The sequence below is a fragment of the Barbus barbus genome, assembly GCF_936440315.1.
Source record: "Barbus barbus genome assembly, chromosome: 22".
NCBI lineage: Eukaryota > Metazoa > Chordata > Actinopteri > Cypriniformes > Cyprinidae > Barbus > Barbus barbus.
The window spans coordinates 14,204,077-14,268,424 of record NC_136750.1 but is presented as its reverse complement, the minus strand read 5'-3'; the positions used below and the strand labels follow the sequence as shown (position 1 = coordinate 14,268,424).

The 64,348-nt window shown below is 36.0% G+C and overlaps 2 protein-coding genes and 1 pseudogene across 4 annotated transcripts; 2 read left to right on the top strand and 1 right to left on the bottom strand.

The window, feature by feature from the left end:
- Positions 1 to 3,981: 3,981 nt before the first annotated feature.
- On the top strand, positions 3,982 to 20,119 carry LOC306888655 (inositol-trisphosphate 3-kinase A-like; the record flags this gene model as incomplete). Its single annotated transcript, XM_079447085.1, has 7 exons — positions 3,982 to 4,893; positions 15,607 to 15,700; positions 15,817 to 16,030; positions 16,202 to 16,406; positions 16,931 to 17,032; positions 17,790 to 17,861; positions 18,011 to 20,119. The coding sequence occupies 7 exons, from the start codon at positions 3,982 to 3,984 to the stop codon at positions 18,254 to 18,256; spliced, it is 1,845 nt and encodes a 614-aa protein (XP_079303211.1). The 3' UTR covers positions 18,257 to 20,119.
- A 2,252-nt stretch (positions 20,120 to 22,371) lies between these two features.
- LOC306888654 (actin maturation protease-like) lies at positions 22,372 to 27,670 on the bottom strand (annotated as a pseudogene). The gene is made up of 6 exons: positions 27,504 to 27,670; positions 27,360 to 27,428; positions 24,088 to 24,212; positions 23,788 to 23,917; positions 22,808 to 22,881; positions 22,372 to 22,707 (listed from the first exon to the last, which is right to left on the bottom strand). The product of its transcript is annotated as an actin maturation protease-like (transcript).
- A 643-nt stretch (positions 27,671 to 28,313) lies between these two features.
- Positions 28,314 to 31,227, top strand: LOC306888030 (U1 small nuclear ribonucleoprotein A-like). 2 transcript variants are annotated; one of them, XM_079446125.1, is made up of 7 exons: positions 28,314 to 28,385; positions 28,847 to 28,923; positions 29,002 to 29,174; positions 29,274 to 29,441; positions 29,537 to 29,713; positions 30,417 to 30,505; positions 30,638 to 31,227. In XM_079446125.1, the coding sequence occupies exons 2-7, from the start codon at positions 28,851 to 28,853 to the stop codon at positions 30,795 to 30,797; spliced, it is 840 nt and encodes a 279-aa protein (XP_079302251.1). In that variant the 5' UTR covers positions 28,314 to 28,385; positions 28,847 to 28,850; the 3' UTR covers positions 30,798 to 31,227. The 2 variants fall into 2 exon arrangements, with proteins under 2 accessions (XP_079302251.1, XP_079302252.1); XM_079446126.1 differs by lacking the exon at positions 28,314 to 28,385 and having other exon boundaries at positions 28,796 to 28,923.
- Positions 31,228 to 64,348: the final 33,121 nt, after the last annotated feature.

Genomic DNA, 64,348 nt, shown 5'->3' with positions numbered 1-64,348 from the left:
AAGGCATTGCTGATACTAGATGAGTTCCGAACTATTCATAGTCCAGTGATTCAGCAGGTGGTTTTTATTACTATTATTCATGTATATTTAGTGATTCATTTGTGTATTCAGGATATATTTTTCTTGGTTTTGCTCCCGGTTCTGCTATTCAGGTTTCATGTAATTCTGGGTGGTCAAGTGCTGATACTGCCCTGCACCTCCACCTCGGTCTTCAGTTTGGGTTTCAGATCTGCTTTCAATGTGGAAGGTTTAAAGGGCCCTTTTCTCAGTTTGACATCCTGGAGATTGAGGAAGATGTTTAGCTGTTCTACATTCACTTCTGAACATGAAGGCTTTACAATAGGCACCAAAGACATAACACACTGCTCCTTAGTTATCCTAAAATCATATTATACTGTAAATTAATACCAGTATATTCTCAGTTTATAAATCGTTATAGTTATTAATATCTGAAATAATTTAGACAAACATAAGAGTGAATAATGTCATATATGGCATACACACTTCTTATTGCATTTGAACATTTAGATTAAGGTGCCACTTTTATTATTTATATTTATTAGTTATCATTAATATTCATTAATGACAATACATTTTAATATGTGACCCTGGACCACAAAACCATAACCGTCAATTTTTTGAAAATGAGATTTATACATTGTCTGAAAGCTGAACAAATAATCTTTCCATTGATGTATGGTTTGTTAGGATCGGACAATATTTGGCCGAGATACAACTATTTGAAATCTGGAATTGAGAAAATCACCTTTAAAGTTGTCCAAATGAAGTTCTTAGCAATGCATATGACATATCAAAAATTAGGTTTTGATGTATTTACAGTAAAAAAATGACAAAATATCTTCATAGAACATGATATTTACTTAATGTCCAAATGATTTTCGGCATAAAAGAAAAATCAATAATTTTGACCCACACAATGTATTTTTGGCTATTGCTACACATATATCCCAGCGACTTAAGACTGATTTTGTGGTCCACAACATATACTTATATAACACTTAACTTAATGGAAATAAGTGTACAAATAATTCTATATTAATACACATAATAATATTACAAAATACTAATAATGTTCTATAAATATGAGATTTTCATAAAACAGACACTGTGATTGATCACTTTCAACACCCATTTAGCAGGATCATGTGACACTGAGTAAAACTTATATGACAGTTATCCTCCATCAGTGATTTGTATTTTGATGACTGTATTTGTTGAGTAACTTGGGATAATTCTAATTAAGTGTATTTACCTGTTCAGTCCATAAAATACTGTTGAATCATCAAGGTGTCATCTAGGTGTCTCTCATTAAAATGTGAGAATTTCCGCATTCATTTTGTGTCTGTGGTCATTAAATAAAATTGAGTCCAGTGCAATTTAGTACATAGTATCTCATTTTGTCCATGAGCTCCTCCTGACACAATGAAGGGACAAGTGAGGACTCGTAACTTGTATTTTACTACGCTCATAAATGTTCATAAACCTCATACTAATCAGCTGCCCAGTGCTGACTTCTTTCCTACTGGAATCAAAGATTATCTCAGTTGAGAAGGGTGTATTTCAGTTGAGCTTATTGACTCGTGACTCATAATGAGTAAGACAAAGTGGGTTAATAATGTTCATTTCAGCCATCATCCTGTGCAGTCAATCAGTTTAACAAGTAGAAAAACATCCTGAGGAGCGTCTGATGTTGGGGGAATCGGTAAGCTCAAGTTCAGTGTTTACTAAAACAGTCATTTTGAATGATTTTTTGAATGTAGATATCAAATTGAGTGTGATTTATTTTATTATTCAAACAGAAATACAGTAAAAACAGGAATAGTGTAATTATGGTTTAAAATAACTGTTTTCTATTTAAATATATGTGACCCTGGACCACAAAACCAGTCTTAAGTGTCAATGTTTCAAAATTGAGATTTATACATCATCTGAAGGCTGAATAAATAAGCTTTCCATTGATGTATGGTTTGTTAGGAATAGGACAATATTTGGTCGAGATACAACTATTTAAAAATCTGGAATCTGAGGGTGCAAAAAAATCTAAATATTGAGAAAATCACATTTAAAGTTGTCCAAATTAAGTTCTTAGCTATGCATATTATTAATCAAAAATGAAGTTTTTATATATTTACGGTAAGAAATGTACAAAATATCTTCATGGAAAATGGTCTTAATTTAATATCCTAATGATTTTTGGCATAAAAGAAAAATGGATAATTTTGACCCATACAATGTATTTTTGGCTACTGCTACAAATATACCCCAGCGACTTCAGACTGGTTTTGTGCTCCAGGGTCACATATTAAAATCTAATTTATTCCTGTGATGGCAAAGCTGAATTTCAGCTGTCATTACTCCAGTGTTCTTCAGAAATCATTCTAATGTGCTGATTTGGTGCTCAAGAAATATTTCTTCTTATTATTTTGAATTTCTAAATGTTATATCTACTTAATATTATTTGTGGAAACAGTGATCCATTCCCCCCCCCCCCAGGATTCTTTGATGAATAGAAAGTAAAAAAACAGCATTTATTTGAATTAGAAATCTTTTGAAACATGATGATCAATTGAATGCATCCTTGCTGAATAAGTATTCATTTTTTTAAAGATCTGACTCAAAACTTGTATATTATTCTTTGTGTCAAGTTAGGCTACTTACAGTAATACAGTTAGTTAGTAGCTACCTGTACAAAGCTGAGCAAACACGAATGTATGCAGGGTGACGTAAATCTGTTCAGTTCATGCCAACACTACAAATTCTGCCATTATTTAGTCACCTACATGTCGTTCCAAATCTGTATTACTTTTACTCTTCTGTGGAACCACAACAACAAAATAATGTTGTTTAGACGTTGTAATTTCCCTCTTTAAACATTAGAGGGAGACAAATATTCAAATGCATTGGAAGAATAATACAGCTCCTGTCCTCAATTCAGCCACAACAAATATGGAATAGTTTATACCGGACACATAGTCATTATCTCATTGAATCAAATGACTAAGCTAGTTAAACATTTCCCCTATGATTTATATGGCATTTTATTGAAGAAGGGCACTTCTGGTAAGTGTTGGAATCAAACTTTATTACCTTGTTTTGTTTAATAATAACATATGTTTGTGGTGATCGAGTGAGTGACATTTATTGATGTGTGTGTGTAGGGATTGTGATTCATAACTGTATATATTACTATATTTTTTATCAATAGTAATTAGCCTAGTTCTAAAAACAACAACAAAAGCAGTAGAAATGTATGGCATGTCTATGTGTATGTGTTTTTAAGGGAATAAAAATCTATATTTGAGAAATTAATTATTGCATTGTCCCTGTTATAATATGCTGTCTTTACAAATATTGCATATTGCCTCAACAGAAGCTCAGTTAAGCCTATAAATCATACTGTATCATATTTAAAACATTGTCTGGACTGAAGCAACATAGGTTTAATTGTTCATTCGTACATCATAGTATTTGAGGAACATTTATTTGTACATTTGTGATTGCATTTGGGTTTTGGTTCTTTTGCAAGGACCTTGAAAATAGCTGAAATCTTTTGAAATCAAGACCTGACTGGAACTACTTTGCATGCGTTTCCTGGAAAATAATTTCTTAGAACGTTCAGATTCACGCATTCAACAGCATTTTATATGCATTTTATGCAAGTTGTGTGTTGTACTGTTAAACATCGAAATTAAAAGGTGTGTGTTTTTCCCGGAGTGTGAGGAATATGCATATGACAGCCTGATGTATCAGCTATGATACTAAACATAAAGATTTTAAAGGTGTTATTTAACATTTTGCATAAAGGTACAATAAACTGTAAATAAATAAAATAAAATAAAATATTTTTCGGACTGTTATTTCCTATGTCAGGTTGTGCAGGGTTAAAGACCTTGGCAGGAGCAACGGCGTTGTGCAGTGGGTGTGGCATTTAAAGGGCTGCGCGAGTGTACGGTGCGCAGGATGGGCCAATCATCATCCAGCAGCGGCAGCAGCTCTTCACGCGGCTGTAACAGCGCAGCACCCGCGGCGGGCTCCACACGACTGCGAGGTTTAGCTTCTTCACATACCGGTGACCGGTTAGACGAGAATCCGATGAAAACCAAGGAGCTGCAATCTGTTCAGAAGTGCTGGCGGGACGACTTTAAAGAGAGGAAGACTTCTGTGGATGTGAGAGTACATGACCCGAAAAAACATGATTTAAACGCGAGTTCTTCCGGTAATGCTACCGAAAACGTGATACTTCTGAGTCGGAACACAAACTTTGAAAGTTCTGATTCCCGAGGCGGACAGAAAGGATTAGCGTTACGCGAGGAGAACCATGAGTGTTGCGTCTCGCCGTGGGACATGGAAAGAGTATCAGAAGGAGGTGCTGTGACTCCAGGCAGAGTTTCGGAGGAAAATGTGACCCAGTACCTGAACGCACAAGACTTTTTAGTAGACTTCAGTTGCTCGTCTCCGTTAGCCAAACATAAAATGACCAAAAGTACATCGCAACCCTCCGTGTCAGGTGGGATGGGTGGAGAAGTGGAGCAACAAGTCTCAAATCCATTCCCTAGGATTATTCCCAAACTAATTGTCACCCATGATGATTTAGGTCCTGGTCAGGACAGTCCGCACATCAGTGATTTGACTTTAAGCATGGGCGGCTTTTCGCTGGACCTGCATCCCAATGAGGACTCGCCCTACTCGGACAGCGGCTGTGGAGGCTCCCCCGCGCCCTCTCTGTTCCACAGGAAACTCTCCAGCTCCTCCTCTGCTGGATTATCCTCTGCCTCGTCGTTTGAGGAGTCTGAGGATGATTTCACAGGCAGTGACATTGAGCCCACCAGTCTGTCCCCCAGTGTGATCGGCAGTCCTGGTGAACTCACAGGGGTAGGTGTCCGGTTTTCCCAAACGCGTTTAGTCTTTATTATTTTTCAAGGTCCCATTATATAGACTGACCCACCTGTTGCATATGTCTGTTTATATACTGGGTTTGTTACACCTGTGAAAACGAAGTGAGTTTAATCGTATTGAATGTGCACTTGTAGTGTCCTTTAAAAGTTTACAGCACTTGCACACAATATAAATGAAAGAGAAACTAAGTGTCTTAAAAAGTGCACTTTTTGATGATGTTTTACTCTAAAGGTACTTTTTTTTTTTTTTACAAACCTTTTGTCCTGCTTTAAAGAAGTAAAGTCCTGTTTATATTGATGTGTTGACTAAAACACTAAACGCACGTAAAGTACTTGGTTTTAACTTTTCTTAAATTGATAATACAACACATACAAGTCAATGCATTTTAAATATACTAAAGCGCAACATTTTCATTGCAAATATGTAGTTACAAATATATATATATATATATATATATATATATATATATATATATATATATATATATATATATATATATATATATATATATATTAAATCATGGCATACAAGTTCCAGTAGAAAGTATATTTTAGTTTACCATAAATGCTTGTCAGTGCATTCAGCAGTACATTTCAGCCTATTTCAAAGACAATAGAAGTATACAATTCTATATAAAAATGTAAGTCCTACTCTCTTATGTTCCGCTAATTGCAATTAATATGCATTTAAACTGTAATAGAATTAGGTCTACATTTTCTTGCAAATAACATGGTGTTCAAAAACATTACATTTAGTTTGCACTTGATAATATTCTTTTAAAGTATACTATTTATATAATTTGCATACTTTTAAAAAGAGTACTTAAGTGTGTGTCTCAGAGGTTAGGGGCAGGGCTTTTGAAGTGTGTGTGTGTGTGTGTGTGTGTGTGTGTGTGTGTGCACCAACCTTTTATTATCAACTTTATTATCATGTTCTGTTGCAGACATGAGGTCTTGTGCTGCCTCTTATCTGTTCTCTTATTCCTCAAACACATTAAGACTTTCTGAGTACCAGTAAGGAACTTCTCGACATTATATTTACAACTGTGTTGTTTTTGAGTTGCTTTTGATCTGTAGTGATACTTCAGCTTCAGTTGGCATGCAAGAATGAAGATTATGAGAACGTTTGAGTCACATTTAAACTATTTATTAGAAATTACAGCTATTTTAAACTGCGTATCTGTACGCCACCAACTTTTGTATTGTGAAAGATGTGAATCTAAGATGCATTGACGAGCATATATAAAATCAGTACCTGTTGTTTTATATATAACTCCTCAGGCTTTTGGAAATCGTCCAAAAGGTTACTGAAATATTGTAGTTTCATTCTTTCTGACAGTCTAGCAGTTTTTCAGTTTCAGATGTGTATTAGTATTTGTTGGCTCTTGGAACAGTTGATGGGTGAGACTCATAAGAGAGATGATTTGTGTTTTCTGTGGAAAGTTAGTAACTACGCAAGATATTTGGCTTTTAAATGCTAGAGACAAAAAGTGAGTAAGATTGCCCTGATGTTCATGGGAATGTTTTTTAAATATCAGCAAACCTCTGAAGGTGAAGAATAGAAACTATTCTAGTTTCTGGAAACTCAAAAAAAAATAGAACTGTGACATTATTTCCAAAGGTCACTGATTGATTTAATAATACGCTCACTGTCATTAATTTATATTATATTTGACTATTATAGAAGTCAAACTCCATGTAGTGATACCAGAGATTTCATCTGGAAAAATCCCCCAAATCCCGAGTCTTTGTGTCCGCTGCCTGAATCTCAGTTAGACACGTGCTCAGCGAGTTTTTAATCCATCTGAAACTGGGCGGCATTCTGTTACAGACTGAAACTTTGAGTGACTTCATAGCTCTGATGAAACATTTGTTTACATTGATTTGAATAGAAACTCTGATCTAGTGACCTGTGCACTGAGTAGGCTGGACAAAAAAACCTGTTAATGAACCTCAATGATGCTGACAACACAAAGGTCATGGGTTTAATTTCCAGGAACAAACATTCTGATAAAACACATATATTGCTTTGAATGTGCCTTGAGTTCATTTGAAAAATAAGTGTTGTTTGTTTTATTTGAAAATGTCTTCCTGTGAATTACCATGATATGTGTTTATGGGGAGTTATGTGAATCATTTAATTTGCAAGCTATAGCTTTCTGACATCATACAATATGCATTTCATCAGCAGTTCTATGCTAATCTCCAATTTCCCACTCAGTCTCTCATTACCCAAATGATTGATGTTAGTTTTGTGTATGTCAGGCTGGTCCGTGAATCAGGATGAATCAGCCTGAAGAGAATGACTTTCAGGAAGTTCCCTGACTCCTCTTAATCTTTCCATCTTTCCTGCATTTTTTTTTTTTTTTGGATCTTTTTTTGCCATCCTTCGAACTTCTTATTTATTAAATTCTCTGGAATACTCTGAAGTTCGATTGGTCAAAGGCAGCTTTATGTGGTCAAATGTTTTAGTAATAAGTGCTACAGTTTTTAAATGAATAGTAAAGAAAACTATTTCCTATTGTTCAAATGCGTCTGCAATTTCAGCTTTTTTTTTTTTTTGAAAGATACCTTTTATGCTCACCGAGGCTGCATTTTCTATTTGGCGAAATACAGTAATATTATTAAAATTCAAATGATCCGTTTTCCATTTGAATACGTTTTAAAATGTAATTTATTCCTGTGGTGGCAAAGCTGACTTTTCAGCAGACACTGACTGTCACATGATCCATGAATCATTCTAATATGCTAATTTGGTGCTCAAGAAACGTTTTCATTGTTATCAATGTTGAAAACAGTTGTGCCTCTTAATATTTTTGTGGAAGCTGTGATGCTTTTTTGCAGTGATCTGAAGCAAATAAGGTAAAAACAAATGCATATCATAAGACAATGAAAAAGTTTTTTGACCTTGCTGTTGGGGACTCCCAAAACCAAAATATGAACCTTTCATAACCCATAACAGGGGGACTTCAACAAAAAATCTTAGTAGTGTACATCACAGTGCTAGTCGCTCATATCACTTCACAATCTCTCTCAAATAATAAAATAATTCCAAGTCTTTTTATTTGTTTATCAGTCGCCGTGCAGGCGTGCAATAAGACCTTGATCACCCAGTCAGGGTTTATTTAGTATGTTATCACTTACAAATCTTTTCCCTCTCCTGCGTTTGCAGTACATTAAACTCATCCAAGCTGCGTATTCAAATTTTTCTGCCAGTTTTATTTTTTTTTTTTAATGATTTGACCCTGTTCTATCAGCTGCTGACATCCACAGGCCTACTCGCACAGACGCACATTATGATGCCATCATTGAGCCATAATCACTCACACTGTCATGGAAAACTGAGTTGTGGGTGGTTCCCTTGTCGCTAAGTAACCATTAATCCATATATGGTGTTGCTTCTCATTTCTGTTTCATCATCTCTTTCTTAATCTGTGTCGTGTCTTACTTCAGTGGTCATGACGCCGATTCTTGTGATTTGTTTACAGTTGTGTTCGTGAATTACTATTGTTTGACTCTTTTCCTTCTGAGCGTGCTGAGGAAATCTCACATCGCTGCACTTTGCGATGATGAAACAATTAATTTCATGCCATAAGCTTGCTACACCTCTTCTAAGACAAAGCAAACACTCCATACTTGAAAACACTTTACAGGAAGAATGAAAGACATCTAGCTCGCTCTCAGTGTTCCTGCCACTCTAAAGGGTGTGAAGCCGTTGGACAGGTTTCTTTTATGAAAATGCTTTGGGAACTTCTTAGAAAGGAGGGAGGGAGAGAGAGAACAAGAAAGAGAGGCAGATCAAAAGAGCAAGAGAGGGGAGGAGTGGAAAATGGATAGCTGCAGTGAGGGAGGAGGTGGGTGATGGGGTGGGTGGGGTTTTTACAGCGTGCTCAAACACAAACAGCCCAGAAAAGCACATTTATTACATTAGTGGTGTTTGCCAAGGCAGACGACACTATAACTTGATTTTAGTCACGATTACTTGCTAAAAAAAGCTATTTAATATGTACTAATGCTTATTCAAATGGTTTATTTGATGTATAGTCAACATTTGAAGTGGATCAAAACCTTTCAAAGTTGTCCTGAAACCTTAAACTAAAATGCTTTTTTGGTCCACTTCAAATATTGACTACTTTACTTTACACAATTTGAACTGTTGCATGTTGCAAAACCTTAAACTTAAAAAAAAAAAAATTCTACTCCAAAATTTCTTGTTTAATGTAATCTGTTACTTACAATTAGTTTGTAATTATTTGAGAAATTTCCTAGCATTTTCTTAGTGATCCAAGTGAGTAAATCCTAGACCAATTTTATTCATATATTTTTTTATTTTTTTATTTTCTGCAGTGTATTTGAAGATCTGATCACAGAACAACCTTGTTTTAGACTTTTTTTTTTTTTTTTTAACCAGGTTTCCTGAGTAATGTTGTTTTTGTTAACTAACTGAAACTAGAACTAAAACCAAAACCATTAAAAATCATTTGAAATCTGAAATAAAATAAAAATGTACATACTAGGATGAAAATCTTTTAATAACAAAAAAAATAATTGTTGTCTTAGCAACTGTCTGAAATAAGTTTAAGTGCTAAAATAAGTCAAATTAAAACAAAAAAAATTAAAGCTAAATAGAAATATAAAAAATGACCAAACTAATAAAATATAGCATAACGACTAATAAAACATAATAAAAATAACAAAAGCACTTAAATTACTAAAACCAAACCTAATATAAAAATACAATGAGGTCCCTTTGGACCAATAAGTAAAAGCAACCACATGACATTGTGTATATGTTCTTTTACACATTTCTTTCTAAGCTTGTAAGTATGCTGTAAGAAGGGAGTAAGTCAGGAAAAGTGCATATGCTTCATAAGAGCAAGCAAAGGAGAGGTGGATAAGGATCAGAGAGGGAGGGAGAGTAAGATAAGACTGTGTAGAGGGGGGGCATCTGAGAAAGCAGGAGGAAAGGCATCGACTGACGAGTGAGAGAGGACTGATAAATTGACTGAGATGGTAAAACAGACAGCTGAGCTGCAGAAGTGCATGTGAGCGAGAGACCTGGGATCAACAGAGAAAGAGAGAGTTATCAGACTTGTGAGGTAATCGGTGCTCCATGCACATGATGTGAGTGTGTGACGGCTCAGTCTGCTTCCCGGATGCATGTGTGGTTACAGGGCAGTGCGGGAGTCGTGGGTCTCTGCACGCTCATTTCAAGTGTGTGGTTGTGCATGCTTTTGTTTGCCCATACATTTGTGACTGACTGCTGTCTTGCTTGTCAGGTTAGAGACATTCACACACACTGCTGGGGAGATTTGGCAAAAGGATCAATGACAAAAAGGAGAGTTTAAAAAATAAATCTGGTTTAAAACACACATGCCATTCTTGAATTCATGTTTATAAAGTTTCTGAAAGTTATATTCTTTTCAAAGAAAATCAGTTTAATGACATCGGTTTAATTTGGTGTAACAATCAAGAACAAAGTTATAACATTTTCCTTATTTTTTGAAAACGTATTTTTTAAAACAACTTTATTACAAATATCATGAATTATTCAGTCATAAATATCATGTTTTTGAGGAGGTGCAGCACATGATATTTTACTTGAACTTACCTTGCCTTCTGAATAAAAGTCATATTTTATGAGGGGTCTTCCTTATAATATAATTTACTGTTTTTGTTTTGCTTTTCACTTCTGTTTTCATGTTGCATTACACACACGGCATTTGCCTTGGCGACAAGAGCTTCTGCTTTATTGGGCAGTAAAGCAATTTTTTTTAAAGAAACAATTGTTTAAAAGTTTGGGCTCAGTAAGATTTTATTTTTTTAAATACACTTATTCTTTTACTCCGCAAGGAAGCATTAAAGTTATCTAAAGTGACAAGGCAGACATTTGTAATGTTACAAAGTTTCTTTTTTTTAAAAATAAATGCTGATCTTTTGAACTTTCTATTTATCAAGAATAAAAAAACAAATCAACCGTTTCTTGAGCACTACATTTGTGAAGGATCATGTGACACTGAAGAAGACTTGAGTAAGAACTGCTGACAAATCAGCTTTGAATCGCAGGAATAAATTAAATTTTAAAATATATTCAAATAGAAAACAGTTCTTGTAAACTGTAATATTTCACAATCTTAGCCTACTGTTTTTACTGTATTTTTGATTAAATAAATACAGTGTTAGTGAGCATAAGAGACTCATTTCCAAAAACAAACTTTTCAATGGTAGTGTAGAACTCAATGTATGCTGTATTAAAAGATAAATACTTTCAGATGCAGTAGATCTGTCTAATAGCAACAGTAACCTAACAAATAAGCCTCTCTGTGTGTGTGTGTGTGTGTGTGTGTGTGTGTGTGTGTGTGTGTGTGCGCACAAGTCCTTGAGATAAGTCAGACATTAAGATAGAGCAGCTCTGTTTGTCCAGGGTGGGTTTGACCTTTGACCCAGGGGTGGATCTCACTGTGAAGCTCCACAAGGCTTGGCTGTTATCACCATAACAACAGCTTATATATTCTGGAATTATCAGAATGGGAGTGGCCGTCATGAATTGGTAGCACGTTTTGAGATACAAGGTATTGTAAGCATTAAACAATGCTTTAGGTGCTACAATATGATTTCACCATAGATAGACATTTTTGGCAAGAAATGTTCATGTCTAAATAATATATGAAAGACTATTTCCTTTCATAAACTGCAAGGAATATGGTGCCTTTTTTGGAAGTGAAATGTAGTTAATACTTCTCCTGAAGTTTCAAGAAGTGTGTCTAACCAGGCAGAAGGACAGGAAGAAAGACAGAGGTCTTTTATGAGGTGTCGTCTGCCCCCTGTTGGCTATAGTGTCGTCAAAGGGGGACAGTCAGGAACAGAGGACAGACTGAATTAAGTGTGGTGAGCGAGCTGTCGACTTCAGAGCACACGGTGAAGGGGGGATGGTTTGGAAGGAGGGAATGAATGTATGAATTGTAAAGAGGAATAAAGAGACCTGAAAGGGGACCGATCAAGAGAGAGATGCTTCTAATTTGATTTTTTTCTAATTTAATCACTTAATATTTAATTATAAATTGTTTTTGTAATTACACAACCAGGCAAAAGTTTTTGAAAGAATTCTCTTTTGCTCGCCAAGCCTGCATTTATTTGAACCCAAAGTACAGCAAAAGTAGTAATATTGTGAAATATTTTTACTATTTAAAATAACAGCTTTCTATTTGAATATTTTAAAATGTAACTTATTCGTGTGATCAAAGCTACATTGAGCATCATTACTCCAGTCTTCAGTGTCACGTGATCCTTCAGAAATAATTTTTTTTATTAAATTACTATTTTTATTTAGCAAGGATGCTTTAAATTGAGCAAAAGTGACGATAAAGACATTAATAATGTTACAAAAGATTTCTATTCCAGATAAATGCTGTTCTTTTGAACTTTCTATTCAAAGAAACCTGAAAAAATTCTACTCTGCTGTTTCAACAATAATAATAATTTTTTTTTTGAGCAGCAAATCAGAATATTAGAATGATTTCTGAAGGATGATGTGACTGCAGTAATTATGTTAAACATTCAGCTTTGAAGTCATAGGAATAAATGACATTTAAAAATATATTCAAATAAACGTTAAAGTAAAAATATTTCACAATATTACTGTTTTTGCTGTATTTTGGATTAAATAAATGCAGGCTTTGTGAGCAGAAGGGACTTTAAAAAACAAACAATCTTACAGTTCAAAACATTTGACTGGTAGTGTATAATAACAACATCTCTAAAATTTAAAACCATTTATTTTCAGGTTGAAAAAAAAGTCCATATCAGTTCGTATATCAGTTTTTCACAAGTTATTTAAGGTGAGGTACCAAGCATATTCTGGAAACGGCTAATTCCAGGAAGAGTTACAGTGGGACAAATAAGTATCAAGTTTTCCCACTTACAAAGAATGGAGAGATCCGTCATTTTCATCGTAGGTACACCTCATCTGTAAGAGACAGAATATAAAAAAAGAAAATCCAGAAAATCACATTGTATGATTTTTAAATAATTAACTTGCATTTTCATTAACTTCCAAGTATGTGATCACCTACCAACCAGCAAGAATCCTGGCTCTCACAGACCTGTTAGTTTGTCTTTAAGAAGCCCTCCTATCCTCCACTCATTACCTGTATTAATTGCACCTGTTTGAACTCGTTACCTGTATAAAAGACACCTGTTCACACACTCAATCAATCAGACTCCAACCTCTCCACTATGGGCAAGACCAAAGAGCTGTCTAAGGACACTAGAGACAAACTTGTAGACCTGCACAAGGCTGGGATGGGCTACAGGACAATAGGCAAACAGCTTGGTGAGAAGGCAACAACTGTTGGTGCAATTATTAGAAAATGGAAGAAATTCAAGATGACTGTCAATCTCCCTCGGACTGGGGCTCCATGCAAGATCTCACCTCGTGGAGTATCAATGATCCTGAGAAAGGTGAGGGATCAGCCTAGAACTACACGGGAGGATCTGGTCAATGACCTAAAGAGAGCTGGGACCACAGTCTCAATGGTTACCATTAGTAACACACTACACCATCATGGATTAAAATCCTTGATTTGAAAATCCCTAAAGGTCCCCCTGCTCAAGCCAGCACATGTCCAGGCCCGTCTGAAGTTTGCCAAAGACCATCTGGATGATCCAGAGGAGGCATGGGAGAAGGTCATGTGGTCAGATGAGACCAAAATATAACTGTTTGGTATAAACTCCACTCGCCGTGTTTGGAGGAAGAAGAAGGATGAGTACAATCCCAAGAACACCATCCCAACCGTGAAGCATGGGGGTGGAAACATCATGCTTTGGGGGTGCTTTTCTGCAAAGGGGACAGGACGACTGCATCGTATTGAGGGGAGGATGGATGGGGCCATGTATCGTGAGATTTTGGGCAACAACCTCCTTCCCTCAGTAAGAGCATTGAAGATGGGTCGTGGCTGGGTCTTCCAGCATGACAATGACCCCAAACACACAGAAAGGGCAACTGAAACTCTGTGTTGCCCAGCGACAGCCCCAAAACCTGAAAGATCTGGAGAAGACCTGTATGGAGGAGTGGGCCAAAATCCCTGCTGCAGTGTGTGCAAACCTGGTCAAGAACTACAGGAAACGTCTGACCTCTGTAATTGTAAACAAAGTTTTCTGTACCAAATATTAAGTTCTATTTTTCTATTGTATCAAATACTTATTTCATGCAATAAAATGGAAATTAATTATTCAAAAATCATAAAATGCGATTTTTCAGGATTTTTTTTTTTTTATATATTCTGTTTTTATTTATATTCTGATATTATACTCTCATAGTTGAGGTGTACCTACGATGACAATTACAGATCTCTCCATTCTTTGTAAGTGGGAAAACTTGAAAAATCAGCAGTGTATCAAATACTTATTTGCCCCGCTGTATGTTGTTTTCGTATTCCTGTCAAAGCAAGTGAACAACAGATAAAAAGTTTGCTAAAAAGATAAGAATTTTGGAAGGACGTTGTCAGTGATGTGAATGTGAAAGTTTGAGTGGTGTCCCTGGATGTCATGAGGAGGTTTTTCTGGTTCCCCTGCAAACAGCTGGGTTATGTCATTTCCCACACTCACACATTCCTCATTGATTAGAGCTTTATTATCAATAACCTGAAATATGTGAGTCCGTGTGCGTCACGACTTCTGTGTTGACCTTGTGTCTCTGATAAAGTCCGCCCTCTGGGACTTCAGCTCCCATGCCTGGAAAAAAAAAACATGTCAGTTTTTACAGAAACTCAGTCTAGACCAGTGTTGTGGGGTAACGCATTACAAAATAACACCAGTTACACAATCAGATTACTTTTTTAAAAGTAACTAGTAAAGTAACGCATTACTTTTTCATTTAGAAGGACATATGAGTTACTTTTTCAAATAAGTAACGCCAGTTTCTTTGTTTCCCATGTCTCGACTGACAGCTCTCATGTTGCCATGTTGAGAGAAATCAGGAGTAAGTGCAGAGGCGTTGTGTGCGCTGTGAACATGATGCTTCCTGTAGTTCTAGACTAAATATGAACATGCATTTACTCCTCTTACCTGTACAAAATCAGATTAAGTATACCTCAAAATGAATGAAGTCAAATGCAAACTCACAATATTATACAAACCTGCAATAATTAATGTATTTAATTCCATTTTCTTAACCAATGTCTTTGCTACTGATCTTCAATGGTCCAATTCAGCCATACTAAGCAAAAATGACACACGTGTTTCATTTTTGTTATTGCTGAATGAATAGTGTTGAACTTTCCTCTCCTGCGTCATATTCTTAATGTGATTTGTTTGAGCTGTGCGCTCTACTGTACAGACATGCATTATTTTTCCTTCAGCCTGAGGCTTATTCATTTATTTCACTTTTGGTGTAAAAGCGCTTTTACATTTGTAAAAGAAGAACTACTATATATTAAAAACAAACAAGCAAGCCCTGCCCAGATTAAAAAATTAACTCAAAAGGCACGTAATGCATTACTTTCGCAATATTCTAATGCATTACTTTTAAAAGTAACTTTCCCCAACACTGGTCTAGACACTAAATGCTTGTTTGAAGAAAACAGATGAGGCTTGTTTCAGTTTTACGTATTTAGCCTGTTTCGATCATTTTTAAATGAAAGTAAATGCAGGATTTTGGTCTGATCTGTGGATATGCCTTTTTTGATTTCAGGCTAAATCATGGAGGAAGACTAGGGTGCACTGCTCTCCATTTGTGGTTTCATTTAAGAAACGATATCCTTGGATTCAGCTCGCAGGCCATGCAGGTAAAAACAAATTCTCGTTTGACCCCTGTATTGATGGAAAAAGCTCGTTTCTGAACCGATTGCTGCCCATCGTTTTGGATTGATGAAATGAACACTGTTTTTGCCTCTGTGTGCAGGTAACTTCCAGGCAGGCGAGTATGGGAAACTACTGAAGAAGTATTGTGAATGTGAGCAGCAGTGTCTCGAGAAGCTGATGAATGACAACCTCCGGCCGTTTGTTCCTGGTTACTATGGTATTGTGCAGCAGAACAACCAGGATTACAACCTAATGGATGATCTGCTGACCGACTTCGATTCCCCTTCAATCATGGATTGCAAGATGGGAAGCAGGTGAGAAGATAGATATGATCGGATGTATTTTTCAAACTCCAAAACCGCCCTAACCAAACAAACTAAAATGTATAGTAAAGAAACAAATGCAAGTGGGAGCAGGATGCGGTTAGCGTCATAAACTGATGTGTGAGGGCTATGGTGTGATCGATTTTTATTTTTTTACCACAGGACATACTTGGAAGAAGAGCTGGTGAAGGCACGTGAGTCTCCTCGTCTTAGGAAGGATATGTATGAGAAAATGGTGGCTGTGGACCCAGGAGCGCCTAGTCCGGAGGAAAGAGCCCAGCAGGCTGTTCTCAAACCTCGATACATGCAGTGGAGGGAAACGCTGAGCTCAACCACCGCTCTTGGCTTCCGTATAGAGGGCATCAAGGTGAGAGATCACATGGGATTTATTCAGCAAGGATACGTAAAATTGATCAAAAGAGACATTTTTTTTTTGTTTTGTTTACTATTTAAAAACAATGTATAATGGTTTCCATAAAAATATTAAGAAGCACAACTGTTTTCAATTTTGATAATAATAAAAAATAAATTCTTGAGCACCAAATCAGCATATTAGATTGATTTCTGAAGAATCACCTGACATTAAAGACTGGAGCAATGATGCTGAAAATTCAGCTTTGCATCATGGGAATTATTTACTTAAAAAAAATATATATTAAAATGCAAATCAGTTTTAAAAATAGTATTAAAGATACAGAACAACAAAATCTTTTTATAGATGTGATTAGTAAAATCGCTAAGTTGTTATCTGTATTGCAAAACATGCAAATATACGTCATAGCTACTTTGCCGATGCATGTTTGTTATTTATAGAGCTGACATTTGCATTTTGTGTTATTATTAAATACAAATAGCATTAGCATGAACTGTTCACACTGTGTTTGTGTTTAGAAAGCAGATGGCACATGTAACACCAGCTTTAAAAAAACCAAACATAAGGAGCAGGTGATGAAGGCCTTGAGGGACTTTGTGGATGGAAACACGCAGTTACTGGTATGTGGCTGTTTTAACTCTGCACTGGAGCTTTTATTTCATTCACTTTAGCCAATTTCCTGTTTTAATGCATAAGCATACTTGTGAAAAAAACAAACAGATAATGTTGATTTCCCTGAAGTGATGTTCTGACCTCCAGTGACTTTGTAAAATTAAGAAATAAATGAAAGAGGACCTGTTACATTATTACTGTAGTTATTACTAACAGTGTTACTGTATTTAAAAAGGCACAAAAAAGAACAAGCCAATTCATTAAATTACCACCTTTTCACTGGACAAATGTTTTTAGTTCATTTTATTTATTAATTTGCCATAATTTCTAGTCCATTATTATACCTTACATAGTTATTTTTTGTAAACATAAAACAAATAAATGAAACAAAAATCAAACAAATGATGAGGTGAAAATTACGTTATTCACTTTTCTTTAACAAGAGTGGGGATCATTAGAAGTAATATTATCCTTCATTTTTCTTGAGTTTTGTTCAAATGTATATGTTTGCAGTTTTGAAAAGTCATTTTCTCCATTACAAAAATATCTTTCATAACCGCTAATCTATATAATGACTATATGATGTCTATTATAGATCAGTGCTCATAACAGTAATTAATTATATATAACTAACTCTTGTTGTTTTCTTGCAATTGTTTTTTATTTTGTATTTTAGCAGAACTGGAATTCTGTATTAACCAATCAGAATCCAGAAACTGGCCATGGGTAATTACAGTTGTCTTGAACTGTTTTTTTTTTCTTCAGAGGAGTTATCTGCAGAGGCTAAAGGAGCTGCGCAGCGCTCTAGAGACGTCAGAATTATTCAGGACACACGAGGTGAGGAATGTTCTTTCCATGTTGTGAAATCTTTTTCCTGCCCGGGTCAAAATATTTTCATCTCTGGAACACAAGACGTTATGTTTCATAAGCGCAGAACTTTGCCCAGTAAATTTACACATTTAAGAAAGCCTTCCGTTTCTCATCAGGTGGTTGGGAGTTCTTTGCTGTTCGTTCACGATGCTTCAGGCCTGGCCCGAGTATGGATGATTGACTTTGGTAAAACCGTCCCACTGCCACCACCCCAAACCCTGGACCACCGCACGCCCTGGGCCGAGGGAAACCGGGAGGACGGGTACCTGTGGGGTCTGGACAACCTCATTGAGCTCTTTGGAGACATGATGGATGCACAGAGCATGCCTGAGCCCGGAGGATCACGTGTAGGGACACGTTGATGGAGGGAGGCACACAACAGCATATTAGTTCTGAGATGAGTGTGCTCTTGTGCTGTTGGAGAGATAAAGAGCCAAGTGGAAAAACTCCAGCTTATTTTGTCGCTCTTTTTTTTTGCACATGTGGTCCTGCAGATCCACAGAAGCTCCAGCAGAGTCAAAACACACTGATACTGAACCCAAACAGACTCAAGGAAGAACAAATGAGAAGAAACTATCATTTTAAGGGCGCACAGCCCACGATTATTCTTTTAAGAATATAAGCCAAGTTCACTTCTCTTTTTATTTTTATTTTTTTATTTTTTTTTGTTTAAACCTACAAATATGATAACACTATCAAACTGGAATGTGCTTTTTGTTTTGTTTTTTCTTGTAAATTTTTCTTTGGCTTTACATGGTTATATAAATAGTGCTTATTTAATTTTTTTTTTAAATGTTGTTTTATTTCTGTAACCCATACCTCATTCATTTCTGAAAGGTGGTCTAACTGCCAAACTACAGGCAGACTGCCTTATTTTTTTTTTATTTCCTGTGGTTATCTAATCTTGATGATACTTGTGGTGTATAATATTTCCATGACTCATATGTCCTGTTGAATTTTTCAGAATGGTATCACCTCTTAAACAGTTCAGTCAGCAGAAGTTAACATATTGGCTTTGTCAGAAATAAGGTAGTAGATTGTGACACTTTTTTTTTCACTTAACTAACTCCCCGAGACATTGAGGACTGTTAAACCCCCACCAAGATTGTATTTTATTGATGAGAAATAGATGCAGTGTTTCTTAAAACTAGCAACAGTTACAAAGACATAAACTAACAGGTATAACTGGTAAGTTATATAAACATGTTGATGGAACAGTTTGTTCACACTTGGTTTTTAAGGTAGCCCATCAGTAACTGACCTGTTTGCATTGTTTGTCATATGGTTCGGTTTCTAGGTTCGCCAGTTGCATGCAAGTTTAGAATAGGTTTGAGAGGTTAACCATCTTTATCAAACGACTATTTACCTGATTTTTTATTTTTTATAAATAGTTTTTTGAGCTTTTTTGTTGGTATACAGCAGAATGACCTCCGACCTCGTCTCTTTCCACACCATAGCAGGCACTGTGGAGTTCAGCTTCATAGTGATCATATCAGCTTATTTGCATGAAGAACAAATCTGATGTTTGATCTCTTAAACTGTGGTGGAAATATTTTTTTTGGTGTGTTAGCAGATCGTAAGTGTCAGGGCCACTGATGTCATGTTGTTGTTGAGACGCATTAGTTCTCAAATTAGGTGCTGTGGTCAGCTAAAAAAAGACAAAGCAAAACTTATTCCCATCATAACTTCATGTTTGCTTAATTTCAGATATAGTCATAAAAAGACTTGCACAATATCACAACTGTGATGTTAAAGTGATTACCTCACCTGGACACTTTTTGTTGACGTTAATTTACGGAACGTGATGTTCTACCACTCTGTGTGTGTGTGTGTGTTTATCTTACAGCTTCAGAGATTGTATTTTCCTGCACACTGTCTGTTGGTGGTCTGTCAACGTTCCAACACAACATTCCCATCTGTCAGTATTTCCTTAATGTCTCACACATTGTTTTAGAGATCCACTGCATTGTTTACAGATTATACAAAGTATTGTGCGTCATTCAAATTGTTGAAATTGGTTTCTCGCTACCGTATTGGATGTTTTAGATGACATGGAAAGAGAACTGGAACTTTTTTTTTTAGTTGTCTCAGCCCATTTAATACAGTTTGAGAAAACCGTTTAATTGCAATAGGGACAAGCTGAGCATCTGTACTCACATCACCTTGAACCTTTGTCTTGAAAGCCAATAATATAATACAATAAACTGGAACTGTTATTGTTTAATATACTGTTTTTCGTCTGTTCACTTTCTGATTCACCATTACTAAAAGAAACGATTGTCGAAACACTACTATACTGATTGGGGTCAGTTAGTTTTTTTTAAAGAAATTAATTGACATTGAAGTGACAGTCAAAACTATTAAGCAGCACAAGCATTAAAAATAAGACGTCGTTTTTTGAGCACCAAATCAGCATAATTATTAGAATCGTATGACACTGAAGACATTTTAAAAGATATTAATTAAACAAGCAGTTGTTTTAAATTGTAATAATATTTCACAATATTACTAACTGTATTTTTATCAAATAAATGCAGCCTTGGGTGAGCATAAGAGACCTCTTTCAAAAACATAAAATTTAAGGCACACTTTAATTTAAGGCCCAATTCTCGCTATTAACAAACCATTAACTACGACTTTTGCCTCAATTCACTCCTAATTTGCTGCTTATTAATAGTTAGTAAGATCGTTGTTAAGTATTGGGTAGGATTAGGGATGTAGAATATGGTCACAGATTATGAGCTTTTTTACTAGTAAACAGTCCATATGTGACCCTGGACCACAAAACCAGTCATAAGTAACACGGGTATATTTGTAGCAATAGACAACAATACATTGTGTGGGTCAAAATTATCTTCTTTTTTTTATGCCAAACATCATAAGGATATTAAGTAAAGATCATGTTCCATGAATATAGTTTGTAAATTTCCTACCATACATGTAGACTTAATTTCTGATTAGTAATACCCAGGTGAAGAACAAGTGCACTTCCATAATATACTTAAAGTGCTCCATTCTTGCGCACTAATTTTGCCTACTTAATATACTAAAACTAATCATCTAAGTGTACTCAACTGTGCTATTTTCACTCCATGAATATGAACTAAAATGCACTTTTAACATACTATCTCTATATTTAAAAAATGTATTTAGTAGTACACTTGAGTGTTCTAGTGTATGAAAGATGGTTTAAGTGTACTACAAGTGGTAACTAAATACATTTAATACATAGTATGTTAAAAGTGCATTTTAGTTCATATTCATGGTGCCTCAAAATAGCACAGTTGAGTACACTTAGATGATCTAAATAATCATTTTATGCATATTGAGTGCAAAATTAGTGCGTGATAATAGAGCATTTTAAGCACATTATGGAAGTGCACTTGTTTTTCACCTGGGGCTGCATTGCTAAGAACTTCATTTGGACAACTTTAAAGGCGATTTAATCAATACATAGATTTTTTTGCACCCTCAGATTCCAGATTTTCAAATAGTTGTATCTCAGCCAAATATTGTCAGATCCTAACAAAACATGCATCAATGGAAAGCTTATGCATTCAGCTTCATTATGATCATTATGATGTATAAATCTCAATTTCAAAAAATTGACCCTTGTGGTCCAGGGTCACATATGTTAATATTAAGCATGATACAAAAACACTAGTTAATATTAAGAGTTGGTCCCTATACAAAAATGTTACCGAAAAATCTGACCCTAAAATAAAAGCACTATATGGAATTGAACATTCTCGGGAGCGAGGAGGACGTTCTGGGCATGACTTGGATTACAAGGATACTGCTCACTTTATTATGGTAATTGTTCTATTCCTGCCAAGTGATGTTTTCCTCTGTCATAATTTCCTGTGCAGAGAGCAGCTCTTACTCAAGTTGTACATCAGAAGGGTTCTGAAACCACTGGATGACATCAGAACAGCCATACAGTTTGTTCTATTACTGAGGGTCATCAGTAAATGACATCTGACTTACATCCTCCGCTCCGTTCAGTTTGTTTGTCCTGAACCGAACTGAATGTTCCGAATAGTCTAGACTCTAGAGGACTACCTCATACTGGTCAACAAAACAGTTAACTATCTAAATGCTGTTAAATAGTCAAAACAGTCAAAGCCATTATTGTTGCGCAAACTTGAGAGCTAGCAGACACCACAATGAGAAATGGATAGAACCACAAAATGTAAAAAATCGACCAGTTTATTCTTTAAAACCACTTGCTTGTGAAATGTACTTCAAACCAAACTACAAACACGAATGTATCTCTGTAACCATTCTTCATTGTAAAATCCTAATATCCTAATATAATGACCCTATTCTGCATACAGAAAGTAATTTATGTTTCGCATTGCACCTTTGGAAACACTCAAACTATAAGGACACCTAGTGGACAAGAACTAAAAATACAGGTGTGCAACCAGCTCCTGAAAGAGCTCATACGGCCTGTAGAAGTCTTTGGTGTTCTTGATCAGCTCTTCTGTGTGTAAGTGTGGAGCAGCAGCACTTGTCCCGCTAGACCGTCCTGTACGCCGCAAGGAGGAAGCACGTACCTCGTCCCATCGCTGGCTCTCTGAGGGTCCATCTCCTTGAGTTGACTGTTGCTCTGTGTTACCAACTCAAACTTAAACTTCCACAGCTGGTAGCGTAGACTCTTCCCCTGCTTAGCCAGAACAAACACCTCTTTAATGTCATCAGTCGGCCATGAGACAGAAGCCTCGTTCTGAGAGAGATGCAGCCAGGGAAGTGTGAGGTCAGGTGGGAAGTGTCTGCTGTCCACACACCCGTCTTAATCCTAATAATACACCTGGATAAAGACAGAAATTATTAGACTGAAGTATTGTTTCGTCATATAACTTTGTGAGATAAATTTCAACTTACTGAGTTTGTTAATTGTTGAGTCTCACCTGAGACGACTGCCCAGTGGGCTTTGTGACCATTGCGTCGTAAACAGGGCTCATGATTAAAGTCCTCATCATATCTGTACCAGAGCTGTCAGGAACACAACTACAAACTGTCTGAACAGATCTCATTCATTAAACAGTGTAATATGCGCATGAATATGAATATGTGTCTTTGAATCATGTTTTATTTGATTATGTTAGCACTTGCAAATAAAGTTGTCAATTTAGAGGTCAGAGATGTGGCCTTGTCGCAAAAAAAACAAAATAAAATACACTCGGAAAACAGTGAAAAAAACAGTGAAAAAAAGAAAAAAAAAGAGGCATAGAGGTAATACAATTTACAAATAATTTCAGAAAACAGTGATTCAAATACAAAATTAATAAAATAAATAAAAATAATTTGGTGGTAAAATAAAAATAAATAAAACATATATTATATAAACTTATCATTTATTTTTATTTTACCTACAGTGTTATTTTTTATTTTTCTTGATCAGTTTTCTCAAATTATTTGTATGCTTGTGTATACACACACACACACACACATATTTGAAAGCTTTGATCAAAACAAAAAAGTGGTCTAGTGGTAATAAAATAAAATAAAATAAATTTAAATAATAAAAAATAAAATACAATAATTTCAGAACAGTGATCAAAACAAAAAGAGGCCTAGAGGTAAAATAATACTATAAAATAAAATAAAAAAATCAGAAAAATACACACAAACACACACATAAGACAACTTTGATCAAAACAAAAATGTGGCCTAGTGCCAATAAAAAAATAAAAATAAAATAAAAACTTTTAAAATACAAACTTTCATTTAAAAACAGTAAGCAAAACAAAAAAGTGATCAAGTGGTAACATAAATACATACATAAAATAAAATGATTTTAGAAAAGCAATATAAATTTAGTGTGCAGAACAATAAAAAACAAATGTGGACCAACATGAATAATCCAATATGTGAGTAGTAAAGATACGGTATAAGAACAGGTTGCCCGGCAGCGAGGTGTTTAAGAATGACAGCAGTGTTTTCTCCCATCATGCCTCCTGATAACCTCTGAACTCTGCACCCACACACTTCCTCTGCCAGCTTGGCCATGTCACTAGCTATTTCAAAACAGAAAAAAGCACAAACATTGTAGAATTTAGTAGTCTTCTGTTTAAAGTGTGGAAAGCCACAACTACCCTTCAGACAATTACCCAACACTAGTTCCTTTTTCATCAACATGTCCACATTTACATTTAGTCCACATATGACAGTTACATTTACTAAGCACCAGAAAACATTTCTCCTTGTTCAGTGTAGCCGTTGTCTTTTGCCATCTGGACCAGTGTCTCCAGCACCACTGTCTTAGGAGGCTGCAGAAGATGAGTCGCCATCCATAAGGCCACAAGACCACATCTGAAGTTACACACAAGAGCAGAGAAATATCCACTAGCAGTGCACAAACACAGGCAGAAAAACAACAACAATGTATTGTCAAGACAGATATCAGCCGTCATGTTTTTCTATTTGGCCGACAAGTGTCAACATATTTGTCATGATTGATGTGTACAGGGAACTGTAAAATTAGCATTAAATTATATTTTAAGTTCTTCACTGTATTAGTGTTATTTTAGTATCATTGAGATCCTATTATAGTTTTAAATTAATATTTTGAATTAGGCTTTATTTTTAGATTTTGTTGTGTTTTTGTCATTTGTATTATTACTATTTTGTTTTTTTATTAATTTTTATTTCAGTTTTATAATTTATTTTAGTACATCAAGAAAAACTAAATGAAAATGGAAACTGCTTTCTTGATGACAATTAGAATTTTGTTCAGTTAAAGTTTTAAAGTTATAAAGGTTTTTTTGTTTTCTTTATGTTTTTTGTCTTAGTGACCTATAATATATGTCTTTATTTGTGAATATTATTCCCAGTGTACAGACTTACCATGTCTTTGAGCACAATGTTGTTTACAATGTTTACTTCTTTTGTTTCTTTTTTATACATTTTCTTTATTTGTGCAAAATACTATAATAGGATTACATAAGTTGCTAAGTATTATTCTCTTTAATTTACAGGTTTATTATTTATTTATTTATTTAACCAGGAAGGTCCCATTGAGATACAATATCTCTTCTACCAAGGAGTCCTGGTCAAGATAGGCAGCAAAAGACAAAATTTACAAAGAAATAGACATCACCACACAATGAACAAACGTAAAACACAATTTATAATCACAAATATTTGTGCAGTATGTCAACAAACTAGATATGTACTGTGGAAATTTACCCACTAAAGATTTTAAAATAAACATAAACATATGTTTTTTTTCTCCTTAAGCACAAGAAAGTCCAGTTTGTCATTTCATATAAATTACAGTGATGTGTACGGACACTTGTACCAGTAACAAATCGTAGAGCAGCATGATAAACTACATCCAATTTTTTCAAAACATTCTGAGGTGCATGCATATAAATTATATCACCATAATCCAATACTGATAGAAGAGTACTTTCTACTAAACATTTGAGAGCAACAAAGGAGAAACATTTTTTTAAACGAAAATAAAAACCTAGCGTTGGTCTCAATTTCTTTAAAAGACTATCAATATAAGAACTGAAAGGCAGCTTATCATCGAGCCAGATACCAAGATATTTGTAAGATTCAACCCTTTCAATCTGTGTACCATTTAAAGTATGAATCATAAAATCATTTAATGGTAATCTGGACCGTGTAAAAATCATGCATTTCGTTTTTTTTAGCATTTAACACTAATTTTAAGTTACCAAGAGAAGTCTGAAATGAATTAAAAGTATTCTGTAAAGAGTCCATTGCCACTTTTAAAGATGAAGCCATAGTGTAGAGAATAGTATCATCTGCATAAAATTGTACATTTGCTGGCTCGACTCTTTACCAAGTTCATTTATATAGATAGAGAATAAAATAGGCCCCAAAATTGATCCTTGAGGAACACCTGTCTTCACTATTAAAGGAGCAGAAACATAATTATCTATAGACACACGTTGAGTCCTTCTAGTCAAATAATTAGAGAACCACTTCAACACTATATCACTAAAACCTACACATTTAAGCCTTTGCAACAAAAGATCATGATTCACAGAATCAAATGCTTTTGATAAATCAATAACAAGTGCAGTACATGATTTTTTATCATCCAATGCAGTTATTATATTATCATTAGTGACTGACATTGCAGCAGTTACAGTACTATGTCCTTGTCTAAAACCTGACTGAGTTTGACATAAAATATTATTAGCTGACAAATAGTACTTTAACTGTTCATTTACCATAGATTCAAACACTTTAGCTGTAACAGACTTGAAATAGGCCGATAATTATCCATACAGTAGAATCTCCACCCTTCAGTAAAGGCCGAATAATTGCTGACTTCCAAGAATTTGGTATCAGACCACTACTTAAACTTAAATTACAAATAGAAGCAATAGGTCTCGCTATTAAGGCTCTATTTGATCAGAGCTAACAGACTTTTTTACAATCAAGAGACTTATTAAAGCTTTATGAACCTGAGACAGGGAAATAGGTAGAAAATTAAAAACATTTCTTACGCAACTTGAAGAGATTTTCCCTACATCTGTGTCTACAGAGAAACCAGATAAAGTGATTGAACTTATATTAGTAAAATATGTATTAAAAGCTTCTACTATATTATATTTATCCTTAATTTCTTCATTGTTTACCCTTAGAAAATCGGGAGCTGCTGGGGCCAACATAAACCCAGTTGATGATTTTATCAGCTTCCAAAATTTACTAGGATCTTTAAAAATTGTATTTATCATGCTAAGATAATACTCACTTTTTGCATTTTTTTTAAAATCATTTTAGTACATTGTTCCCAATCACTAGCGCTATTATTTCTTTTAGCCTTGGACCAAGCAATATTTCTTTCTCTGATGGAAGAAGAAACAGATGTATTGAACCATGGATTGTCTTTACCACAAACTCTAAATCTTCTTAGAGGTGCATACTTATTAATTTGAGCTAAAAAATGTATCTTAAAATAATTCCGTACCAGATCAACATCTGCCATATCACAAACATGAAAAACGTCACTATTATACAGATCATGTAAAAATGCTTGCTCACTAAAATGTGTATAATTTCTCCTAAAGATAAACTTAGACTTATATTTAGGTAGTTTACCATTTCTGACACAGGCAATTATTATTTTTACATTTAAATGATTTTTCCCCATTCTGACTCATTTTAAAATTATTTATTTCTAATTTAGTAAACATTATGTAATATTATAATACAGAATTATACATTTTATTGCAGCACATGTTTTTGCTATCTTCAAATTAAATATTTAAACTAAATGGTGTGATATCTTGTATACACACATGCATTATACCGTTGTGGTGAAATGTTTGCACACACCTTTGCAATCAAAATTCATTTTATCCCTCTTATTTTGAGAAAACAACTATAAAAATGAATCAATTAAAATAATTGTTACAATCACATATCAAACCTCTAAAATATCAACATCAACAATTACATATTTTTATGGAAACTTACTATGGACCATCTTGAATGAGTGAAGGCACATACTTATTGAACAGCAACCACTGCAGATCCTTCCTAAAACTTCATGGAGAAATGTTGAGAAATGATAAAGACTGGTTTTTAAAAAGTCTTCGGAGTACAAAATTACAGTTTGTGCTTTCTCTCCGTCCTAGAATAATTCTGGCCTCTTCATGGTCCCCTTCTACAGGGGCCCTTCCCTCCGCTAAAGCCTGGTAAAGCTTCTTCTTGCTGGACACTGAGCGAGCCAGTGATGGAGGTGGAGGTGGAGGTGGAGGAGGTGCAGCAACATTCTCCACAGACATGCTGCTCCATCACACTGTGGAGTGAATGAGAGAAGTAAATGACAAACAATAGACAACATATACGAGTATACTGATTTACATGACATGGTGTCACATACACATTACAATGTAGTGTCCAATAAAACGACACCAAAACAATGCTGCAATGGATGCACGTGCCATTTATATAAGCATACACGAACCTACATCAGCGTCCAAGAAGTTATTTCACTATCTAACGTTACTAGTAACTGGCTGTGAAGTGCAACTGAAGTCTGGGTAGTGTTCTCTATTTAGGGTCATATATACTTCCATTGACGTGAGAGGAAAAATACAAAAATGCCAAAGATAATATTATTTTATAAATGTGGCGATGGCGATATATGTGTATTAAACCAATTAGCTAAGGGGTATGCTATCGTTTGTTCAATATTAGAACCTGAAATTTATATATTTCCTATTCAACGACAGCTGGACAGAAAACAGCGTAACAAGAGCAACGCACCAATCAGTTCATAGAACAGCCCGCTCTTCTCTAAAATAGCCAATGAGAAAGAGCTTTGGTAGAAGGGTGTGCTGGACAGACAACCAATCGACGCTTCGCCGGGAGACCAGCTGTCCAATAGAATTCTTATATAGGCGGGGTTTCAGGCGGAAGTCGCACGTTTTTTTGTGTGTGTTCTGCGGTTTTGCTTTTTATTCATGTGTGTGTTTGGCAGAAGCTCGTTTAGTAATTGTAAGTGTGTCTAATTGTCTTCTTTTTTTTGTTAATACTGTTTGTCTTCTTTTTTTGTTGTTTCCTATTTTATCAAAATATGGGCTTTCTTTGAATTGTGAAATTGTAATTCGCAATTAAATGAATTGACATGCTAGCTTTCGCTTAAAACAACGAGGTAATGTTAATGTTAACGTCATTCAGTTTTTATAGCGCAATGTTTTAATGTAAAAATAAACGTATTTCTTACTATATATATATATATATATATATATATATATATATATATATATATATATATATATATATATATATATATAAAATTTTTTTATTATTATTTTTTTTTTACCAAAATAGATTATATGTAATCAATAAGAGTTGGGAAAGTTAAGAAAATGATTAAGCTTTTTTTTTTTTTTTTTCAGGTGGAGTTGGCCTTTCATCCCCTGCAGAGGGTTTAATATCTGTGTTTTTAATTCCAGAATCATGGCGAGCCAGGAGATGCGGTTAAATCACACTATTTACATCAACAACCTAAATGAAAAGATCAAAAAAGATGGTATGGTGTTTGTTTTTTTTTTTATAAAACGTTTTTGTTCATTTTTCATGTTATGACCCTTTCCTCTTGTTTTAATAGAACTGAAGAAGTCGTTGTATGCTATATTCTCCCAGTTTGGACAAATTCTGGACATCCTAGTCTCTCCTACGCTGAAAATGAGGGGTCAGGCCTTTGTGATCTTCAAGGAGATCAACAGTGCTTCCAATGCACTCCGGTCTATGCAAGGCTTCCCATTTTATGATAAACCTATGGTGAGAGAGAGAGAGATACACACACACACACTTTAAGTTGATGTTTTAAAGCCAAGATGTTGTGATCTGAACTAAAATGCTCTTAAAATCTATTCGCAGCGTATTCAGTATTCAAAGCAGGACTCTGATATCATTGCAAAAATGAAGGGCACATATGTGGAGCGAGACCGTAAGAAAGAGAAGAAAAAGCCTAAAGCCCCTGAAGCAGGTGCTGGGAAAAAGGCTTCTGCTGCAGCTGCTATGGCCGGAGTACCTGCAGCCATGCCCGTTCGTATATTTGGCATCTATATTTGGGAATGTGTGTGCCATTGTGGTCTGTTTTCAGGCTGTTATTGATTTATTTTTGTTTTGGTCATTTACAGGGAATGCCACCCATGAGCCAAGGCCCTCGTATGATGCCAATGCCTGGTCAGCCTCCCTACATGCCTCCGCCTGGTATGATGCCTCCTCCTGGCATGGCACCTGGGCAGATGCCTCCAGGTGCTATGCCTCCAGGTCAGATGATGCCAGGTCAAATGCCTGGCCAGATGCCACAGCAGGTTTGTAATAAAACTGGAATGTACCTTTTACAATTAATGATGTATAGAAAATTAAAAGTTTAATTGGTTATCAATTAATCAAATTTAATAATGAAATTATTAAAGTTGTGAATATAAATTTAAATTGCACGCAAGGCAGTTTTTATATCAACTACTTAATGATGTTTGAATTGATTGAAACATTTAAACTTGCAGTAATTTGCTGTCATAACTTGTTTTCATGTTTGTCTCACTTTAACTAGTAGTAAATTGGAGAAACTGAATGGTTCACTCACGCTCCATGCTGCCAATTGAACGGAGGCTGATACAGCTATAGATTTTATAATCTTATCTTTATATATATATATATATATATATTACAGAACATTAATGTGTCAGATGCTTATTGTAATTATTGGATGGTAGGTGTGCTATAAGTCATGTTTAGTGACGTTTTGTTTACACTATATGCCATTTTGTTTTAAAAATGACAAAGTACTGTCAATCCAGCCCTAGCATATACACAGCTGGCGTGTTTACCTGTTGTAGTTTATCCACTTTTTTTTGTTTTGTTTGAAATGGACACTGACGCAATTGAAATGTCATCGGAGAAGCACCAATTAAATATCACCATTTTAGATCAATGATTACAGCCCTCCAAAACGGTTTATTTTAATTAGCTAATTTCAGTGCATCACTCTGATTAATAACACTTTGGCTGCAGGTGTCAGAAAACCCTCCCAACCATATCCTGTTTCTCACCAATCTCCCAGAGGAGACGAACGAGCTCATGCTGTCTATGCTGTTCAACCAGTAAGTGTTTGTTTGCTTTGTTCAGAAACTGTTGCTTTTGAACCTTGTTCAGTGGGGTGCTGGTAAAATTCCAGATCATTTTTAAATATTTTGTCATCTTTTGCTAATTACAGTGCCACTTTCTTCTCGTAGGTTTCCTGGATTCAAAGAAGTCCGTCTTGTCCCGGGTCGTCACGACATCGCTTTTGTGGAGTTTGATAATGAGGTGCAGGCGGGTGCAGCCAGAGAAGCTTTGCAAGGCTTTAAGATCACACAGAGCAATGCAATGAAAATCTCATTTGCAAAGAAATAATATTGACGTATATGCAGCTTCTATGAAAAATGGCTGTTATACTCAGGCCTGCACTGACCCCTTGGGACAGTTCAGGCTGTTTAATGGGTGAATTGATTACACGCACACAATTCAAAAGAAAAAGTCCAGTCATGAAATGACTTTCTTTCTTTTTTTTGATGGGACTTCCCTAGCTGTGCCCGTTAGATTTGTTCTGCACAATGCAAGGTAAGGAGTGAATGGAAATGTTTGCCCCCCTCCCCCCACTTCATCTTTTAACGTTTATTCCCTCTTCTGAGATGGTCAGCTTTGGTGAGTTTAAGTATGCAGGTTTTTTTTTTTTTTTTTTTTTTTTAATTCCAATTATGTATTCCAAAGCATTGCACCCAGAGTCTGGTCCCCAGACATTGTACCTGGAGCTTTGATGTTTTTATTAAATCACAATGTTTTACATGTTGCTTTCAGTTGTGTTTTTTTTTTTTTTTTTTTTTTTTTTTCTCTTGACATGGGGTTTGAGAATTTGTTCTTATTGTTCAGTTTGAGTAGTGGGGTGATCATGTGCAGCTAGAGTAGAGCCACACAATTATTGCCTTTTATGGAGCACATTCATTATATCATACACTACCAGTTAAAAGGTTTTGAACGGTAAGATTTTTTTTTTTCTTAAGTCTCTTCTGCTTACCAAGCCTGCATTTATTTGATCCATAATACAGCAAAAGCAGTAATAATATTGTGAAATATTTTTACTATTTAAAATAACTGCTTTTCTTTTTGAATGCATTTTAAAATGTAATTTATTCCTGTGACCAAAGTTAAAATTTCATTAAGCAGTACACCATTCAAAATCTTGGAGTCAGTATACTTTGGAGGGGATTATAGAAGTTAATGCTTATTTAGCACAGATGCTTTAAATTGATAAAGTGATGCTAGACATTTATAATGTTACAAAAGATTTCTATTTCAGATAAATGCTGTTCTCTTCAACTTTCTATTCCTCAGAGAAACCTGAAAATTCCACTCTGCTGTTTTCAACATAATACTAATACTTTTTTTTTTTTTTTTTTTTCCCCGAGTAGCAAATCAGAATATTACAATGATTTCTGAAGGATCGTGTGACTGGAGTAATGATGCCGAACATTCAGCTTTGTAATTACAGGAATAAATGTCATTTTAAAATATATTCAAATAGAAAAAATATTTTTAGTAAAAATATTTCACAATATTACTGCTTTTGCAGTATTTTGGATCAAATAAATGCAGGCTCTGTGAGCAGAAGACTTCTCTAATATAAAAACATTAGTTCAAAAACTTTTGACTGGCAGTGTATGTTTGAAAAGTCTCTCGTGCTCTCGCAAGTGGAAAATTATTAAAAGGTTAATATGGTGAAATATTGCCATTTTAAAATAACTTCTGTTTAAAAAACAAAACAAAAACATTTTACTCAGAAAAGATGCAATGAAAGTGTTGATAGATTGGGTGAATCATGAAACAATGCATCCACAAATATTAAGCAGCAAAAACTTTTCAACATTGGCAGTAAGAACCATCATTAACTGTTGAGTGCCAAATCACCATATTAAAATCATTTATGAAATATCAATTGACGCTGTAGAAATGGCTGCTAAAGATTCTGCTTTGCCATCACGTGAATAGTTAGTTTAAAATGTAATAAAATGCAAAGTCATTAATACTTTTTTTTATACTTTTTACCAATAAATGCAGCCTTGATGAGTTTCATTCAATAATAATAAAAATCTCACCCTTAACTTTTGAAGAGTAGTGTTTGTGTGTGTCCTTATGAAACCGAACTGAGCCACACTAGTTTTCATTTTCCTGACAACAATTTACTGTAAGTTTATTTTTTTTGACACCGCCTTGTTCGCAAGGTTTTAGAAGTAGTTCAGTTCATCCTATCATATCAGTCATGATTTCCTCTGAAACGTCATATAATTCATGAAGATGTCAGCCATCATGAGCCTGTCTTTCTTTAGTGTGTGTCCACCGCATCTAGCACCAGTCCTTGCTGCTTGTGGTTGTCCTTGTCTGTCACATCCTTTTGAAGTAGAAGCCAACAAACTCAGGGGATCTTCTCTTCTCATCTCAGTGACAGTCTACATCCAAATTGGCTTTTGGGCTGGGAGAAGTGGGGACAATTATTCCTTTGACATCAAACATTCAAAAATCCTTAAAAGCATAAGCAGCCTTGATCATGCATAAGTGCATGTGACACTCTTTGATTCAGTGGTTTATCGATCTTCAGACTTCAAGCCTTAAGTCCGATTTCTAAAGAATTTACTTTATTCCCCATTTGTGTGGTACTCAAATGTATAACCCCAAGATTATGAGCGAATCTTTTTTTTTGTTTGTTTTGGTATGAAATTAAATGTCAAGATGGAATCCGATATGTTTTAGGCCAATGCGTTCACAAACTCATTAAAAACTGATTGTCCTGCCGTTTGAGTTCATACATTCACTCTCTTTAATCTCAAGCAGAGAGAGATTTCTATTGAAGTTAAATCACCCTCTCATGGCTTGGGAGTCTTTGTGAGTATTGTATAAGAGGTAATTTACTCTTCGATTAAGTTTGAGGGACTGACTCTGGACTGTCAGCTGTATAGGGGCCGCCTTGACTTGCATTGTGTTGTGACCTAATGACTAGGTCAACTTTTTTCTGTGTACACAAATGTGCATTCTTCTGCAATTTTCCCAAGCCTCTGCACACTCCGCTGATTTGCCTTGAGAAAAACCTGACCTTAACTGCTGCTGGTGCTGTGCGTCTTATGCAATTGGCATCATGCCTAGCAGTTTGTTGTCCACCAACACTGCCCCTTTTGAGTCACAGAACAGACACTTCTTATGCCAGCAGTGTGTGGGACACAGCTGTCCCCACGCTGATCGTATGACCAAACAACAGGTTGGTCGGTTTGAAACTGCACATGTACATTGCTTTATCACTGTGCTTTGTCTGGAATCCAAATACACCCACAAACTGACCCCCATAATGGGCTCAAGCCTACAGATTGGTGACTTTAAACTGTGTAGGTTTAGTTTAATCTTTGTTTACAACGTAGGCTATTCCTTTATTTCCATTCCAAATTGTGGGCAAATATGAGGATGTTTTTGTGAGTGGCTCTCCATTTCCATATTAATCACCAACTTTGAGTTCACAATGAGTCCAGCAGATGGAGACACTTACTCTTTTGCTGTTTACGGTTGTAAGGTTTGTACCTGCAAGAGATCAATCCATATCTTCCCAATCATCACAGTGGAGAATTGATTTTCTGCTTTAGAAAATATGTGAATACCACTCATCACGTACAACCCCTGCAAAAATTCTGGGATGACCACACTTACATGATGTTCACCCAAATGTTTTGCTTCATAACAAATAAATTAATCACGCGTTTGACACAAAACAATTTTGTTTAATAATTGAACATTCTGGTTAGGTGAAACATCTCAAACAAATGAGATCAAATTATTTTAATGGAAAACTGTTGGAAATGGAATCATCAACCAAAAAAAAACAATTAATATTCTTGCTCCTCCTCTGGCTTTTAGGCGGCCTGAATTATTTAGGGCATGAACTTCACTTATGAAAAAAACTATATTCTTCAAGTTGGTTCCAACTTTCTTGAATAGCAGTTGACAGATAAGCTTTGCAAGATGAAGCCTGGCCACGGAGCAGTTTTTTTTCACTATAATTTTTTTTTAAATCGGATTGAGATCTGGACTGTTTTCTGGTCATGTCATTGAGTTGATATGCTTTTCCTGATGGAAAACTAAAACGGTTTGCTCTGCGAGATGTATTATCATCCTGAAAAATGGCATCATTATCAACAAACTTCTTTCAATTGATGGAATGAGAACATTTCAAAGTGTTGACTGTTGAGGTGGATTGCCATTTCCCCTGGTCCTACATGCAACACCATTTCATAAGTTGGGAAATTTGATTGTTTTCTTCAGGTAGGTATCTTTATACATTTTATTAGAACGGCACCAGACAAAAGTTCCAGCATCATCTCCTTGTCCAGTGCAGATTTGTGATTCATCAATGAATATCGCTTTCATCCAATCATCCACACTCCATGACTTCTTCTCTTTAGCCCACTGTAACCTTGTTTTCTTCTGTGTAGGTGTTAATGCTGTCAAAAATAAGTCAAAAATAAATATGTCAAACTTAATTGAGAATCCAAATACGGCTCCTACAGTAACATTTACGGTAAAAAAAACGGCAGCTGTGTTTGTCGGAATTCTACCGTAAAAAATACGCTAACAACATTTTAGATTTCAACTTATTTACATTTAAATACTGTAATGTCATTAACTGATATAATGTTAATATACCAACTTATTGAAGTACTGAAATCTGTTTTGTACCTTTGAAATACACTGATAACCACCAAATGCACGTGGTGATGAGAAAGCCATATGATGAACCAAAGCCCATCACAAGCAGCTTTTAAATAGTAACATATACAGAAGGTGCACTGTGTCATTCACACAAGCATAAACACCATCATGGTGAGACTCATTAAACTGAAATATGCAATAAACATTAACAATATTAGATGTAACATACAACCTTAATAAACATAACTGATAAGAAGAAAGTTATTTCAAAGAAAAAAACAAGTTCAAACAAAATTTGATATGCAACGCAGAGAAATCTGGGAACTTCAGTTTACGTTTTTGTAAATGGTTAACTTACCGTTAACCATTTAACAGGTTTTTACTGTAGCATTTTCACAGTTTTTTACCGTTAAAATCACGATCATTTTTTACAGTGTACATGATGTCATTATCTCTGAACATCAGCTCGCCGCTCGGCTTTAGAGTCAGTAGGAATAAAGAGCGATTAAAATTCAGTTGAGTCGAGGTCAGCGCCACTCTATGCTAATCACAGCCAGACTTGAAGAGCCCTCTGTTCTGACCACGGGTCACTCTACTTTTGGGAAATAACCGGTTTCCAGGGATGTGTGCGTCAGCAACAAGTCCATCCCGTCACGAATGGGGGGAGGAAACAGGATCGAGTCAATAAAATCGGCTCATTATATTTTCAGCATAAAGCGGATGCTTTGTGTTGTAGTAACTGCCTCCATGCCTGCACAGTTGAAAAGGAACTCATTCCCGATATGGAGATCTGGGAAGCAGCAATATGGCACCGATATGTTTTTAATTTCCGCAATATTAGGTCAAAGGTGGTTTTGGCTGAGCTGGTCTTCCAGCCTTCTCTTCCATGACCAGCTGAAAAGTGGTCAAAACCAGGAAACAACCCAGAATAGACACTAGATGTTACTTCTATAAAAAGATTTTTATTTTTTTTATTTATTTCTTCAGCAATGTAGAATTGCAGACAGTGGTGTAGCCTATATATAGGCAATGTGTGTGGTACTCAATAACAAATCTTCACTGTAAACACACAAATATTCAGTCTTTGTGAAATGTTCAAACATCCGTAGTCATTTTGGGTGCAACAGGGCCCCACAAACACTATTTGGCATCCAAACCTTGTGGGTTTATTGCTTTGTCCTCACCCAACGACCTAACGATTAAGTCAGAGAAAGCATGCTGCTTCCACTTTTAGCCTATGATGTGCTAACAAGCCGGAGGTAAAGTAAATGTGCATGAGTATTGAATGTTACAGCCTCTGTCTGTCTATTGTCTGCCCTCTGACGGGGTCTTTTAATTGGTGCCGCAGCACTTTGATCATGCTCAGAGATTAAGTGAAGCTTGAGACCTATTATTCCAGAGCTGCCATGGGAGTACACATGAAAAAAAAACTTCTGAGAATTTCCAGACCAATGCATTATAGGATAGCATAGTTTCACAATTTATTTATGATACTGTGACTTCATGAAGATCTGAGTGATCTTGTTTATGGTATGGCAGAGAATGGCCTTTTTTTCTGTCATTTATAAACTTGTTACAAATTAAAAGGGATGTTGGGCTGTTGACCCTAACCTAATGTTGTTTTTTTGGTCCGGCATCATATCTATGCATAAAGACCATACAGTGTTGTATAATCAGCATTATACATGACCAGCACCATCCTGAGGTGACAGTAGAAGGTGTAAGTGAAAAATATAAAGTTGTGAAATATAAGGGTTTTATTCCAAAGGACACAAAAAAATCCTTAAACTGTAAGTACATTTTTTACATGATTTATAATGATTCTCTGATTCCCGGTAACTGACAGAACTGTTTAATTTGATGTAGATCTATCCACACAATCGTTTTATAGGCTACATTCCAGCAAACAAAAATATGTTCTAAGAACATTTTGCTAACGTTCCCTTTAAAGTATTTGAAAACTGGAAAACATCCCATTTTTAAAATGTAAAATAATAATAATGTATAAATAATATTTAGGCTAATGATTTGACAATAACTTTGAACGAACATTCTATTAACGTTACTTGAAGAATGCTTGTTAGACATTGAGAGAACCTTGAACTTGGAATCTGAATCTTTGCAGAATGTTACCAAAGTTCTGAGAATGTTTCCTGTTAGCTGAGATCTGAAAATGAGAAAGATGTCTGACCTGACTAAAGACTAGAATATCCAGACGAGGAATGAAACACTTTCACAATTTTGTAACAATGCATTTCTGCTGGACTCACTAAGCACAGAATGACAGACTATTTGATTCCAGTTTTATTTGCCGTTTTATTTCATTTATTAAATAATTTTTAAATAAAATGGTTGAAATGAATGGTGAAGAGATGGTTATATAAAGGCAAACGAATCTCCACGATAAAGTTTTTATATATTTTGTGTTACTGTGCAATAATAATTTAGACCTAAATGTTATATTTCTATCTTACATCGTTATGTCGATATTATAATCAAGTTAGAGACAGGTGACGGATATTCCCATGCGGAGGACACACCCTCTGCTCTACTGGCAACTTTATCTCTAGTGCTTCCCACGGTGATGCGCAGTCTCGCTCTCATCGCTCGCTCCTTGCTTTGGCAGGGCATCGGGAAAGTCTAGGTTGACGCGTGGGAAAATACCTGCTGTAAATGAGTGGGAAAGTAAATGGGATGAAAGCTCAAGCCACTAGGTCAGCAGGTTGAACACTCAAAGCTTCTTAACTGTAGCAGGTGGAAGGAGGAAGAGCTAGAGGAGGAGGAGGAAGCACCCTGGACTCCGCGCGGAGTGTGGAAAGACCTCAGTGGTCTTATCATTTACCTGCGCCACATTTTGTTTGCTCGTTTTCACGCTGTGTTTTCACGATGGACACATGGACAGTGTAAAGAAAGCGTCACCAAACATGGGAAGGCTGTTCCGTACGCACAGACCAAGTGCGCACATGTCTGCTATGAGAATGGATAGAGACCGAAAGAGTTTGCACTCCTGGGAGAGCTCGAGTGCGGACAGAAGAAGTGCTGCTAGGGCGATGATAAGAAATGTAGAGAGCGGACAGCACTGGACCGTAATTTTCCTGCTCTCGCTCGCGCTGCAGGCGCAGGTAAGCCGCTGATTACGCGCTATTTTCAGCCTGCTGTCACTTTTTTCAGGGGTGTTTTCTCTCCAGGAGCTTTACACGGACAATCCTTGGTCCTTATTTAGTGCAGGGTTGTTCTTACTTTAGCCAGCGTGCGAATTATTTAGTGACTTTCAGGCAGTTGAACTTTTCAACGCAATCTGTCTGTCGTTTTCTGGGCGCAGTCGGTTGAGGTTCATTTTGCGCAAACAAAGCGTAAACTTAAAGACTTTTTAAACAAAAGCTTAACGATTTTTGTGATACATTTGTGTTGTGCACATTCATAATTACGTGATAAATATTTACAGTAATTATGTTTTTGCCGACAGAAACCAATAGCTGTTGCTATGGCTACCTCCTCAAGACAATTTCATTTAGCGATTTCTGACTAATTTGTAAACTTGTGATTTTTGAAATTATATAAAAAAATCAATGCATACTTTAAACACACCAAGCCTGCCTCTCCACCGTAATTAACCCTGAATTAGGGGTGTGTAACCCCCATAATTCTGTTTTACACCTTTGTGGACGAGAGACCTGTGCTGTTACCGTCTGCAGCCACCTGTTGTTCCATCTTTCTTTGTTGCGCGCCGCACTTGTCGCTCTGTTTGGGCGTGTTGCCTTGATTTTCATGCAGATATGAAAGTCGCATGTCGGGTGGCTCATATACAACAATATATCTGACGCACACGACAATTTGTTATTGTAAAGCTTGTCTGTAAGACTATTTGCTCTGTAACTGGAGAAACTACAAGGCTTAACATATTTGTTTGAAATGTACCCTGGTGCACTGGTTTATTTGTACAACAAAAGCATCATTTTGCTCCAGTATAAATTGGGATAGTGCAGTGTTTTTCTATTAAGAGGAAGGCTTATTTTTAATTTCATTATGTTTACATCAGACAGTTAAGTAGCGGCCATGGATATTTTATAAAGAAAAATGGGTCTCTTTGTGGGCATGTGATTTTGCTTTTGTTTGCATTCCCAGAAAACATTCAGTCACTCTAATTATGCAGATCCATTTGTACCACCTAAATTGCCTAGCTTCATTTAGAGAACACTTATCATCATTTTATTTTCAAAATATGACTTAAAACCAATGCACATCATTTCTGAATCTACTCCCAATGCTATCCCACCCCAGCCACCTATTATTCCAGGCTTTGAGGTCTCCGCTGGGGATGTTGGTCTGTGGTGGAGATGACTGCTCACTTGCTGTGGAGGGCAGATCCAGGGTATGAGAACCCTTTGAGTGCAGAAAGAGCGTGTGTGTTCTGGCGGGTTACTGCTGGAAGCACATACCTGTCCTGACACTGAGGGCGTGTGAAAAACGCTAATATTTTGGTTCTGCCATTTTTGCAGTATGAAGTTTCTTGGAAGATCTGTGTGTTACAGAAAGTTAGAGAGAAGAATTGTAATGTTTTTTTCAATGTTATTGTCTAAAGAGATGAGGAGGGAAGTGATCAACAGCTTTGTATTGTTAGTTGGGCTATATATAACACGGCTCAACAATAAGGATGGCCTAGTGGCCTGAGGCCAGTTGACGGAAATGTCCATTGACCTATCCGGGCCAGTACTGCGCTTTTTATTAACTTTGTTCATCAATCATGAATATGCATTTATGTCTTGCAAGCATTTAGATTATATTTGAATATTGTTGCTGATATCTTCAAAATAATACATTTAATTTATTTTTACTTTTATTTTTTTATTTAATTATGTCAAGTATAGGTAGTGAGGTTAGTTACAGCTGGCTAACATAGATGAGGTTTATTGAAACAATGAGAATAACTTGTGATTGTATATATGGATGTATGAAATACATTATGCTACCAGTAGGTACAACTTCTTCAATATTTTTGAGAAAAATCTCTTATGCCCACTAAGTTATTTAATCAAAAATACATATAGTAACAAAGTAATATTGTGAAACAATAGGCCTATACAAATATTATATATAAAATGTATTCATGTGAAGGCAAAGCTGATTTAAATTTTGTATTTTTATTTTTTGCAGCCATTACTCCAGTCTTTATTGTCACATGATACTTCAAAATAGAAAGTTGGAATCTTTTATAAAATTGTCTTTAATTTAACTTTTAAAAAATGTATTGCGTCCTTGCTGAATAAATTTAATAATTTCTTATTATTCATTAAATCTATATAAATTTATTGAATAAGTATAAACAGTATATTAGGCCTATGCAATGAATATTATAAGTAATCTCTCAAATGCCACTGTTTCCATAAAATTAAAAAAAAAAAAAAATAACCCAAAAGCTTTGTCCATGGGTTATATTTGACCCAACATTGGGTTAAAACAACCCAGCATTTTTTAGTGTGTTAATGAACGAACTTCATGGAGTTGTTTTATAGCTTTGTTTTGTAAAACGAAAAGAAAAAGCAATATTGCAATGAAAAATATAAAATTTTGTATGATTTTCTGAATAAATATAGCTAATTTGCAAATGTCATTATATTTTTATTATTATTATTATTGATTATATTTGTGGCAAAAATGCTGTTTTTTTTTCCAACCCAAAACTGGGTCAAATATGGAAATATTTATTAAAAAGTGAAATTAAGGATGATTCTTGGTTAAACGCCTAAATCAGGAATGGATAATAAAACAGATAAGGTTTACGTTTTGTGTAGTTCAATAGTAATAATACTTTAACAGTTAGTCAATCCATGTCTTTAAATTGCGTAGCTGCCCCCTCAGAAATGTGTTATGCACATATCCTTTTTGTTTTAAAATGGCAGCATGTCTTTGTCTCTGATGTTGGATGGCAGGAGTTCAGCACAAGTCTTTGTGGGGTTTTAATGTCTCGGTAATGAGCCTTGTGATGCAGCTCCACAAGAGAGACTGCTGAAATACAGGTATGTTGGGAATGACCCTGGCAGAGGATAGAGGGAGAGGAAGAAAGAGAGATGGAGAGTGATGGCCGGTGGTCTATCTGCCGAGTGTTTGATGTGTCCATGTTTTAGGAGCAGGACTGGGACAACATGCCATGATGGAACAATGGGAGGACAGTACAGCCATTCAGCGGTCCTGCTCAAACGTGGGGTCACGGGGAGAGGACAGGCACCACCGAGTCTTACTGTCTGACCCGGCTTGGAATGTCGTATACACGGGAGAATCAGTGTGTGTGTGTGTGTGTGTTTATTTGCACGGGAGAGAGTGTCTGATGCACATCAGGATTTTTCAAGTATGTGCATCTTCAGGATCAGAAAATAATTAAATAAATGGTCTACAATAGTTTTGATAAAACATGTTTTTTTCCCCTAGGTTTTTCTTTGGGAAATCGTTTTCTTTTTTTTTTTGTCGCCAGCCGCCCTTTTGCAGAGTGTGTGTGTGTGTGTTAGAGTGTGTGTGTGCTCGTCTTCTCCTCCTTTGTGACAAAAAGAGAGGTGCATAAAAGAATGGCAACAATGAAGACAGGAAAGTCTGAACATAATGTTGAGAGAAGAAGAGATCTTTTCCCAAGTGAAAAAAAGCGTACGACACAGTCGGAGAGGGCAAGATAGGAGCTGTGTTGTAAAAGTGTTCCTCTCTGGGGAAAAGAATGGAGAGGTATTGATATAGAGAAAGAATGGAAGACAGAGTGCAAGGGGTTGAAAAGTAGGAAGTAACTAACACAAGGGAGTAAGGAGAGAAAGCGTAAGACATGAGGAGGTAAATCACCTAGGGGAAGAAGATGGAGGTAATGAAGTTAAGTGAGCATGCAGATGAAGAGGGTGATTACATAGCACAGAAGAGGACTGTAGCTGTCCATTTAGACACAGGGATTTTGCTTTGAATCAATGTTATCGTCTGTTCTTTCTGTCTTTATCTGCCTTCAGATACAAAGACTACTAGAGTCATTATCTGTCTAATGAATGGGGTCTTGTGAGGATTGTATTTGTGTTGTTTGAAGGTTATCGGATGTGAAGGAAACTCCATCACATACTCTATGAATACAACTGTGAAAAAAATTATTTTAATGTTTGAATACACATATTTTGCTTAGTCTGAAACAGTCTTTGACCATTACTCATAGCAAGTTCTGTGTTCATACAAACACAGTATCTTTTTTTCTGTTTTTGTGGTAATGCAGTTGAGTGCTTTTCAATTTGGGGTCTTTAAGGAATAGTTCACCCAAAAATAAGAATTCTGTCTTCATTTACTCACCCTCATGTTGTTATGTGAACCCACATAACTTTATTTTATCATAATGTTCTGGATGTCCTTTTAAGTATCATAAAAGGGAATAGGGCTGAGTGCTGTCAAGCTCTAGCCGGATTACGTCAGACTTCGTACTTCCGCTCAATTTCAGTTCGCTTCTGTATGAAGCAAAGCGAAGTAGCAGAGTTTGGTATTACCAGGCAAGTCAAGCTCCAGAAATGACAATAAAAGCACCATAAACATTTAATAAATTTAGTAGGACAAGTCGAGAAGTGTCTCATCAGATTTGTGATATTTCTACATTTTATTTATTTAGTTTGTAGATTGAGTATGGAATTTGAGTAAGAAAGGTATTGGTGAATCATGATTTGTTTATTGTTTATGCACCAATTTCATGCACAGTTGTGTGTATGTACATTAATTAGCCTAAATTGGACTCAATATCTACAAATAGTCTGAATTTTGTGTTCCGTGGAACAAATAAAACCATCAATCACAATTACATTAAACTGTTATATATCATATTTTTGAGTTTTATTTTTATTACAACCAGAGTACCAGAGGTGCATATCAACAGGAAGGCTTTCAAATTTTCAATTGACCCAATTTCAAAGTGAGCTCTGAAGTTTTTGCCAGAACCACTGCTTTAAGCATTTCTTTTTAATAATAATAATCACTATACTTGTCATTTACATTACAAAAGACTATGATAGATTTTTATAATCATATTTTGGCCTCGACAACAGCATTGATATTCTAACCTGCACTAGCCAACATCCAGGTGTGATAAAACTGTTTTTTAGAAAGCCTGTAACTGTGGAGAATATGAACAAGCATCATGAGAGAATTTAAATTCTAAACAGCTTTGGAGGCTGAAAGTGCTGCTTCTCATCTTAATGACTTTCTGCACTCGGTCACTTCAGTTTTCCTGTTTGTTTTCCATTTTTTAACCTCATTGTTTTGAATTTCCATAGGTTGTCTGTGCGGTGGGCACATTTGAGGTCCAGATTCGACAGTGGCTAAACCCTCAGGGCTATATACAGAATGGTCAGTGCTGTGACCCCCAGGCCAGTGGGGGGCAGCACTGCTCAGCAGGTGATCAGTGTGACACCTTCTTCAAGGCCTGTCTGAAGGAGTACCAGGCTCGGGTTGCACCAACCGGCACCTGTACATATGGCACTGGCAGCACACCTATCCTGGGTGGCAACTCTCTCACCTTACATCATCATGGAAACGAAGGAAGCAATACCAGAAATGGACAAATTGTTATCCCATTTAAATACGCATGGCCAGTGAGTACATCTCTCATTTATTTATCTGCATAGTGAACAATGATGAGGTAAAACATAATTTCTATATACATCATTTGTTGAAGAAACCTTTGACAAAGACTGCTTGGAAGACACTTAGATAAAGTGTAGGTTTTTCTGATCTGTTAAATATATAAGGAGGATATTTTCTAAAGGGCAGCTGTCATGTCACCATTAAACTGTCTGAGTTGCCAAGACCTCACCTCTGCTGCCCTTATCATGTCAGCTCTTGAAGGTAAACTGTGTAATTTACAAATATAACAGGTGGAAAATGACAAAAAAGACCACACACAAGTGTCCTGAACACATCCCCTCATCTGTTATTGGTTGAAAAATACATTAAATACATGAAAAATAGATCAAAGTTAATGTTTATGACATTTCTGACAATGATTTGTTAGCACTACGGAGCCACAGTATTTATACTTTTCTTTTAAATAAACTTAGAAATATCTTACCTAAAGTTGTTTCTACATGTTAAAGAGATGAAAGTTTTGTCATCATGTCCTCATCTTTATGTCATTTCAGAAGACTTCTGTTCATCTTCAGATATTTTTACTGAAATCAGGGAGGTTTTTCTCCCTCCTCTGAAAGTCTATTACACCAAAACCTTGATACTTCAGTAGTCATGGTTAAAGAAATCATTATGAATCAAGCGGTTTAACCAGTCAAAAGATTCATGCAAAACACAGACCTCTATATAAACTGAAACCATAATAATTTGAGGTTTTGAGTTGTAAAGTTGGCAGGATGTACTAAAATTAATTGTATGGCTTCAGCAGGCATGTGTTATGATACTAAGGCCCCGTTTACATTAGTGCTTTTTGGTTTTAAAGCGCATAACTGCTGTGGTTACACCTGTCGTTTACACTACTCCGGCATTTTCAAGGTCGAAAACGGAGACTTTTGAAAATGCTGCAGACCCCGTTTTAGTTAGAAAACTCCGGGGTTGCGTTTCAGTGTAAACGGACCAAAATGGAGACTTTTGAAAACGATGGCGTGGCTGCCCACATTCTCTCTGCGTATCCTTGATGACCGTGTAAACAATAACAGCGTGCTCATTGTTGTACCCATAGATATGTATGGGTAGATTCCCCATTCGGCAGCTCCGAACACACAGACTCATCCGCCATCTAAATAAAAGGGAATCTACCTATAGATATCTATGGTTGTACCTGCATGAATGGTCATGTGCCATGTGTTTTAGGTTTTGTAGTGTAGATGGAGATTGTTTCTGAAACGCAGTGAAAAAGCCAGTGTAGACGAGGATCGTTTTCATTTTAAAATGAAAACGCACTAGTGTAAACAGGGCCTATGTGGGGCAAACAGTTCCTGAGCCCTGCCCAGCTCTACAGCGCCCCACAATCTTCCAATGTAAAATTGTGGTGGGAAAAGGAACTGCAGCGCGTTGTAATTTAGAGCCATTGCAGCAGATTTGAGACAGCCCTGCTTATTTTCAAGTTACCTTACATAAACCTCAATCTAGATCAAGACGATATCAGTCTGCTTCAGCTAAGTCTACATCAGGTCAGTAACTAGTTGGCATGTTTGTTCTTCCTGTGTGGAGAAGCGTATCAAATTAATGAAAGTATAAATCATTTTTAATGTTAAAATGTGCTTATGTAAATAGTCTTATGTTTATGTATATAATTTTATGTTTGAAAATAGACATGACTTTGCTTTCCTCACCGGAATTCCTCCATAACTTGTAACAACATTCGTAAGCAATAGATATTAAGGGTTAGTTCACCCAAAAATGAAAATTCTGTCATTAATTACTCTCCCTTATGTCGTTCCAAACCTGTCAGACCTTCGTTCATGTTCGGAACATAAATTAAGATATTTTTGATGAAATCCGAGAGCTTTCTGACCCTCCATAGACAACAAGAGAACTACCTGGGTCAAGCCACAGAAACGTAGTAAAGACATTGTTAAAATAGTCCATGTGACATCGGTGGTTCAACCTTAATTTTATGAAGCTACGAGAATACTATAAATGGTGCTAGGGTGGCACAGAGGAGAAGAATTGTGGCAAAGTCATTGTGTTTGTTTTCTTTGCACACAAAAGTATCCTCGTAGCTTCTTAAAATTGTGGTTGACCCACTGATATCACATGGATTATTTTGTCGATGTCCTTGGTGCCTTTCTGGACCTTGAACGTGGTAGTACCCTTGCTGTCTATAGAGGGTCAGAAAGCTCTCAGATTTCATTGAAAATTTGTGTTCCGAAGATGAACGAAAGTCTTACGGATTTGGAACGACATGAGGGTAAGTAATTAATGACAACATTTTCATTTTTGGGTGAACTATCCCTTTAAGTCCCTTTTAAATCCCTTTATTTATTTTTTAAACAATGTCTTTACAAGTGACAAAGTTTTGGTGTTTAGAGGGACAGAAATCTCTCAAGTTTCATTAAAAGTGTCTTCATTTGTGCTTTCAAAAATGAACAAAACAATTATGGGTTTGAAATGATGGTAAGTACATGATGACAAAAGTTTTGTTTTTGGGTTAATTAAAAACAACACTAGAAGAGTTTAATTGAAGCATTTGTTTTCCACTATCCACAAATTTGGATCACACCCAAATCGCATGCAGTGGTTTCCTTAAAGCTAATTAAGCTGGCCTGCTATTTTATTAACTTGCTGATAGGGAAGTTTTCACCTAACCTTGATCTGATCTCAGTGGCATTATGCCGAGCATATGGAGGTAGTAATGCTGACTAACTGTTGGCCAGACCGTAGACGTGCTGTGCCAGTGATCTTTACTGAACCTCACTGTGAGTGCTGCGGTCAGTGTTTGGTTTTTTCCAGCATGGGTCTTTAAACTGATTACACACTTATTGATTAGAGTGGATAGATAGTGTGTGTGAGAGAAAGAGAGAAAAAGATGAGGGTGTAAGATTGTAGCACAACTTTTAATTTGATCTATTGGTGTTGTGGTGGCTGAAGATAAAGACCGTCTTTTGTAACATAATGAGCATAGTTCTGGTCCTCTGATTTGGTAAGCTGCATTCAGAGATACATGCTGATATATTATATAATATCACTGGGACATTTCATTGTCTCTCTGCTTGTCTGTGTTCACCATACTAAAATTTTAACCAAACTTTCAATAATGGAGCAACAATAAAGTAATTACTCAATATTTGTCTTGTTTATAGAAGTGTCTCAAAATCAACATTACATTTGCAGTCCTGCTGTTGTGCTGAATATCAGCACGACCAATGAAAATACAGGTGCATCTCAATAAATTAGAATGTCGTGAAAAGGTTAATTTTTTCTTGTAAGTTATTTCAAAAAGGGAAACTTTCATATATTTTAGATTCATTATATGTAAAGTAAAACATTTCAACAGTTTCTTTGTTTTAATTTTGATGATTAGAACTTACAGCTCAAGAAAGTCAAAAATCAGTATCTCAAAACAGAATATTTACATTTGAGTTTCAATTAATGACCATCCCTACAGTATAAATTCTGGGTATCTCTTGTTCTTTGAAGCCACAATAATGAGGAACACTGTTGAATTGGCAATGATCCAAGTCGAACATTGACGCCCTCCACAAAGAGGGTAAGTCACAGAGGGTCATTACTGAAAGGTGTGGCTGTTTACAGAGTGCTGTATCAAAGCATATTAAATGCAAAGTTGACTGGAAGGAAGAATTTGGGTAGGAAAAGGTGCAGAAGCAACAGGGATGACTGCAAGCTTGAAAATTCTGTCAAGCAAAGCTGATTCAAAGACTTGGGAGAGCTTCACAAGGAGTGGACTGAAGCTGGAGTCAGTGTATCAAGAGTCACCACGCTCAGATGTCTTCAGGAAAACGGCTACCAAGCCACATCTGAACCAGAGACAACGTCAGAAGCGTCTTACCTGGGCTGTGGAGAAAAAGAACTGGACTGTTGCTCAGTGGTCCAAAGTCCTCTTTTCAGATGAAAGTAAATTTTGCATTTCATTTGGAAATCAAGGTCCCAGAGTCTGGAGGAAGAGTGGAGAGGCACATAATCCATGTTGCTTGAAGTCCAGTGTGAAGTTTCCACAGTCAGTGATGATTTGGGCTGCCATGTCATCTGCTGGTGTTGGTCCACTGTGTTTTCTGAAGTCCACAGTCAACGCAGCCGTCTACCAGAAGATTTTAGAGCACTTCATGCTTCCTTCTGCTGACAAGCTTTATGGAGATGCTGATTTCATTTTCCAGCAGGACTTGGCACCTGCCCACACTGCCAAAGGTACCAAAAGCTGGTTCAATGACCATGGTGTTACTGTGCTTGATTGGCCAGCAAACTCGCCTGACCTGAACCCCATAGAGAATCTATGGGGTATTGTCAAGAGGAAGATGAGAGACACCAGACCCAACAATGCAGATGACCTGAAGGCAAATATCAAAGCAACCTGGGCTTCCATTACACCTGAGCAGTGCCACAAACTGATCACCTCCATGCCACGCCGCATTGAGGCAGTAATTAAAGCAAAAAGAGCCCCTACCGAGTATTGAGTACATATACAGTGAATTAACATACTTTCCAGAAGGCCAACAATTCACTAAAAAGGTTTTTTTTTTATTGGTCTTATGAAGTATTCTAATTGGTTGAGATTGAGGGTTTTTTGTTAAATATGAGCCTAAATCATCACAAATAAAAGAACCAAAGACTTAAACTACTTCAGTCTGTGTGCACTGAATTTATTTAATACATGAGTTTCACAATTTGAGTTGAATTACTGAAATAAATGAACTTTTCCACGACATTATAGTTTACTGAGATGCACCTGTAGTTTGGTTACAATGTCACAAATACACAATTGGTTTTTGATCGGTTAAATCAAACCTGATCTTAATAATTTACAGCTTGTTTATCTTCTATCTTCTGTGGTAATTATCTTGACTAGAAAATGTGTCTTTCTTTTTCTCCCATTGTGTTTCATTTTCTGGATCTTTCTTTTGTGAAACATGTTTATTCTATATGTCTATTCCAGACAAATTGACATCACTAGTTTTTATTGTCTGCAGTAATAGAGCAGACGCTATCACTACAAATAGACCATTAATTGTTGACTTAAAAGCAAATCTTTAATTAGACCACTGTGATTTAATACTGGTGTGTTTTTTATGATACAATTTTTCAACTTCATACAAACTAAATGAAAACAGAACCATAAAAGAGAGGTGCCCAAGGCCCAAGAAGTAAACCAACTGTTTTGTTTGTCTTGTGATTGAGATCATGAATGTCTTGTCGCTATGCTAAGTCATCGTACATAATACCAATCTTATCATCAGAATCTAAAGGGAGCGGTTGGGGAAATCAAACTCTTCGATGAGTCACAGAAACCCCCAATAAAAGAAAGAAGAGTCTCATGACCCACAAATCTCTCATGTAAAATATTACAGTATTCTCTTGCTGTAATTACTGTCTACCACGGTGCTGCATTACAACCAGCTTCAGGCCTCAGAATTCCTTCAAAATAACTTGTCTGCTGTAGGAGACCAGTGCAAGTAGGGGTTTTGTTTGTTTGTTTGTTATAAACTGTTGAATGAATGAATGAAGTTCTCTGAATCTGCATTTGCTTTACTTTTACATTTATTGATTTGGCACTATCATCCAAAGTGGCTTATCCCACAAGTATACACACAGTGTGCTTCAAAGCTAATACACACATCAAAACTTTTAGAAATGCACAAATTCATGCAAATGACAGGCCGAAAAAAGTAGACTGGAAGCCAATGGCAGTGACGTTTGTTTCTTCTGTACAAATATGCATGTATGACTGTAAGCATGCAAATACACAGTACACCCAAATATTGAGTACAGTTTTTTTTAATTGTTGAAGTATTTTTCATGAACTATTTGTTATTAAAAGAACCGTAAGTGTATTTATAATCAATGTTTCTCATGCTTCATCCATCATCTCGACATTGAGCAATTTAAATGGGATTTCTTTCTCTGCAAAGGATGTATGTGATGTTTCCTTAGAATGACCTTTTTGGATTGTTTGGTGCTGCACCTATGATGCAATAAAATGCTCCCTAATGGTGGCTCACTAGATTTTGGAACAAATCCTCTGTTTGTTTCCTTTAAAAGGATTATTGTTATCTGGAAGTTTTAGGATCTAATTGGCTGCTCATGCAGTATAGGTGGAGGATATACAGTAGTAATGAGGGTGAGAAAGGTGATATTATTTTTGTAACTATATTAATTATATAAGTGCTAATAATGTTTTCAATAAAGCCCAAAGCTAGCTGGAGCTTTTCTGGTGCAGGGGGAAATCATCTGATGCAGGCCAGCTGTCCTGGCTGGGAAGAACAGGTCTGAGAGCCTCCGGCAAATGGACCTCTGTGTAGTGGATTGGCACGAGGGATGTGCATTTTGCAGATGTGAAACGTTTTTTAGAAACGTTTTATTTTGACATTGTAAAACTGAATTATAATAATAATTATTATTATTATTAAGACAGAAATTGATTTCTGTTGTAAATTTTTAAAAATTATTTTTGATAATTATAATAATTTGATTTACATAATAAGTTAAAATACTAATATTTATGTCTTAATTCTTTACTTTCAAACATTTATACCCTCAAGCTTTCAACACAAGACAGCAGAATACTGCTGAGATGCTGTAAACTTATGTCTACAAAAGCTTTGGAAATTATATTAATGTGTAAATAAAGTAAACCTAGCGCATGGTGCATTCCCAAATGCACATAAAACTCATAAAAATGCACATAAAAGCCCAAGCAGAGGTCCTGCATTAACTGTGAATTGAGCCACTCTGATATTGTGAATAAAACACATCTTACTGCGATTATCATAAAGCCCCATTTATTTATTTATAGAATTTGAGTAGATGCGATGTAGAAATGCATGTATTGAAGTGTGTGAGTGTATATGAGTATGCAGGGCTGTTTAAACTGTGAGTGTGAGAAAAGTCTGGAGGAAAACGGCTGTCTGGATCAGTTTCAGGGCAGGGCTGAAGGGTGAGGGAGAGGGAGTGAATGGATTTCTGTGGGCATCAAGGGAGTGAAAGAACCGTATTATCTGTCCATCTTTGTGTGGTGGTTCAGGTGGAAGGAGGGAGGGAGGGGGGTATCAGGATCCCAGCCTAAGGTGAGGAGACAAACAGGTGAGCGCAGGTATTATGAGGAAAGGTGAGCTGTTCTCTCTCTGGCTTTCTTCCCTTCTCTTCTCCTTCGCTGGCTTTCTGATCCTCCCAGCCTCTCGGTTCACGCTGTTAGTGTCGGTTGCTGAGTGATGACCCACACAGTGTGTTTCACTGTTTAACTGTGTTGTCATACTGTAACACATTGTGGCTCCTCCATTGTTTAGTGTTTAGTGATTAATGGTGTCATGATTGAAGTTGTTGGCCTTCATGTGGTCGCACAGTAAATGAGATCATCACTCTCCCTTTCTTCCGTTGTGACAAGAAAAGAAGAGATGAGGGCGTCTATGATCAGGATGAATGGATATGGAGAGGAAGTGGATGTGTGGGAACTCTAGGTTGTGGGGTTTGGGAATCATCGTTTTTTTGTTGGCGAGATTATTACTTCCATCTAACGCTACAAACGCTGGGGCGTTTACAAGGCAGAGGGTCAGATGATCTGAAATAGAGGTGAATTGGAGTTCTGTTGGTGACAGCAGCTCAGATATTTGAATAATCACCATCTGAATACAAAGCAAGCCAATCGAATAACATGTAGGGTGGGAAATATGACCAAAATTGTAATTATAAATAAAATATATGACACATAAACACATATTTGTACAATATCTTGTCCAAATCTGTTCTGAATTGACATCAGGAAAGGATATAATCATAGAGAACTCTTTTGTGTATTCTTAACTCAAGCAGCATTGTATGTCATCTCTAAAATAGGCAAAGTTATAGGGATTTCAGTTTTGGTTTGATTTTGTGCTCACACTTTAGGAAAAGCCTGTAATAATACAACCCAATATACTATGTTAATATTAATATTTTCCATATTCGTTTTTTAATACCTGTATTTTGATTTATGTATTGCATTCTATTGTGATTTAGGGTTGAAGGAAATGTCCGTAAACTGAACAGAAAAGGACATTATCCATTTTTCTACAATTGTTTTCCTCACAGTGCAGTTGCTGTGTGTTTAATTTCCTGCATGTTGCTGAATTTAAGTGAGTGTGATAACCAAGTCCTGAAGGTTATCTGATGAAGATTGGGTTTATACCCTTTGAAATATTTGAAGCCATTTATCACTGTCCCAGCAATACTCTGGGTGTCTGTGTTCACTCGCAGCAGTTTTTGGAGTTTCTGCTTTTTAAAGACTGGGTTGTAGTTAATCTACATCATTACTTGATTGAACGTGTTTTATTTTATTTCCCAATAGCAGCCTGAGGTCACACACATTGTTCCCTACTTACCCTGCACCTCATTAATCACCCACACCTGAGATCAAACCTCACAGCAGATTCGATTAGAAGCCCACAGCCTTTATTAACTAGGATACTAATTGTGGCATTTAGCTGACACAAACTTTTCGTTTGCTTATTACAGGGAAAGTTCCTCTGGGTCACCTAGGGTTAAGTGAATGGCTGAATGAATGAGTCTCACAGAAACATGTGTGGGTCATATTTCACCCTAAAATCAAAATGAAAGAATAATAAATTATATTATGCATAAAGACAATGAAGCCTCCTTTCATGACAATTCTCACCATCATGATATGATGATAGTAGTCAATGGATTTTTTGTCCTGTTTGGACATAATGATTTGGTCAATGTATCTGTATAAGTTTATGTCAAAATAACAAATACTGATGTATAAATATGTATATATATGATATACACCACCGTTCAAAAGTTTGGGGACAGTGTTTTTTAAAGACATTAATACTTTAATTCAGCAATTAAATCAGAAGTGACATTTATAATGTTACAAAATATTTCTATTTCAAATAGATGCTATTCTTCTGAATGTTATATTCATCAAAGAAATCTGAAAAAACGTATCAAGATTTTCACAAAAATATTAAGCAGCGCAACTGTTTTCAACACTGATAGTAATAAAAAAAATTTTGAATATCAGATTAGCATATTAAAATCGCTGTTGAAGATTCATGTCACACTTAAGACTACAATAATGGCTGCTGAAAATATATTATAAAATATATTAAAATAAAAAATATTTTACTTTTAAATTGTATGCAGCCTTGGTGAGCATAATACCATACGGTAGTGTGTTTAAATAATATATAAATTATAATGATAATGCTAATTAGGCTTCAGTTATAAGCTTCTTCATGCAAAATACACTTCTTTATTTAAACCACTCAAAAATATTCTTACAGTCTTTGTAAGATTCACACAATGTTAGCTCATGCAGTGCTTGCAGGGTTTTAACCTTTAATCTTTCACTTTCCAGTCCAGATCTTCAACCACGCCACAAAATCACCACTACCATTTTAAATTCTTCCCTCAATTCCTCTTCCATTAAACCTGTAATCCTGAGCTTTAACATGGGCAATCGAATGTACCTGAAGGGGATATGGCTGGCTAAATGGAGTGGGCATGTCCAGACATGATCCCTGCCTGGGCTTATGAGTCCCATCCATCAATTAAAATGTAAAAAGCAATTTATCCATGACTCTATGTCAATTCCAAAGAGCAAATTCAGAAGATTGAATCTGAATTAAAGAAAATCCATCCATAGGTTTCTGTGGAAATGTTTTAGCCACAGTTCATCAGAAGAAAATATATTAAAATTTGTCCTGAAATAATGGCTCTGCGAGCTGTGAGAGCATTTCGAGGCTGTGTTGATGTGGTTTCATAGTCAAAACAGTTATTAATATAGCTGCTGTGTGTTTACTTAGGCTAATGTTGACAAATGTTGACTTCATACTAGTTAAATTGATGCCAGCATTCTGTTTGAGTAGGTCATGGTTTACAGACATGCTGTCTTTAGCAGGAAAAACACACCCATGAGCAAACGCAATTGCACATGGGAAAAAATATCGACTGGCTCTTGTACATTTCCATCTAAACAGTGCTTATATATCTGTATCATGTGTAATATGATGTATGCACTCGGTTTTGTGATTATTTATGTGTATGTGTGTGTGAGAGAGTGTGTCTCCAGGGCAAGCTGTAAACTGATCCCCTTCTATTATGTCATATTGTAGTTTGGAGAGTTTCAGAACTCAGTTACCTGGACATTCCTGCTGCCTGGGAACCAGAGAAACTCATTTACTACAGGGACACAGAGAGAGAGAGAGAAAGACTTCTGTCTTTCTTTCTCTCTGTTAACTACGACCGCATACCTGTGCAGTCACGCAGACAACTAATGTATACCGTGCAATTGTTTCAAGACCATTTTGTCTCTCTGTGATGTGCTGGCTTTTTTATTTTATCGTACAGCTGTATGCAGACTCACAGCGTCTGAAAACACCTGTAAAGACAGCAGTCACGTACAAACACAAGCTTTGACACATCGACACGCCATGTTAATTCCATTAACATTCATTTGCGTATGCGCTGAAGATAAGATCCTAGCCTTGGGACAGTAGACTTGGGGGACACAGGGACATTGTGCTCTCATTTGTGTGCAAATTGGATTGAAGTGGGAGTTTACATAAAGGAAGAGGTGCTTGTCTCGTTCTCTTCTCACCTTCAATCAAAATGGGACACAATTTAACTGTATATGTGTAAAGTTTTAGGAGTGATAACCTCTTTTAAATGTTTAAATGAGTACACAATATTGGAGTCACTCCAGAATTGCAATGGTTGACAGAGTCATAACCGCAACAACATTTCTTCACCTTGTAGCTGTAAACTATAAACATAAGCCCTATTCGGACAGGAATAGTTTTTAAAGGGGTTGTTAGAGCAATTGGTGTTTCACAGTATTTAAATCCTATCCAAATCTGCCATGTCTGTTTTTCTCACACAACTTCTGTAATAATTCCAGTGCAAATTACTTACTGGTTTTCGGCAAACTCAGTGATCCCTCTGAGAAAACTAATCTTGTATGAATGTGAATGTCTGTGATTGCCGACAATATTTTTTTCATAATGCATTTCCTTGTGTGGTTTGGCCAATGTGAACTACCGTAGACGCTCTTACTACCGTGCGCAACGCTTACTACGTTTGCCTCCAAGCAAAGAAATTTAAAACAAAAACAAAAACTAAACAAAAAACGATAAAATCAAGAGCCAGTTCACATAAACCAGGGATGGGCAACTTCGGTCTTGGGCAACTTGTGTTTGATTAGGTTTGGAGCTAAACTCTGCAGGACACCGGCCCTCCAGGACCGAAGTTGCCCATCCCTGTCGTAAACTGTTGGCTACTGTAATATCAGAATTAAAATTATAATTAATTTGAATGATTGCGTGATCTCTGCAATGCACAAAAAAAGATGTACAAAACAGACCCCCCCCCCCCCCCCCCTCACCTCTGTAATAAACATGATAGTCCCATCCAAATTGGTACATGAAAATCGCAAACGTCAGGTGATAAGAATCTAAATTCAATTGTAGTTTAGAAAATTAGTCGTGTCCGAATATAGGGCTAACAATGAAAATTATGAAAAGGAATGAAATGAAGCACTCGTCAAAGGATTGACATCAAAATTTTGATTTTATTTGAGAAACCCTCCAAAGATGTTATTTTTCTACGATCCAGTAACAAATTTTGATACAAATTTTAAAATTAAGTAATTAATAAACCACATGCAAACTAATACGATGTATTCAATAGCTTATATTTAAAAAGAATACTGGTAGCAAATGAGTGATGAGCAAAGGTAGATGAATAACAAAAATGAATAAAAACTGTTGATAACCACGAATGAAAATATATTGAGCCAAAGTAAGATTGCTCAAAATAAGATCCTTTTTTTTTATATATATACAGTAGGCTATATATTAAAATAAGACGCTTTTTAAGAAAAAAAAAAGTCTCATGTTGCATTTACAAAGAACTATGGGGTTGATCAAAGAAAGACTGTAAAGCGAATCCTGAAAGCTCAGGCAGAAAGACAGTAGATCTTAAAAATGTAGGATATAAGAACAGGGAACAGGTTACAGGGGCACTGGTGAGATTAAGGAAACATGCAGATAAAACATTTAGACTGTCACTTCACTAGCTCACTGATTTGATAAATGCTATGCTAATTTAATGCTCTGCTCTATTGTTCTTGTTGTTATTCTTCTGTATCTTTTATTCCCCCTTTCGCTCTATTCCCTGGCCTCATGATTTTGTCCTTTTCCAAAAGTCACTCCATAACGTTCCTCCCACATTTATTCTCTCTCTCTCTTTTCATCTACTCACTCTTGGGTACTGCCTTGTTAGCTGGACTGCCCTCTCTTGTCTTATCTACTCCAGACCCACAATTCTTTGTCCTTTATCAGACTGTCTTCTGTCTAACGCCGAGACAATTACATATTAAAGAGCTGGGAGTCAGACACAGGTTTGAGTCGGTGGAATTACTCTCAGTTTACTCTGACTGGCAGGTTACTTTAATTGGCTACTCTCAATTAAACAAGCCTTGTCATTTCTTCCTGTCATTTCATCGCTCGTCTCTGTTTATCCTTTTCCAACCACTCCCTTTATCGTTAATTGGAACTCAGTTTCTTTTTTCAATTCAAGTGCTTTCCATTTCTCTCTCAGCTCCTGAAATACAGGTTTTGGTGTCCTGCATAATGAACTCATGCACTGAGGGCTGTTATTTCCACACTTAATGGAGCAGCTCATTGTGATGCCCTGTGGTTCTGATTGGTAGGATTGTGACTGGTTCTTAAAGCTCCTTCAGAGAAATGAAAGAGATACTGAGTGCAGATGACAAGCATGAGCACAATCAGTCTCACAGGACACAGCATGTGTACTCTGCTCTTGTGTTCGGATGATTGATATATTTTTATGTAAACATATTTTGTCAACACAGCTCATATCATTTAAGTTAAAGGGATGAATTTACACTCATACACTCTGATCTGTTCCAAAACCTTCTAAAGGCCAGTTTACACTGCATCAACACACACCGACTGGCTGGTAAGGTTTTGTCAGATCAGTGTGTTACCGTCGGCATCTGCCATTTTTATGTTCGATTGCCATTTGTTGGGTCTTGGAATACCTAATAAGCGATACTATAGATACTATAATCTGTGATTGTCACATTGGTCTGAATTAGAATCCAGACATCTCTACAATCATAAAAACTCATAAGTGAATTGAATGCTAAACACGGGCAGCAACTCAGTCTATACACAAATCTTTAGCGCTCTGCACAGGACTTACAATTAATTCCAGTAGAGTTTAACATTAGCCTGTTGCTAAGATAACAGCTCAATAGTATAAAAATAAAGGATGCAGGCAAATATCGGGTAAAATAATCCATTTTATATGGAATTACAACTATTTTTAATGATCATTTTCAGCACTGAAAGAAAATATAGCCTAGGTTTAGTCAGTTTATCCGCCATCTTGTATTTTTTACTGAACTCGCCCTTTCTGAGAAAGTCAGTTCACTCACAGCTGTATCTGCAATGACCTTCGTGTGACTATTTCAGGCATGCTAGACCAACCCCTAACTACCTCAATGAAATATTAAAATATCAAAACCTGCTTTTAATATAATATATTTTAAGTAAATCTAACATGAACTGTCCCATAAATGTTTATTTTGCTCAAATAGTGTTAATAGTGTATTAGGTTGGTAGTGCACATTCAGTCCAGTGAGTCCATCTCAGAACGCTGACTGTTGTAGCAATGATGCTATGACTTAATTGGTTGGCGACTGTCTCTTTTACTTAAAAGTTGGGACTTATTAAATCATATTGTGCCTTGTACTTCCCTCACTTATATATATATATATGCAGGGCATTATGAGATATAAAAGCGACGCTGATTTATAATTTGGCTAAATTGTCTTCATGTTGTAAGCAAGCCTGTGATGTTGCCTTAAATGTTGTCTTCATATGTAGTTCAGTAGATTTTTGAACAGAGTAACACATGCTAGCCGTGCTTTTTATGTGAACATGCCAGACAAGGTAATTTCCTGTGAAAGACAAAAGGGACCGCCCGCCCTGCCTTGGGCCCGGACAGGAAGAGGAGGCCTGTTGTTTTTAGTGCTCAGAAATCACATACCTTTGTCAAGCCAATTAACCCAAAAATAATTTGGGTGACAGGGGAAATTATGTGAGGGTGGGACAAAAGGGATAGAGAAAGTGGGAGAGGGATGCTGCTGATAATCATGCCTGGGATGAAAGAGAAACAGTGAGAGAGAGAAATAAGAAGAATGGGCGATATGAGGGGCAGGAGGGTAAGGGTCAGGGCTTCAGTATACGCCATAAAACCCCTGTACCCCTTCATTGTCTGGCTGAGTTGTGGCAGAGAAAGTTTGAGTTAGAGGGAATCAACCGAAAAATTGAATGTGAGAAACTATAATGCTCAATATGCTGCTATAGGTCCTGCCTTTCAGTCAAAAGAGCCAATTATTTGACAATGTTTGTTTACTCCAGAACATTAAGTGGACTTGATTCATTTTTAGTGTGAAATATGTAGTTGAAATGTTATCTGGACCAGTGCTATTAAACTATTAAAAATAATTAAATAAAATATTTTGAATTCTGAAATAAAGTAAAAGCTGAAAATATAAATATTAGATGAAAAACATACATTTAAACAAAAATCAGAAAATACTGATTTAAAACATTAATAAATCCTGTAATAGCATTTAAATAATAGATAAATAATAAACCTTTGATGAACTTGTTTTGGAGACTTTGTTTCACAATTTATGTTTTCTTTTCTAATTATCTTACCAATTTTTTTTCTAAAATGATCATACTCATTATAATTTTTTAAATATCATGTTAATTAAGAGACCTTTAATTTTATTTGTACTTTTAAAAATGAATTAGCAAGACTATAGTAATAAATAACTGAAAAAAAAGCTAAAAGACTATTTTTATGGGGGTATAACTATATTATTAGGAATAGTGTAAATCGTGTATGTATTTTGGACCATGTACGTATGATGTATAGATTATTTCTTTTATATTTTTAGGATGACAATTTTACAATCTGTAGATGCAAAATTCTAATTCTGGCACATTGTACGTATATTTATGTATTATTTATGTCAAATAAACTGTAAAATAAATCAATCAATTAAAATGTTGAATGGCAATAAAAAAATGCCGTTATATAAAACGTAAACTAAAATTTTTATTTTGAATACAAAATAAAGTTGCATATGCATATCATTTGTTAGCTTACCATGTGTAGTTGTGCATGTAAGTAATTTTTGTTTCTTTGTCAGTGCTGCTGTATGTGTATGAATATTCAAGTAAATGCCCGTGGGCCGCACTGCGGCCAAATGCCAAACCGCCTAAAGGCTGTTCAGAAACCATACATCCTTCTCAAAGAGAAAAACAAGACAGAAGAAGTAGGATGAGGGACAGCACAGATTGCTAAACAGTTTTAAAGCTAGTAAATAGTTTGGAGTTGAAGCAATGAAAAAATACCCAGCACCAGATTTGGAGATGGGCGTCCATGTTTTTTAGACAGAATTCATACAGGAGATTACATAGTGTTCCTGGAGCACACAAACAACAGAGCGGACCCTTGTCTCTTTCTCTCTGAAGTCACTGGGGGTAAAGTAAAGAGATAATTAATGTAGCTGTTCTAATTTAGTCTCTTCCTCTCTAAAAACCCTCTGCGGCTCTGCTGGTAACACCTTAGGTGGATGCTTCAGCTTCCATGGCAACACCTGCTCTCTGCAGGTGTGTGAGAGCGGGAGAGGATTGGATGAGTGTCGTTATTATGGGGGTGGGTAAATGTGTGTGTGTGTCTGTGTGTGAACGTGCATAATTACTATATTGATGTTTTAAGAGACTGTTTTTCCTCATTGGACAAAGTGTAGACCTGCAGCCATGATTCATTTGTTCTTGTCACAACAGGGACGTGATGTGATTTTGAATCTAACAGTAGAAGCAAATAATGAATACAGTATATAATGTGAAATATAATTTAATGTTTAATGTATATAGTGTCTTTTGCCCATCCAAGCTGCATTTATTTCCTCAAAAATATAATAAAAACTGTAATTTTATGAAGTATTACAATTTAAAGTGTTTTCTATTTTACTATATTTTAAAATGTAGGTTATTCCTGTGACGGCAAAGCTAGTCTTCAGTGTCACATGATCCTTCAGAAATGATTCAGTAAAAAAAAAATAATATTCATGTTGAAATCCATTGTGCTACTTAATATTTGTAATATAAGTGTACTTGTTCTGTTTTTCATTAAAATGCCACTTGGTTTGATATTTGTTATTTAAGACAATATGGGTTATGAGTCTAGATACTTTTTGTGGCCATCGTAATTCTCTAATGTCACTGTACTCAGTTATCCTATGCATGTACCATATAAAGATATCAAACATTTTACAGTTTGTACAAGGGACAAAGTTTAGCAACTATAGTATGTTTACTGGGGTTTTATTGTGGGGGAAATGGGTGCTAGAGAAGCATGATGGAGGGTTATGTCAAAACAGCATGTAAGAATAGTGAGTCAGTGACAGAGAGAGACAGAGAGAGGGGAATTCCTCTCATAGGGCTGGGAGTCCTTCCTGTTGGAATGAGCTCTGTTTGTACAGGCTGTCTCAGTCGGGAAATCCTTCTGTACCCCCATCTGTGGGACACCATTTGAGTTTTGCAAATCATTAGTCCTTTTCTTTTCATAACTTTTTTTTTCATATTGTCTGTGTGTATTTCATAACTTTTAAAGTGCTGCATAAGCATGGCAATTTACAGTGGGATCCAGAACACTGAAACCACATTGACAAATCTGTTCAGAGCTGCTGTCATTAAAGTAAAATATACAAACTTTATACTAAGATAGTCTGACATTGATATTCATTTTTCAATTAAACTTTTATTTCAAACTGTTATGCTGATACTTATAAGATAAAAATGCTAAAGGTCTAGAGGTCCCAGGAGTTTAGACCTCACTGTATTATTCTGACTGTTACTGAATATGAGCGAGACAGACAAAGAGAGTGAAAGCGAGAGAGAGTGAGTGTGTAAGGGCAATGAGTTTAAAGATGAATGCAAGTTGGCATATAGATGTTTATGGATGAGTGGATAGTAGGGAGGAGAGAGAGAAAACATAAAAGGCTTTTTAACAAAAGCCGTCATCAGGGCTTAAATGGAAAAAGAAGACTGGTGCAGAAAAGCATACTATCATACTGTTCTTACGGTTGCTGCAGTATGTGTATGTGTGTATTAAATATTTTTAATAAGTAATATAATTAGTAATAGAGTAGTAGTAATGGATAAATGTCCGTTCATGGCCCGTTCACAGCAAGGACATTAACTATAAAGATAACGATAAAGATATAGTTCTAAAATTCATTCTCACTATTAAAGAATAGCCACACCACAGATATAACGATAAATGCACAGAGGAACAATATCATTGGAATCACTTTTAGAACATTTTTTTCCAGCTGATGAACAATAAAAACATTGACACCCAATCAGAATCAATCCTGCTATTATGAGCTTGAGAATTTAAAGCGGCAGATGAGCATGCGCTTAGAATAAACAGAAGATATTTTTCGTTGGTGTGGACGCTAATATCACTATCTTTATAGTTATCATTCTTGGTGTGAACAGGGCTTCACACCAGGGACAATAACTATAAAGATAACGATAAAGATATAGTTGTGAAAATCGTTCTCAATATTAAAGAATAACAGAGTCCACACCACATCTATAACGATAAAGGCACAGAGAAACGATATTGTTGCAATCACTTTCAGAAAAGATTTGTTTTCCAGCTGATGAACACTAAAAATTTTGACAGCCAATCAGAATCAATCCTGCTGTCATGAGCTCGAGAATTTAAAGAGGTAGACGAGCATATGCTGAGAATAGACAGACGATATCGTCCGCTGGTGTGGATGCTGCTAATAGTTATCTTTATAGTTATCGTTCTTGGCGTGAACGGGCCTTAAGAGAGTATAGTAAGAAATAAGTAGGGGTGTGCGATGCTACAGCACACATTCTGTCAGTTGCAGTTCTGCCACTTTCGTGTCAATATGATGTACAACGCGACATACATTCATATCGAAAAATTCACATTAATTCAGTGGTAGAGTGGCACTCATGGGACACTGCACTTTGCAATCACAAAAGTACATTATTTGCATGTGCATTAAAGCCTTGCAAATTAAACATCTCATTCGTGTGCTGTTGTGATATGCACTTTTTCTGGGCATGTACACCTGAAGCGTACACACACTAAAAAGCATGTCAAACAGGGCCTTATTACTGGACTAAGTTATCTTTCGCGTCTAATTGCACTAATACTGACAAAAACACACAAGGTTTACATATAACCACAGTTGCCATGTCTAAAGGGAAAGTAAACAGTTGAGAGAGAAATGGATGTGTGCTTGTATATTAGATGCGTGTAGGTCTTAAAGTGACAGCAGACTAACAGTACTAAACATGCTGCCTCTTGTCATTAAAGGGATAGTTCACCCAAAAATTCATGTTGTCCAAAACCTGTATGAATTTATTTCATATGCTGAACACAAAAGAAGAAAACACAAAGAGTAAAATCACTCTCTGCTCTTGACTAAAGAACTTTACAGTTGCTTTAATAAGAATCAACAATTTATTCAGTGACGTGTATATAGTGTTTATTTGTTCATTCAATTTCTTGAATGCTACAAATACAACTAAACCTGAGAAATAAAGCACTGTTTGTTTTTTTTGTATATTATGTGTATTTGTGATGTGTTTCTTTGTTCTTATTTTTTAATAACAAAGATAAAATAAAGACAAAGATTTTATCTTCACCCACTTTGGCTTAATATCTGCCATTCGTATTTATTTCATAATTTGTTACCTCATAAGGTTTTTTTTTAAAAGAGGGACATTACTTTGGCTGTACTGCTCGGACAATTTATAAAATAGTAAAGCCAGCATGACAAAGAATTGTGATAAACTCATGAATCATGATTTTCCTAAAAATATTATATTTTCGCCATATCGCCCACCCCTAGCAATAAGTAATAGACTGTATATTTAGCAAAATGTGTATATAATTGAAATGCATAATTTCATAATAATAATTCTGAATTTTCAGTCATAAAGTTTTTCAGAGTAGCTCATTGATTCTTTCAAACTGGCAGCGCAGCCAACTGATCTCACTTTTCGATCTACACAACCTTATTTATTTTCATCCCAACGTGGTACAGCTCGGTACTGCATGCTTTGAGAATTTTCTTTAGTCCTCCTCCTCCCCAGCACCACCTGTCTAGATCTGCTACGGAGGTTCTCCCTACTGTACTTTGCAGCCGCAGAATGCATTCTAATCCCTGTTATTCCAAACATGTTTCAGCAGCAAGAGTCAATCATGTCAGCAGCATAGCGAATCTAGTCCACAAAGATCAATCCTACCTACACTGCATTCTTTAGTATTAAAATGATGTTAAATCTATCAGAAGGGGTGTAATCATTGAACTTACTGCATGAATTACTATATTCCACAATGCAATGCGTTCAACTTAACCTTACAGTATTATGAATTAAATGTTTATTGTTTTACTTACTATTGTGAATGAATAATACTATAGGTAATGTTCAGTGTAGTGTTCAGTAAACTATTACATTCTGGACACAGCTAAAGTTTTTTTTTTTCTCAGATGAAGTAGGGAAGGGGAGAGAAGGAGAGGAAAGCCATTTAGATATTTCATAACTGTTGAATCTTTTCAGCCTAAGGGTATTTTTCCAGACAAACGTTTTCTCATAGTAGAGGGTTAGGGATATATATCGATCGGTTTGCTTTAAAATGAGCACCATTCACTGCTCAGTCTGTTAGAATGAGAAGATTAGACATTAATTTGCAATGAACTAAAACTAACCTGTAACCTGTCCTGCATTGTTTGTGCTACAGACATTAATACCACAAATCAAGTGTCTTGTTGATGAGTGCTTTTCCAAGTGATCAGATATGATTTCTGACTGATGACTGATTATCATAGAGACTTTGAGGATGAACTCTTTTAGCTCTTTAGGTTTAATGAGCAACCATACTGCAACATGATAAAACACTTTCAGAACACTTCAGCAACTGCCAAAACACTTGAGCATCATGGGAGTCTGTGTAAAGATGTCTAGATGTCAAAAGTTATTCACTCTATATAGTTATATAGTATATAGCATTTTTTAAAACTGCATTTTGAAATTATTTTGTGTCAAAGATCATTCTGCTGTTTCTTGGCTAATAATGCCTTGCATAACTCATTTAAGAAACACAGACTGCATTTGTCTAAAGACTGATCTCTACATAGTTCCAGACTAAAACAAGTCTTAATCCTTGTCTTAACCCCCCACTGTTCACTGATTCTAATCTTAGCCAAACTTTTTTAATAAATGTTACTAAATGAATGATAGATTGCAGATGTGCTGCTGCTTTATGAATTCAGAGAATCGAGAATGTTTCTACATTGAGAAGGCCCAGCAAGTTTCGAGTAACCCTCATGAAGTGTTGCTATTCTGAGGAGCCGGATGCAGTGAAATACAGTGCTAGCTCATTATGAATTCACTGCAGTGCAATTGTGCCGCTTTTTC

Excerpts from the sequence above, each read along its gene's own strand:
- LOC306888030 (XM_079446125.1), top strand. The coding sequence starts at position 28,851 with ATGGCGAGCCAGGAGATGCGGTTAAATCACACTATTTACATCAACAAC. Across the intron at positions 29,442-29,536 it reads GAGTACCTGCAGCCATGCCC|GGAATGCCACCCATGAGCCA; the intron begins GTTCGTATATTT and ends GGTCATTTACAG. Across the intron at positions 29,714-30,416 it reads CTGGCCAGATGCCACAGCAG|GTGTCAGAAAACCCTCCCAA; the intron begins GTTTGTAATAAA and ends CTTTGGCTGCAG.